The sequence below is a fragment of the Aphis gossypii genome, chromosome X (assembly GCF_020184175.1).
Source record: "Aphis gossypii isolate Hap1 chromosome X, ASM2018417v2, whole genome shotgun sequence".
Classification (NCBI taxonomy): Eukaryota; Metazoa; Arthropoda; class Insecta; order Hemiptera; family Aphididae; genus Aphis; species Aphis gossypii.
In genome coordinates this window covers 4,372,709-4,440,022 of record NC_065533.1, presented here as the reverse complement: position 1 = coordinate 4,440,022, position 67,314 = coordinate 4,372,709, and the positions used below count along the sequence as shown (strand labels likewise).

Below are 67,314 nucleotides of genomic sequence, written 5' to 3'. Positions count from 1 at the left end.
CTTCACAACCTACACACTCACACAGTATATCAAAAAAATATAGAATATTGCCTATATCCAATCCCTTAAAAACGCTCTGCTTTCAACAGCCTTAAATTTTAATATATCTGAAAATATGGCTAATTTATCAATATTTTGCTAATTTAAGACATAAGATTTCATTCTTCACACCTGAAACTATACAAATTAGATTTATTTTTAAATTTAGAGAAAATATAATATACTTCATTGAATAAAATGATAATATTAAATCACAAAAAAAAAAATTCTTATTTTTAATTTTAAATGATATATATATATGTTAGGGGTTTCTGATGCAAACTAATCATCCGTTACTACGTACACAGTCACACAATATATCAAAAAAATATAGTATATTGCCTATATCCAATCCCTTAAAAACGCTCTGCTTTCAACAGCCTTAAATTTTAATATCTGTGAAAATATGCCTAAATTATCAATAGTTTGCTAATTAAAGACATAAGATTTCATTCTTCACACATGAAACTATACAAATTAGATTTATTTTTAAATTTAGAGAAAATATAATATACCTCATTGAATAAAATGATAATATTAAATTTTTAAAAAAATGAAAATTCATTTTCTATTTTTAATTATTAACATATCTGAAAATATGCTAATTTATCAATATTTTGCTAATTAAAGACATAAGATTTCATTCTTCACACATCAAACTTTACAAATTAGATTTATTTTTAAATTTAGAGATAATATAATATATTATCATCAAATAAAACAATAATATTAAATCACAAAAAAAAAAATTCTTATTTTTAATTTTAAATGATATATATATATGTTAGGGGTTTCTGATGCAAACTAATCATCCTTCACAACCTACACACTCACACAGTATATCAAAAAAATATAGAATATTGCCTATATCCAATCCCTTAAAAACGCTCTGCTTTCAACAGCCTTAAATTTTAATATATCTGAAAATATGCCTAATTTATCAATATTTTGCTAATTTAAGACATAAGATTTCATTCTTCACACCTGAAACTATACAAATTAGATTTATTTTTAAATTTAGAGAAAATATATTATACCTCATAGAAGGAATTGATAATATTAAATTTTTAAAAAAATGAAAATTCATTTTCTATTTTTAATTATTATTATATCGGAAAATATGTCTAATTTATCAATATTTTGCTAATTTAAGACATAAGATTTCATTCTTCACACATTAAACTATACAAATTAGATTTATTTCTAAATTTAGAGAAAATATATTATACCTCATAGAAGGAATTGATAATATTAAATCACAAAAAAAAAAAATCCTTATTTTTGATTTTTAATGATATATATATGGTAGGGGTTCTGATGCAAACTAATCATCCGTCAATACTTACACACTCACAGAGTATATCAAAAAAATATAGAATATTGCTTATATCCAATCCCTTAAAAACGCTCTGCTTTCAACAGCCTTAAATTTTATTATATCTGAAAATATGCCTAATTTATCAATATTTTGCTAATTTAAGACATAAGATTTCATTCTTCACACCTGAAACTATACAAATTAGATTTATTTTTAAATTTAGAGAAAATATATTATACCTCATAGAAGGAATTGATAATATTAAATTTTTAAAAAAATGAAAATTCATTTTCTATTTTTAATTATTATTATATCGGAAAATATGTCTAATTTATCAATATTTTGCTAATTTAAGACATAAGATTTCATTCTTCACACATGAAACTATACAAATTAGATTTATTTTTAAATTTAGAGAAAATATAATATAACTCATTGAATAAAATGATAATATTAAATTTTTAAAAAAATGAAAATTCATTTTCTATTTTTAATTGTTAATATATCTGAAAATATGGCTAATTTATCAATATTTTGCTAATTTAATACATAAAATTTCATTCCTCACACATGAAACTATACAAATAAGATTGATTTCTAAATTTAGAGAAAATATATTATACCTCATAGAATGAAATGATAATATTAAATTTTTAAAAAAGTGAAAATTCATTTTCTATTTTTAATGATATATATATGGTAGGGGTTCTGATGCAAACTAATCATCCATCAATACTTACACACTCACACAGTATATCAAAAAAATATAGAATATTGCTTATATCCAATCCCTTAAAAACGCTCTGCTTTCAACAGCCTTAAATTTTAATATCTGTGAAAATATGCCTAAATTATCAATAGTTTGCTAATTTAAGACATAAGATTTCATTCCTCACACATGAAACTATACAAATAAGATTTATTTCTAAATTTAGAGAAAATATATTATACCTCATAGAAGGAATTGATAATATTAAATCACAAAAAAAAAAAATCCTTATTTTTGATTTTTAATGATATATATATGGTAGGGGTTCTGATGCAAACTAATCATCCGTCAATACTTACACACTCACACAGTATATCAAAAAAATATAGAAATTGCTTATATCCAATCCCTTAAAAACGCTCTGCTTTCAACAGCCTTAAATTTTAATATCTGTGAAAATATGCCTAAATTATCAATAGTTTGCTATTTAAGACATAAGATTTCATTCCTCACACATGAAACTATACAAATAAGATTTATTTCTAAATTAAGAGAAAATATATTATACCTCATAGAATGAAATGATAATATTAAATTTTTAAAAAAATGAAAATTCATTTTCTATTTTTAATAATTAATATATCTGAAAATATGCCTAATTTATCAATATTTTGCTAATTTAAGACATAAGATTTCATTCTTCACACATTAAACTATACAAATTAGATTTATTTCTAAATTTAGAGAAAATATATTATACCTCATAGAATGAAATGATAATATTAAATTTTTAAAAAAATGAAAATTCATTTTCAAATTTTAATAAATAATATATCTGAAAATATGCCTATTTTATTAATTCTTTGCTAATTTAATACATAAAATTTCATTCCTCACACATGAAACTATACAAATTAGATTTATTTCTAAATTTAGAGAAAATATAATATAACTCATTGAATAAAATGATAATATTAAATTTTTAAAAAAATGAAAATTCATTTTCTATTTTTAATTATTAATATATCTGAAAATATGCCTATTTTAATAATTCTTTGCTAATTTAAGACATAAGATTTCATTCTTAACACATGAAACTATACAAATTAGATTTATTTTTAAATTTAGAGAAAATATATTATATCTCATAGAATGAAATGATAATATTAAATCACAAAAAAAAAATTCTTATTTTTAATTTTTAATGATATATATATTATGTTAGGGGTTCTGATGCAAACTAATCATCCTTCACAACCTACACACTCACACAGTATATCAAAAAAATATAGAATATTGCCTATATCCAATCCCTTAAAAACGCTCTGCTTTCAACAGCCTTAATTTTAATATATCTGAAAATATGCCTAATTTATCAATATTTTGCTAATTTAAGACATAAGATTTCATTCTTCACACCTGAAACTATACAAATTAGATTTATTTTTAAATTTAGAGAAAATATATTATACCTCATAGAAGGAATTGATAATATTAAATTTTTAAAAAAATAAAAATTCATTTTCTATTTTTAATTATTATTATATCGGAAAATATGTCTAATTTATCAATATTTTGCTAATTTAAGACATAAGATTTCATTCTTCACACATTAAACTATACAAATTAGATTTATTTCTAAATTTAGAGAAAATATATTATACCTCATAGAAGGAATTGATAATATAAATCACAAAAAAAAAATTCTTATTTTTAATTTTTAATGATATATATATGGTAGGGGTTCTGATGCAAACTAATCATCCGTCAATACTTACACACTCACAGAGTATATCAAAAAAATATAGAATATTGCTTATATCCAATCCCTTAAAAACGCTCTGCTTTCAACAGCCTTAAATTTTATTATATCTGAAAATATGCCTAATTTATCAATATTTTGCTAATTTAAGACATAAGATTTCATTCTTCACACCTGAAACTATACAAATTAGATTTATTTTTAAATTTAGAGAAAATATATTATACCTCATAGAAGGAATTGATAATATTAAATTTTTAAAAAAATGAAAATTCATTTTCTATTTTTAATTATTATTATATCGGAAAATATGTCTAATTTATCAATATTTTGCTAATTTAAGACATAAGATTTCATTCTTCACACATGAAACTATACAAATTAGATTTATTTTTAAATTTAGAGAAAATATAATATAACTCATTGAATAAAATGATAATATTAAATTTTTAAAAAAATGAAAATTCATTTTCTATTTTTAATTGTTAATATATCTGAAAATATGGCTAATTTATCAATATTTTGCTAATTTAATACATAAAATTTCATTCCTCACACATGAAACTATACAAATAAGATTGATTTCTAAATTTAGAGAAAATATATTATACCTCATAGAATGAAATGATAATATTAAATTTTTAAAAAAGTGAAAATTCATTTTCTATTTTTAATGATATATATATGGTAGGGGTTCTGATGCAAACTAATCATCCATCAATACTTACACACTCACACAGTATATCAAAAAAATATAGAATATTGCTTATATCCAATCCCTTAAAAACGCTCTGCTTTCAACAGCCTTAAATTTTAATATCTGTGAAAATATGCCTAAATTATCAATAGTTTGCTAATTTAAGACATAAGATTTCATTCCTCACACATGAAACTATACAAATAAGATTTATTTCTAAATTTAGAGAAAATATATTATACCTCATAGAATGAAATGATAATATAAATTTTTAAAAAAATGAAAATTCATTTTCTATTTTTAATTATTATTATATCGGAAAATATGTCTAATTTATCAATATTTTGCTAATTTAAGACATAAGATTTCATTCTTCACACATGAAACTATACAAATTAGATTTATTTTTAAATTTAGAGAAAAATATTATACCTCATAGAATGAAATGATAATATTAAATTTTTAAAAAAATGAAAATTCATTTTCTATTTTTAATTGTTAATATATCTGAAAATATGGCTAATTTATCAATATTTTGCTAATTTAATACATAAAATTTCATTCCTCACACATGAAACTATACAAATAAGATTGATTTCTAAATTTAGAGAAAATATATTATACCTCATAGAATGAAATGATAATATTAAATTTTTAAAAAAGTGAAAATTCATTTTCTATTTTTAATGATATATATATGGTAGGGGTTCTGATGCAAACTAATCATCCATCAATACTTACACACTCACACAGTATATCAAAAAAATATAGAATATTGCTTATATCCAATCCCTTAAAAACGCTCTGCTTTCAACAGCCTTAAATTTTAATATCTGTGAAAATATGCCTAAATTATCAATAGTTTGCTAATTTAAGACATAAGATTTCATTCCTCACACATGAAACTATACAAATAAGATTTATTTCTAAATTTAGAGAAAATATATTATACCTCATAGAATGAAATGATAATATTAAATTTTTAAAAAAATGAAAATCCTTATTTTCTATTTTTAATTATTATTATATCGGAAAATATGCCTATTTATCAATATTTGCTAATTTAAGACATAAGATTTCATTCTTAACACATGAAACTATACAAATAAGATTTATTTCTAAATTTAGAGAAAATATATTATACCTCATAGAAGGAATTGATAATATTAAATCACAAAAAAAAAAAATCCTTATTTTGATTTTTAATGATAATATATGGTAGGGGTTCTGATGCAAACTAATCATCCGTCAATACTACACACTCACACAGTATATCAAAAAAATATAGAATATGCTTATATCCAATCCTTAAAAACGCTCTGCTTTCAACAGCCTTAAATTTTAATATCTGTGAAAATATGCCTAAATTATCAATTAGTGCTAATTTAAGACATAAGATTTCATTCCTCACACATGAAACTATACAAATAAGATTTATTTCTAAATTAAGAGAAAATATATTATACCTCATAGAATGAAATGATAATATTAAATTTTTAAAAAAATGAAAATTCATTTTCTATTTTAATTATTATTATATATCGGAAAATATGCCCATTTATCAATATTTTGCTAATTTAAGACATAATTTCATTCTTAACACAATGAAACTATACAAATTAGATTTATTTTAAATTTAGAGAAAATATAATATAACTCATTGAATAAAATGATAATATTAAATTTTAAAAAAAAATTAAAATTCATTTTCTATTTTTAATAATTAATATATCTGAAAATATGCCTAATTTATAATATTTTGCTAATTTAAGACATAAGATTTCATTCTTCACACATTAACTATACAAATTAGATTTATTTCTAAATTTAGAGAAAATATATTATACCTCATAGAATGAAATGATAATATTAATTTTTAAAAAAATGAAAATTCATTTTCAAATTTTAATAATAATATATCTGAAAATATGCCTATTTTATTAATCTTTGCTAATTTAATACATAAAATTCATTCCTCACACATGAAACTATACAAATTAGTTATTTCTAAATTTAGAGAAAAATATATAACTCATTGAATAAAATGATAATATTAAATTTTAAAAAAATGAAAATTCATTTTCTATTTTTAATTATTAATATATCTGAAAATATGCCTATTTAATAATCTTTGCTAATTTATACATAAAATTTCATTCCTCACACATGAAACTATACAAATAAGATTTATTTCTAAATTTAGAGAAAATATATTATACCTCATAGAAGGAATTGATAATATTAAATCACAAAAAAAAAAAAAATTCTTATTTTTAATTTTTAATGATATATATATATGTAGGGGTTCTGATGCAAATATCATCCGTCAATACTTAAAAACTCACACAGTATATCAAAAAAATATAGAATATTGCCTATATCCAATCCCTTAAAAACGCTCTGCTTTCAACAGCCTTAAATTTTAATATCTGAAAATATGCCTAATTTATCAATTTTTTGCTAATTTAAGACATAATATTTCATTCTTCACACATGAAACTTTACAAATTAGATTTATTTTTAAATTTAGAGAAAATATAATATAACTCATTGAATAAAATGATAATTTTAAAATTATAAAAAATTGAAAATTCATTTTCTATATTTAATTATTAATATATGTGAAGATATGCCTACTTTATTAATAATTTGCTAATTGAAGACATAAGATTTCATTCTTCAAAAATGAAACTATACAAATTAGATTTCTTTTTAAATTAAGAGAAAATATAATATACCTCATAGAAGGAATTGATAATATTAAATTTTAAAAAATGAAAATTCATTTTCTATTTTTAATTATTATTATATCGGAAAATATGTCTAATTTATCAATATTTTGCTAATTAAAGACATAAGATTTCATTCTTCACACATCAAACTTTACAAATTAGATTTATTTTTAAATTTAGAGAAAATATAATATAACTCATTGAATAAAATGATAATATTAAATTTTTAAAAAAATGAAAATTCATTTTCTTTTTAATTGTTAATATCTGAAAATATGGCTAATTTATCAATATTTTGCTAATTTAATACATAAAATTTCATTCCTCACACATGAAACTATACAAATAAGATTGATTTCTAAATTTAGAGAAAATATATTATACCTCATAGAATGAAATGATAATATTAAATTTTTAAAAAAGTGAAAATTCATTTTCTATTTTTAATGATATATATATGGTAGGGGTTTGATGCAAACTAATCATCCATCAATACTTACACACTCACACAGTATATCAAAAAAATATAGAATATTGCTTATATCCAATCCCTTAAAAAGCTTGCTTCAACAGCCTTAAATTTTAATATCTGTGAAAATATGCCTAAATTATCAATAGTTTGCTAATTTAAGACATAAGATTTCATTCCTCACACATGAAACTATACAAATAAGATTTATTTCTAAATTTAGAGAAAATATATTATACCTCATAGAATGAAATGATAATATTAAATTTTTAAAAAAATGAAAATTCATTTTCTATTTTTAATTATTATTATATCGGAAAATATGCCTAATTTATCAATATTTTGCTAATTTAAGACATAAGATTTCATTCTTAACACATGAAACTATACAAATAAGATTTATTTCTAAATTTAGAGAAAATATATTATACCTCATAGAAGGAATTGATAATATTAAATCACAAAAAAAAAAAATCCTTATTTTTGATTTTTAATGATATATATATGGTAGGGGTTCTGATGCAAACTAATCATCCGTCAATACTTACACACTCACACAGTATATCAAAAAAATATAGAATATTGCTTATATCCAATCCCTTAAAAACGCTCTGCTTTCAACAGCCTTAAATTTTAATATCTGTGAAAATATGCCTAAATTATCAATAGTTTGCTAATTTAAGACATAAGATTTCATTCCTCACACATGAAACTATACAAATAAGATTTATTTCTAAATTAAGAGAAAATATATTATACCTCATAGAATGAAATGATAATATTAAATTTTTAAAAAAATGAAAATTCATTTTCTATTTTTAATTATTATTATATATATCGGAAAATATGCCCAATTTATCAATATTTTGCTAATTTAAGACATAAGATTTCATTCTTAACACATGAAACTATACAAATTAGATTTATTTTTAAATTTAGAGAAAATATAATATAACTCATTGAATAAAATGATAATATTAAATTTTTAAAAAAATTAAAATTCATTTTCTATTTTTAATAATTAATATATCTGAAAATATGCCTAATTTATCAATATTTTGCTAATTTAAGACATAAGATTTCATTCTTCACACATTAAACTATACAAATTAGATTTATTTCTAATTTAGAGAAAATATTATTAACTCATAGAATGAAATGATAATATTAAATTTTTAAAAAAATGAAAATTCATTTTCAAATTTTAATAAATAATATATCTGAAAATATGCCTATTTATTAATTCTTTGCTAATTAATACATAAATTTCATTCCTCACACATGAAACTATACAAATTAGATTATTTCTAAATTTAGAGAAAATATAATATAACTCATTGAATAAAATGATAATATTAAATTTAAAAAAATGAAAATTCATTTTCTATTTTTAATTATTAATATATCTGAAAATATGCCTATTTTAATAATTCTTTGCTAATTTAATACATAAAATTTCATTCCTCACACATGAAACTATACAAATAAGATTTATTTCTAAATTTAGAGAAAAAATTATTATACCTCATAGAAGGAATTGATAATAAAATCACAAAAAAAAAAAATTCTTATTTTTAATTTTTAATGATATATATATGGTAGGGGTTCTGATGCAAACTAATCATCCGTCAATACTTAAAAACTCACACAGTATATCAAAAAAATATAGAATATTGCCTATATCCAATCCCTTAAAAACGCTCTGCTTTCAACAGCCTTAAATTTTAATATATCTGAAAATATGCCTAATTTATCAATTTTTTGCTAATTTAAGACATAAGATTTCATTCTTCACACATTAAAATATACAAATTAGATTTATTTCTAAATTTAGAGAAAATATATTATACCTCATAGAATGAAATGATAATATTAAATTTTTAAAAAAATTAAAATTCATTTTCTATTTTTAATTATTAATATATCTGAAAATATGCCTAATTTATCAATATTTTGCTAATTTAAGACATAAGATTTCATTCTTCACACCTGAAACTATACAAATTAGATTTATTTTTAAATTTAGAGAAAATATAATATAACTCATTGAATAAAATGATAATATTAAATTTTTAAAAAAATGAAAATTCATTTTCTATTTTTAATTGTTAATATATCTGAAAATATGGCTAATTTATCAATATTTTGCTAATTTAATACATAAAATTTCATTCCTCACACATGAAACTATACAAATAAGATTGATTTCTAAATTTAGAGAAAATATATTATACCTCATAGAATGAAATGATAATATTAAATTTTGTAAAAAAGTGAAAATTCATTTTCTATTTTTAATGATATATATATGGTAGGGGTTCTGATGCAAACGAATCATCCATCAATACTTACACACTCACACAGTATATCAAAAAAATATAGAATATTGCTTATATCCAATCCCTTAAAAACGCTCTGCTTTCAACAGCCTTAAATTTTAATATCTGTGAAAATATGCCTAAATTATCAATAGTTTGCTAATTTAAGACATAAGATTTCATTCCTCACACATGAAACTATACAAATAAGATTTATTTCTAAATTTAGAGAAAATATATTATACCTCATAGAATGAAATGATAATATTAAATTTTTAAAAAAATGAAAATTCATTTTCAAATTTTAATAAATAATATATCTGAAAATATGCCTATTTTATTAATTCTTTGCTAATTTAATACATAAAATTTCATTCCTCACACATGAAACTATACAAATTAGATTTATTTCTAAATTTAGAGAAAATATAATATAACTCATTGAATAAAATGATAATATTAAATTTTTAAAAAAATGAAAATTCATTTTCTATTTTTAATTATTAATATATCTGAAAATATGCCTATTTTAATAATTCTTTGCTAATTTAATACATAAAATTTCATTCCTCACACATGAAACTATACAATAAGATTTATTTCTAATTTAGAGAAAATATATTATACCTCATAGAAGGAATTGATAATATTAAATCACAAAAAAAAAAATTCTTATTTTTAATTTTTAATGATATATATATGGTAGGGGTTCTGATGCAAACTAATCATCCGTCAATACTTAAAAACTCACACAGTATATCAAAAAAATATAGAATATTGCCTATATCCAATCCCTTAAAAACGCTCTGCTTTCAACAGCCTTAAATTTTAATATATCTGAAAATATGCCTAATTTATCAATTTTTTGCTAATTTAAGACATAAGATTTCATTCTTCACACATTAAAATATACAAATAAGATTTATTTCTAAATTTAGAGAAAAAATATTATACCTCATAGAATGAAATGATAATATAAAATTTTTAAAAAAATTAAAATTCATTTTCTATTTTTAATTATTAATATATCTGAAAATATGCCTAATTTATCAATATTTTGCTAATTTAATACATAAAATTTCATTCCTCACACATGAAACTATACAAATAAGATTTATTTCTAAATTTAGAGAAAAAATATTATACCTCATAGAATGAAATGATAATATTAAATTTTTAAAAAAATTAAAATTCATTTTCTATTTTTAATTATTAATATATCTGAAAATATGCCTAATTTATCAATATTTTGCTAATTTAATACATAAAATTTCATTCCTCACACATGAAACTATACAAATAAGATTTATTTCTAAATTTAGAGAAAAAATATTATACCTCATAGAATGAAATGATAATATAAAATCACAAAAAAAAAATTCTTATTTTTAATTTTTAATGATATATGTATTATATTAGGGGTTCTGATGCAAACTAATCATCCTTCACAACCTACACACTCACACAGTATATCAAAAAAATATAGAATATTGCCTATATCCAATCCCTTAAAAACGCTCTGCTTTCAACAGCCTTAAATTTTAATATCTGTGAAAATATGCCTAATTTATCAATAGTTTGCTAATTTAAGACATATGATTTACTCTTCACACTGAAGCTATACAAATTAGATTTATTTTTAAATTTAGAGAAAATATAATATAACTCATTGAATAAAACGATAATATTAAATTTTTATAAAAATGAAAATTCATTTTCTATTTTTGATTATTTAATATATCTGAAGATATGCCTATTTTATTAATTCTTTGCTAATTTAATACATAAAATTTCAGTCTTCACACATGCAACTATACAACTTAGATTTATTTTTAAATTTAGAGAAATTATAATATAATTCATTGAAAGAAATGATAATATTAAATTTTAAAAAAATGAAAATTCATTTTCTATTTTTTATAAATAATATATCTGAAGATGTGCCTATTTTATTAATTCTTTGCTAAATTAATACATAAAATTTCATTCCTCACACATGAAACTATACAAATTAGATTTATTTCTAAATTTAGAGAAAATATAATATAACTCATTGAATAAAATGATAATATAAAATTTTTAAAAAATTAAAATTCATTTCCTATTTTTAATTATTCATATATCTGAAAACATGCCTAATTTATCAATATTTTGCTAATTTAATACATAAAATTTTATTCCTCACACATGAAACTATACAAATAAGATTTATTTTTAAATTTAGAGAAAATATAATATAACTCATTGAATAAAATGATAATATTAACTTTTTAAAAAAATGAAAATTCATTTTCTATTTTTAATTATTAATATATCTGAAAATATGCCTATTTTAATAATTCTTTGCTAATTTAATACATAAAATTTCATTCCTCACACATGAAACTATACAAATAAGATTTATTTCTAAATTTAGAGATAATATATTATACCTCATAGAAGGAATTGATAATATTAAATCACAAAAAAAAAAATTCTTATTTTTAATTTTTAATGATATATATATGGTAGGGGTTCTGATGCAAACTAATCATCCGTCAATACTTACAAACTCACACAGTATATCAAAAAAATATAGAATATTGCCTATATCCAATCCCTTAAAAACGCTCTGCTTTCAACAGCCTTAAATTTTTATATATCTGAAAATATGCCTAATTTATCAATATTTTACTAATTTAAGACATAAGATTTCATTCTTCACACCTGAAACTTTACAAATTAGATTTATTTTTAAATTTAGAGAAAATATAATATACCTCATAGAATGAAATGATAATATTAAATTTTTAAAAAAATGAAAATTCATTTTCTATTTTTAATTATTAATATATCTGAAAATATGCCTATTTTACTAATTCTTTGCTAATTTAATACATAAAATTTCATTCCTCACACATGAAACTATACAAATAAGATTTTTTTCAATTTAGAGAAAAAATATATACCTCATAGAATGAAATGATAATATTCAATTTTTAAAAAAATTAAAATTCATTTTTATTTTTAATTATAATATATCTGAAAATGCCTAATTTATCAATATTTTGCTAATTTAAGACATAAGATTTCATTCTTCACACATTAACACTATACAATTAGATTTATTTCTAAATTTAGAGAAAATATATTATACCTCATAGAATGAAATGATAATATTAAATTTTTAAAAAAATGAAAATTATTTTCTATTTTTAATTATTATTATATCGGAAAATATGCCTAATTATCAGTATTTTGCTAATTTAAGACATAAGATTTCATTCTTACACAACATGAAACTATACAAATTAGATTTATTTTTAAATTTAGAGAAAATATAATATAACTCATAGAAGGAATTGATAATATTAAATCACAAAAGTAAAAATTCTTATTTTTAATTTTTAATGATATATATATGGTAGGGGTTCTGATGCAAACTAATCATCCGTCAATACTTACACACTCACACAGTATATCAAAAAAATATAGAATATTGCTTATATCCAATCCCTTAAAAACGCTCTGCTTTCAACAGCCTTAAATTTTAATATCTGTGAAAATATGCCTAAATTATAATAGTTTGGTAATTTAAGACATAAGATTTCATTCTCACACATGAAACTATACAAATAAGATTTATTTCTAAATTAGAGAAAATATAATACCTCATAGAATGAAATGATAATATTAAATTTTTAAAAAATGAAAATTCATTTTCTATTTTTAATTATTTTATATCGGAAAATATGCCTAATTTATCAATATTTTGCTAATTTAAGACATAAGATTTCATTCTTAACACATGAAACTATACAAATTAGATTTATTTTTAAATTTAGAGAAAATATAATATAACTCATTGAATAAAATGATAATATTAAATTTTTAAAAAAATGAAAATTCATTTTCTATTTTTAATTGTTAATATATCTGAAAATATGCCTAATTTATCAATATTTTGCTAATTTAATACATAAAATTTCATTCCTCACACATGAAACTATACAAATAAGATTTATTTCTAAATTAGAGAAAAATATATATACCTCATAGAATGAAATGATAAAATTAATTTTTAAAAGTGAAAATTCATTTTCTATTTTAATTAAATTATATCGGAAAATATGTCTAATTTATCAATATTTTGCTAATTTAAGACATAAGATTTCATTCTTCACACATAAACTATACAAATTAGATTTATTTTTAAATTTAGAGAAAATATATATACCTCATAGAATGAAATGATAATATTAAATTTTTAAAAAATGAAAATTCATTTTCTATTTTAAAAATATATATCTGAAAATATGCCTATTTTATTAATTCTTTGCTAATTTAATACATAAAATTTCATTCCTCACACATGAAACTATACAAATTAGATTTATTTTTAAATTAGAGAAAATATAATATAACTCATGAATAAAATGATAATATTAAATTTTTAAAAAAATGAAAATTCATTTTCTATTTTTAATATTAATATATCTGAAAATATGCCTATTTTAATAATTCTTTGCTAATTTAATACATAAAATTTCATTCCTCACACATGAAACTATACAAATAAGATTTATTTCTAAATTTAGAGAAAATATATTATACCTCATAGAAGGAATTGATAATATAAATCACAAAAAAAAAATTCTTATTTTTAATTTTTAATGATATATATATGGTAGGGGTTCTGATGCAAACTAATCATCCGTCAATACTTACATACTCACACAGTATATCAAAAAAAATAGAATATTGCCTATATCCAATCCTTAAAAACGCTGCTTTCAACAGCCTTAAATTTAAATATCTGAAAATATGCCTAATTTATCAATATTTTGCTAACTTAAGACATAAGATTTCATTCTTCACACCTGAAACTTTACAAATTAGATTTATTTTTAAATTTAGAGAAAATATAATATACCTCATAGAATGAAATGATAATATTAAATTTTTAAAAAAATGAAAATTCATTTTCTATTTTTAATTATTAATATATCTGAAAATATGCCTATTTTACTAATTCTTTGCTAATTTAATACATAAAATTTCATTCCTCACACATGAAACTATACAAATAAGATTTATTTCTAAATTTAGAGAAAAAATATTATACCTCATAGAATGAAATGATAATATTCAATTTTTAAAAAAATTAAAATTCATTTTCTATTTTTAATTATTAATATATCTGAAAATATGCCTAATTTATCAATAGTTTGCTAATTTAAGACATATGATTTAACTCTTCACACTTGAAGCTATACAAATTAGATTTATTTTTAAATTTAGAGAAAATATAATATAACTCATTGAATAAAACGATAATATTAAATTTTTATAAAAATGAAAATTCATTTTCTATTTTTGATTATTTAATATATCTGAAGATATGCCTATTTTATTAATTCTTTGCTAATTTAATACATAAAATTTCAGTCTTCACACATGCAACTATACAACTTAGATTTATTTTTAAATTTAGAGAAATTATAATATAACTCATTGAAAGAAATGATAATATAAAATTTTTAAAAAATTAAAATTCATTTCCTATTTTTAATTATTCATATATCTGAAAACATGCCTAATTTATCAATATTTTGCTAATTTAATACATAAAATTTCATTCCTCACACATGAAACTATACAAATAAGATTTATTTCTAAATTTAGAGAAAATATATTATACCTCATAGAATGAAATGATAAAATTAAATTTTTAAAAAAGTGAAAATTCATTTTCTATTTTTAATGAATATATATATGGTAGGGGTTCTGATGCAAACTAATCATCCGTCAATACTTACACACTCACACAGTATATCAAAAAAATATAGAATATTGCTTATATCCAATCCCTAAAAACGCTCTGCTTTCAACAGCCTTAATTTTAATATCTGTGAAAATATGCCTAATTATCAATAGTTTGCTAATTTAAGACATAAGATTTCATTCCTCACACATGAAACTATACAAATAAGATTTATTTCTAAATTTAGAGAAAATATAATATACCTCATAGAATGAAATGATAATATTAAATTTTTAAAAAAATGAAAATTCATTTTCTATTTTTAATTATTAATATATCTGAAAATATGCCTATTTTACTAATTCTTTGCTAATTTAATACATAAAATTTCCTTCCTCACACATGAAACTATACAAATAAGATTTATTTCTAAATTTAGAGAAAAAATATTATACCTCATAGAATGAAATGATAATATTAAATTTTAAAAAAATTAAAATTCATTTTCTATTTTTAATTATTAATATATCTGAAAATATGCCTAATTTATCAATATTTTGCTAATTTAAGACATAAGATTTCATTCTTCATACATTAAACTATACAAATTAGATTTATTTCTAAATTTAGAGAAAATATATTATACCTCATAGAATGAAATGATAATATTAAATTTTTAAAAAAATGAAAATTCATTTTCTATTTTTAATTATTAATATATCTGAAAATATGCCTATTTTAATAATTCTTTGCTAATTTAATACATAAAATTTCATTCCTCACACATGAAACTATACAAATAAGATTTATTTCTAAATTTAGAGAAAATATATTATACCTCATAGAAGGAATTGATAATATTAAATCACAAAAAAAAAAATTCTTATTTTTAATTTTTAATGATATATATATGGTAGGGGTTCTGATGCAAACTAATCATCCGTCAATACTTACAAACTCACACAGTATATCAAAAAAATATAGAATATTGCCTATATCCAATCCCTTAAAAACGCTCTGCTTTCAACAGCCTTAAATTTTAATATCTGTGAAAATATGCCTAAATTATCAATAGTTTGCAAATTTAAGACATAAGATTTCATTCCTCACACATGAAACTATACAAATAAGATTTATTTCTAAATTTAGAGAAAAAATATTATACCTAATAGAATGAAATGATAATATTAAATTTTTAAAAAAATTAAAATTCATTTTCTATTTTTAATTATTAATATATCTGAAAATATGCCTAATTTATCAATATTTTGCTAATTTAAGACATAAGATTTCATTCTTCACACATTAAACTATACAAATTAGATTTATTTCTAAATTTAGAGAAAATATATTATACCTCATAGAATGAAATGATCATATTAAATTTTTAAAAAAATGAAAATTCATTTTCTATTTTTAATTATTATTATATCGGAAAATATGCCTAATTTATCAATATTTTGCTAATTTAAGACATAAGATTTCATTCTTAACACATGAAACTATACAAATTAGATTTATTTTTAAATTTAGAGAAAATATAATATAACTCATTGAATAAAATGATAATATTAAATTTTTAAAAAAATGAAAATTCATTTTCTATTTTTAATTGTTAATATATCTGAAAATATGCCTAATTTATCAATATTTTGCTAATTTAATACATAAAATTTCATTCCTCACACATGAAACTATACAAATAAGATTTATTTCTAAATTTAGAGAAAATATATTATAACTCATAGAATGAAATGATAAAATTAAATTTTTAAAAAAGTGAAAATTCATTTTCTATTTTTAATTATTATTATATCGGAAAATATGTCTAATTTATCAATATTTTGCTAATTTAAGACATAAGATTTCATTCTTCACACATTAAACTATACAAATTAGATTTATTTTTAAATTTAGAGAAAATATATTATACCTCATAGAATGAAATGATAATATTAAATTTTTAAAAAAATGAAAATTCATTTTCTAATTTTAATAAATAATATATCTGAAAATATGCCTATTTTATTAATTCTTTGCTAATTTAATACATAAAATTTCATTCCTCACACATGAAACTATACAAATTAGATTTATTTTTAAATTTAGAGAAAATATAATATAACTCATTGAATAAAATGATAATATTAAATTTTTAAAAAAATGAAAATTCATTTTCTATTTTTAATTATTAATATATCTGATAATATGCCTAATTTATCAATATTTTGCTAATTTAAGACATAAGATTTCATTCTTCACACATTAAACTATACAAATTAGATTTATTTCTAAATTTAGAGAAAATATATTATACCTCATAGAATGAAATGATAATATTAAATTTTTAAAAAAATGAAAATTCATTTTCTATTTTTAATTATTATTATATCGGAAAATATGCCTAATTTATCAATATTTTGCTAATTTAAGACATAAGATTTCATTCTTAACACATGAAACTATACAAATTAGATTTATTTTTAAATTTAGAGAAAATATAATATAACTCATTGAATAAAATGATAATATTAAATTTTTAAAAAAATGAAAATTCATTTTCTATTTTTAATTGTTAATATATCTGAAAATATGCCTAATTTATCAATATTTTGCTAATTTAATACATAAAATTTCATTCCTCACACATGAAACTATACAAATAAGATTTATTTCTAAATTTAGAGAAAATATATTATACCTCATAGAATGAAATGATAATATAAAATCACAAAAAAAAAATTCTTATTTTTAATTTTTAATGATATATGTATTATGTTAGGGGTTCTGATGCAAACTAATCATCCTTCACAACCTACACACTCACACAGTATATCAAAAAAATATAGAATATTGCCTATATCCAATCCCTTAAAAACGCTCTGCTTTCAACAGCCTTAAATTTTAATATCCGTGAAAATATGCCTAAATTATCAATAGTTTGCTAATTTAAGACATAAGATTTCATTCCTCACACATGAAACTATACAAATAAGATTTATTTCTAAATTTAGAGAAAATATATTATACCTCATAGAATGAAATGATAATATTAAATTTTTAAAAAAATGAAAATTCATTTTCTATTTTTAATTATTATTATATCGGAAAATATGCCTAATTTATCAATATTTTGCTAATTTAAGACATAAGATTTCATTCTTAACACATGAAACTATACAAATAAGATTTATTTCTAAATTTAGAGAAAATATATTATACCTCATAGAATGAAATGATAAAATGAAATTTTTAAAAAAGTGAAAATTCATTTTCTATTTTTAATTATTATTATATCGGAAAATATGTCTAATTTATCAATATTTTGCTAATTTAAGACATAAGATTTCATTCTTCACACATTAAACTATACAAATTAGATTTATTTTTAAATTTAGAGAAAATATATTATACCTCATAGAATGAAATGATAATATTAAATTTTTAAAAAAATGAAAATTCATTTTCTAATTTTAATAAATAATATATCTGAAAATATGCCTATTTTATTAATTCTTTGCTAATTTAATACATAAAATTCCATTCCTCACACATGAAACTATACAAATTAGATTTATTTCTAAATTTAGAGAAAATATATTATACCTCATAGAATGAAATGATAATATTAAATTTTTAAAAAAATGAAAATTCATTTTCTATTTTTAATTATTAATATATCTGAAAATATGCCTATTTTAATAATTCTTTGCTAATTTAATACATAAAATTTCATTCCTCACACATGAAACTATACAAGTAAGATTTATTTCTAAATTTAGAGAAAATATATTATACCTCATAGAAGGAATTGATAATATTAAATCACAAAAAAAAAAAATTCTTATTTTTAATTTTTAATGATATATATATGGTAGGGGTTCTGATGCAAACTAATCATCCGTCAATACTTACACACTCACACAGTATATCAAAAAAATATAGAATATTGCTTATATCCAATCCCTTAAAAACGCTCTGCTTTCAACAGCCTTAATTTTAATATCTGTGAAAATATGCCTAAATTATCAATAGTTTGCTAATTTAAGACATAAGATTTCATTCCTCACACATGAAACTATACAAATAAGATTTATTTCTAAATTTAGAGAAAATATATTATACCTCATAGAATGAAATGATAATATTAAATTTTTAAAAAAATGAAAATTCATTTTCTATTTTTAATTATTATTATATCGGAAAATATGTCTAATTTATCAATATTTTGCTAATTTAAGACATAAGATTTCATTCTTCACACATTAAACTATACAAATTAGATTTATTTATTACTTTAGAGAAAATATAATATAACTCATTGAATAAAATGATAATATTAAATTTTTAAAAAAGTGAAAATTCATTTTCTATTTTTATTATTATTATATCGGAAAATATGTCTAATTTATCAATATTTTGCTAATTTAAGACATAAGATTTCATTCTTCACACATTAAACTATACAAATTAGATTTATTTCTTAATTTAGAGAAAATATAATATAACTCATTGAATAAAATGATAATATTAAATTTTTAAAAAAATGAAAATTCATTTTCTATTTTTAATTATTAATATATCTGAAAATATGCCTATTTTACTAATTCTTTGCTAATTTAATACATAAAATTTCATTCCTCACACATGAAACTATACAAATAAGATTTATTTCTAAATTTAGAGAAAATATATTATACCTCATAGAATGAAATGATAATATTAAATCACAAAAAAAAAATTCTTATTTTTAATTTTTAATGATATATGTATTATGTTAGGGGTTCTGATGCAAACTAATCATCCTTCACAACCTACACACTCACACAGTATATCAAAAAAAATAGAATATTGCCTATATCCAATCCCTTAAAAACGCTCTGCTTTCAACAGCCTTAAATTTTAATATCTGTGAAAATATGCCTAATTTATCAATAGTTTGCTAATTTAAGACATATGATTTAACTCTTCACACTTGAAGCTATACAAATTAGATTATTTTTAAATTAGAGAAAATATAATATAACTCATTGAATAAAACGATAATATTAAATTTTTATAAATGAAAATTCATTTTCTATTTTTGATTATTTAATATATCTGAAGATATGCCTATTTTATTAATTCTTTGCTAAATTAATAAATAAAATTTCATTCCTCACACATGAAACTATACAAATTAGATTTATTTCTAAATTTAGAGAAAATATAATATAACTCATTGAATAAAATGATAATATAAAATTTTTAAATAATTAAAGTTCATTTTCTATTTTTAATTATTCATATATCTGAAAACATGCCTAATTTATCAAAATTTTGCTAATTTAATACATAAAATTTCATTCCTCACACATGAAACTATACAAATAAGATTTATTTCTAAATTTAGAGAAAATATATTATACCTCATAGAAGGAATTGATAATATTAAATCACAAAAAAAAAAAATCCTTATTTTTAATTTTAATGATATATATATGGTAGGGGTTCTGATGCAAACTAATCATCCGTCAATACTTACACACTCACACAGTATATCAAAAAAATATAGAATATTGCCTATATCCAATCCCTTAAAAACGCTCTGCTTTCAACAGCCTTAAATTTTAATATCCGTGAAAATATGCCTAATTTATCAATATTTTGCTAATTTAAGACATAAGATTTCATTCTTAACACATGAAACTATACAAATAAGATTTATTTCTAAATTTAGAGAAAATATATTATACCTCATAGAATGAAATGATAAAATGAAATTTTTAAAAAAGTGAAAATTCATTTTCTATTTTTAATTATTATTATATCGGAAAATATGTCTAATTTATCAATATTTTGCTAATTTAAGACATAAGATTTCATTCTTCACACATTAAACTATACAAATTAGATTTATTTTTAAATTTAGAGAAAATATATTATACCTCATAGAATGAAATGATAATATTAAATTTTTAAAAAAATGAAAATTCATTTTCTAATTTTAATAAATAATATATCTGAAAATATGCCTATTTTATTAATTCTTTGCTAATTTTTTACATAAAATTCCATTCCTCACACATGAAACTATACAAATTAGATTTATTTCTAAATTTAGAGAAAATATATTATACCTCATAGAATGAAATGATAATATTAAATTTTTAAAAAAATGAAAATTCATTTTCTATTTTTAATTATTAATATATCTGAAAATATGCCTATTTTAATAATTCTTTGCTAATTTAATACATAAAATTTCATTCCTCACACATGAAACTATACAAGTAAGATTTATTTCTAAATTTAGAGAAAATATATTATACCTCATAGAAGGAATTGATAATATTAAATCACAAAAAAAAAAAATTCTTATTTTTAATTTTTAATGATATATATATGGTAGGGGTTCTGATGCAAACTAATCATCCGTCAATACTTACACACTCACACAGTATATCAAAAAAATATAGAATATTGCTTATATCCAATCCCTTAAAAACGCTCTGCTTTCAACAGCCTTAAATTTTAATATCTGTGAAAATATGCCTAAATTATCAATAGTTTGCTAATTTAAGACATAAGATTTCATTCCTCACACATGAAACTATACAAATAAGATTTATTTCTAAATTTAGAGAAAATATATTATACCTCATAGAATGAAATGATAATATTAAATTTTTAAAAAAATGAAAATTCATTTTCTATTTTTAATTATCATTATATCGGAAAATATGTCTAATTTATCAATATTTTGCTAATTTAAGACATAAGATTTCATTCTTCACACATTAAACTATACAAATTAGATTTATTTATTACTTTAGAGAAAATATAATATAACTCATTGAATAAAATGATAATATTAAATTTTTAAAAAAGTGAAAATTCATTTTCTATTTTTTATTATTATTATATCGGAAAATATGTCTAATTTATCAATATTTTGCTAATTTAAGACATAAGATTTCATTCTTCACACATTAAACTATACAAATTAGATTTATTTCTTAATTTAGAGAAAATATAATATAACTCATTGAATAAAATGATAATATTAAATTTTTAAAAAAATGAAAATTCATTTTCTATTTTTAATTATTAATATATCTGAAAATATGCCTATTTTACTAATTCTTTGCTAATTTAATACATAAAATTTCATTCCTCACACATGAAACTATACAAATAAGATTTATTTCTAAATTTAGAGAAAATATATTATACCTCATAGAATGAAATGATAATATTAAATCACAAAAAAAAAATTCTTATTTTTAATTTTTAATGATATATGTATTATGTTAGGGGTTCTGATGCAAACTAATCATCCTTCACAACCTACACACTCACACAGTATATCAAAAAAATATAGAATATTGCCTATATCCAATCCCTTAAAAACGCTCTGCTTTCAACAGCCTTAAATTTTAATATCTGTGAAAATATGCCTAATTTATCAATAGTTTGCTAATTTAAGACATATGATTTAACTCTTCACACTTGAAGCTATACAAATTAGATTTATTTTTAAATTTAGAGAAAATATAATATAACTCATTGAATAAAACGATAATATTAAATTTTTATAAAAATGAAAATTCATTTTCTATTTTTGATTATTTAATATATTTGAAGATATGCCTATTTTATTAATTCTTTGCTAAATTAATAAATAAAATTTCATTCCTCACACATGAAACTATACAAATAAGATTTATTTCTAAATTTAGAGAAAATATATTATACCTCATAGAAGGAATTGATAATATTAAATCACAAAAAAAAAAATCCTTATTTTTAATTTTTAATGATATATATATGGTAGGGGTTCTGATGCAAACTAATCATCCGTCAATACTTACACACTCACACAGTATATCAAAAAAATATAGAATATTGCCTATATCCAATCCCTTAAAAACGCTCTGCTTTCAACAGCCTTAAATTTTAATATCCGTGAAAATATGCCTAAATTATCAATAGTCTGCTAATTTAAGACATAAGATTTCATTCCTCACACATGAAACTATACAAATAAGATTTATTTCTAAATTTAGAGAAAATATATTATACCTCATAGAATGAAATGATAATATTAAATTTTTAAAAAAATGAAAATTCATTTTCTATTTTTAATTATTGTTATATCGGAAAATATGCCTAATTTATCAATATTTTGCTAATTTAAGACATAAGATTTCATTCTTCACACATGAAACTATACAAATTAGATTTATTTTTAAATTTAGAGAAAATATAATATAACTCATTGAATAAAATGATAATATTAAATTTTTAAAAAAATGAAAATTCATTTTCTATTTTTAATTGTTAATATATCTGAAAATATGCCTAATTTATCAATATTTTGCTAATTTAATACATAAAATTTCATTCCTCACACATGAAACTATACAAATAAGATTTATTTCTAAATTTAGAGAAAATATATATACCTCATAGAATAAAATGATAATATTAATTTTTAAAAAGTGAAAATTCATATTCTATTTTTAATTATTATTATATCGGAAAATATGCCTAATTTATCTATATTTTGCTAATTTAATACATAAAATTTCATTCCTCACATATGAAACTATACAAATAAGATTTATTTCTAAATTTAGAGAAAATATATTATACCTCATAGAATGAAATGATAATATTAAATTTTTAAAAAAATGAAAATTCATTTTCTATTTTTAATTATTTTATATCGGAAAATATGTCTAATTTATCAATATTTTGCTAATTTAAGACATAAGATTTCATTCTTCACACATTAAACTATACAAATTAGATTTATTTTTAAATTTAGAGAAAATAATATAACTCATTGAATAAAATGATAATATAAAATTTTTAAAAAATTAAAATTCATTTTCTATTTTTAATTATTCATATATCTGAAAATATGCCTAATTTATCAATATTTTGCTAATTTAATACATAAAATTTCATTCCTCACACATGAAACTATACAAATAAGATTTATTTCTAAATTTAGAGAAAATATATTATACCTCATAGAAGGAATTGATAATATTAAATCACAAAAAAAAAAAATCCTTATTTTTGATTTTTAATGATATATATATGGTAGGGGTTCTGATGCAAACTAATCATCCGTCAATACTTACACACTCACACAGTATATCAAAAAAATATAGAATATTGCCTATATCCAATCCCTTAAAAACGCTCTGCTTTCAACAGCCTTAAATTTTAATATCCGTGAAAATATGCCTAAATTATCAATAGTCTGCTAATTTAAGACATAAGATTTCATTCCTCACACATGAAACTATACAAATAAGATTTATTTCTAAATTTAGAGAAAATATATTATACCTCATAGAATGAAATGATAATATTAAATTTTTAAAAAAATGAAAATTCATTTTCTATTTTTAATTATTGTTATATCGGAAAATATGCCTAATTTATCAATATTTTGCTAATTTAAGACATAAGATTTCATTCTTCACACATGAAACTATACAAATTAGATTTATTTTTAAATTTAGAGAAAATATAATATAACTCATTGAATAAAATGATAATATTAAATTTTTAAAAAAATGAAAATTCATTTCTCTATTTTAATTGTTAATATATCTGAAAATATGCCTAATTTATCAATATTTTGCTAATTTAATACATAAAATTTCATTCCTCACACATGAAACTATACAAATAAGATTTATTTCTAAATTTAGAGAAAATATATTATACCTCATAGAATAAAATGATAATATTAAATTTTTAAAAAAGTGAAAATTCATATTCTATTTTTAATTATTATTATATCGGAAAATATGCCTAATTTATCTATATTTTGCTAATTTAATACATAAAATTTCATTCCTCACATATGAAACTATACAAATAAGATTTATTTCTAAATTTAGAGAAAATATATTATACCTCATAGAATGAAATGATAATATTAAATTTTTAAAAAAATGAAAATTCATTTTCTATTTTTAATTATTATTATATCGGAAAATATGTCTAATTTATCAATATTTTGCTAATTTAAGACATAAGATTTCATTCTTCACACATTAAACTATACAAATTAGATTTATTTTTAAATTTAGAGAAAATATAATATAACTCATTGAATAAAATGATAATATAAAATTTTTAAAAAATTAAAATTCATTTTCTATTTTTAATTATTCATATATCTGAAAATATGCCTAATTTATCAATATTTTGCTAATTTAATACATAAAATTTCATTCCTCACACATGAAACTATACAAATAAGATTTATTTCTAAATTTAGAGAAAATATATTATACCTCATAGAAGGAATTGATAATATTAAATCACAAAAAAAAAAAATCCTTATTTTTGATTTTTAATGATATATATATGGTAGGGGTTCTGATGCAAACTAATCATCCGTCAATACTTACACACTCACACAGTATATCAAAAAAATATAGAATATTGCCTATATCCAATCCCTTAAAAACGCTCTGCTTTCAACAGCCTTAAATTTTAATATATCTGAAAATATGCCTAATTTATCAATATTTTGCTAATTTAAGACATAAGATTTCATTCTTCACACCTGAAACTTTACAAATTAGATTTATTTTTAAATTTAGAGAAAATATAATATAACTCATTGAATAAAATGATAATATTAAATTTTTAAAAAAATGAAAATTCATTTTCTATTTTTAATTGTTAATATATCTGAAAATATGCCTAATTTATCAATATTTTGCTAATTTAAGACATAAGATTTCATTCTTCACACATGAAACTATACAAATAAGATTTATTTCTAAATTTAGAGAAAATATATTATACCTCATATAATGAAATGATAATATTAAATCACAAAAAAAAAATTCTTATTTTTAATTTTTAATGATATATGTATTATGTTAGGGGTTCTGATGCAAACTAATCATCCTTCACAACCTACACACTCACACAGTATATCAAAAAAATATAGAATATTGCCTATATCCAATCCCTTAAAAACGCTCTGCTTTCAATAGCCTTAAATTTTAATATCTGTGAAAATATGCCTAAATTATCAATAGTTTGCTAATTTAAGACATAAGATTTCATTCCTCACACATGAAACTATACAAATAAGATTTATTTCTAAATTTAGAGAAAATATATTATACCTCATAGAATGAAATGATAATATTAAATTTTTAAAAAAATGAAAATTCATTTTTTAATTTTAATAAATAATATATCTGAAAATATGCCTATTTTATTAATTCTTTGCTAATTTAATACATAAAATTTCATTCCTCACACATGAAACTAAACAAATTAGATTTATTTCTAAATTTAGAGAAAATATAATATAACTCATTGAATAAAATGATAATATTAAATTTTTAAAAAAATGAAAATTCATTTTCTAATTTTAATAAATAATATATCTGAAAATATGCCTATTTTATTAATTCTTTGCTAATTTAATACATAAAATTTCATTCCTCACACATGAAACTATACAAATTAGATTTATTTCTAAATTTAGAGAAAATATAATATAACTCATTGAATAAAATGATAATATTAAATTTTTAAAAAAATGAAAATTCTTATTTTTAATTTTTAATGATATATATATGGTAGGGGTTCTGATGCAAACTAATCATCCGTCAATACTTACAAACTCACACAGTATATCAAAAAAATATAGAATATTGCCTATATCCAATCCCTTAAAAACGCTCTGCTTTCAACAGCCTTAAATTTTAATATATCAGAAAATATGCCTAATTTATCAATATTTTGCTAATTTAAGACATAAGATTTCATTCTTCACACCTCAAACTTTACAAATAAGATTTATTTCTAAATTTAGAGAAAATATATTATACCTCATAGAATGAAATGATAATATTAAATTTTTAAAAAAATGAAAATTCATTTTCTATTTTTAATTATTATTATATCGGAAAATATGTCTAATTTATCAATATTTTGCTAATTTAAGACATAAGATTTCATTCTTCACACATTAAACTATACAATTAGATTTATTTATTACTTTAGAGAAAATATAATATAACTCATTGAATAAAATGATAATATTATTTTTAAAAAAGTGAAAATTCATTTTCTATTTTTTATTATTATTATATCGGAAAATATGTCTAATTTATCAATATTTTGCTAATTTAAGACATAAGATTTCATTCTTCACACATTAAACTATACAATTAGATTTATTCTTAATTTAGAGAAAATATAATATAACTCATTGAATAAAATGATAATATTAAATTTTTAAAAAAATGAAAATTCATTTTCTATTTTTAATTATTATATATCTGAAAATATGCCTATTTTATTAATTCTTTGCTAATTTAATACATAAAATTTCATTCCTCACACATGAAACTATACAAATAAGATTTATTTCTAAATTTAGAGAAAATATATTATACCTCATAGAAGGAATTGATAATATTAAATCACAAAAAAAAAAATCCTTATTTTTAATTTTTAATGATATATATATGGTAGGGGTTCTGATGCAAACTAATCATCCGTCAATACTTACACACTCACACAGTATATCAAAAAAATATAGAATATTGCCTATATCCAATCCCTTAAAAACGCTCTGCTTTCAACAGCCTTAAATTTTAATATCCGTGAAAATATGCCTAAATTATCAATAGTCTGCTAATTTAAGACATAAGATTTCATCTTCACACATTAAACTATACAAATTAGATTTATTTCTAAATTTAGAGAAAATATATTATACCTCATAGAATGAAATGATAATATTAAATTTTTAAAAAAATGAAAATTCATTTTCTATTTTTAATTATTGTTATATCGGAAAATATGCCTAATTTATCAATATTTTGCTAATTTAAGACATAAGATTTCATTCTTCACACATGAAACTATACAAATTAGATTTATTTTTAAATTTAGAGAAAATATAATATAACTCATTGAATAAAATGATAATATTAATTTTTAAAAAAATGAAAATTCATTTTCTATTTTAATTGTTAATATATCTGAAAATATGCCTAATTTATCAATATTTTGCTAATTAATACATAAAATTTCATTCCTCACACATGAAACTATACAAATAAGATTTATTCTAAATTTAGAGAAAAATATATTATACCTCATAGAATAAAATGATAATATTAAATTTTTAAAAAAGTGAAAATTCATATTCTATTTTTAATTATTATTATATCGGAAAATATGCCTAATTTATCTATATTTTGCTAATTTAATACATAAAATTTCATTCCTCACATATGAAACTATACAAATAAGATTTATTTCTAAATTAGAGAAAATATATTATACCTCATAGAATGAAATGATAATATTAAATTTTTAAAAAAATGAAAATTCATTTTCTATTTTTAATTGTTAATATATCTGAAAATATGTCTAATTTATCAATATTTTGCTAATTTAAGACATAAGATTTCATTCTTCACACATTAAACTATACAAATTAGATTATTTTTAAATTTAGAGAAAATATAATATAACTCATTGAATAAAATGATAATATAAAATTTTTAAAAAATTAAAATTCATTTTCTATTTTTAATTATTCATATATGAAAATATGCCTAATTTATCAATATTTTGCTAATTTAATACATAAAATTTCATTCCTCACACATGAACTATACAAATAAGATTTATTTCTAAATTTAGAGAAAATATATTATACCTCATAGAAGGAATTGATAATATTAAATCACAAAAAAAAAAATCCTTATTTTTGATTTTTAATGATATATATATGGTAGGGGTTCTGATGCAAACTAATCATCCGTCAATACTTACACACTCACACAGTATATCAAAAAAATATAGAATATTGCCTATATCCAATCCTTAAAAACGCTCTGCTTTCAACAGCCTTAAATTTTAATATCCGTGAAAATATGCCTAAATTATCAATAGTCTGCTAATTTAAGACATAACATTTCATTCCTCACACATGAAACTATACAAATAAGATTTATTTCTAAATTTAGAGAAAATATATTATACCTCATAGAATGAAATGATAATATTAAATTTTTAAAAAAATGAAAATTCATTTTCTATTTTTAATTATTGTTATATCGGAAAATATGCCTAATTTATCAATATTTTGCTAATTTAAGACATAAGATTTCATTCTTCACACATGAAACTATACAAATTAGATTTATTTTTAAATTTAGAGAAAATATAATATAACTCATTGAATAAAATGATAATATTAAATTTTTAAAAAAATGAAAATTCATTTTCTATTTTTAATTGTTAATATATCTGAAAATATGCCTAATTTATCAATATTTTGCTAATTTAATACATAAAATTTCATTCCTCACACATGAAACTATACAAATAAGATTTATTTCTAAATTTAGAGAAAATATATTATACCTCATAGAATAAAATGATAATATTAAATTTTTAAAAAAGTGAAAATTCATATTCTATTTTTAATTATTATTATATCGGAAAATATGCCTAATTTATCTATATTTTGCTAATTTAATACATAAAATTTCATTCCTCACATATGAAACTATACAAATAAGATTTATTTCTAAATTTAGAGAAAATATATTATACCTCATAGAATGAAATGATAATATTAAATTTTTAAAAAAATGAAAATTCATTTTCTATTTTTATTATTATTATATCGGAAAATATGTCTAATTTATCAATATTTTGCTAATTTAAGACATAAGATTTCATTCTTCACACATTAAACTATACAAATTAGATTTATTTTTAAATTTAGAGAAAATATAATATAACTCATTGAATAAAATGATAATATAAAATTTTTAAAAAATTAAAATTCATTTTCTATTTTTAATTATTCATATATCTGAAAATATGCCTAATTTATCATATTTTGCTAATTTAAGACATAAAATTTCATTCCTCACACATGAAACTATACAAATAAGATTTATTTCTAAATTTAGAGAAAATATATTATACCTCATAGAAGGAATTGATAATATTAAATCACAAAAAAAAAAAATCCTTATTTTTAATTTTTAATGATATATATATGGTAGGGGTTCTGATGCAAACTAATCATCCTTCACAACCTACACACTCACACAGTATATCAAAAAAATATAGAATATTGCCTATATCCAATCCCTTAAAAACGCTCTGCTTTCAATAGCCTTAAATTTTAATATCTGTGAAAATATGCCTAATTATCAATAGTTGCTAATTAAGACATAAGATTTCATTCCTCACACATGAAACTATACAAATAAGATTTATTTCTAAATTTAGAGAAAATATATTATACCTCATAGAATGAAATGATAATATTAAATTTTTAAAAAAATGAAAATTCATTTTTAATTTTAATAAATAATATATCTGAAAATATGCCTATTTTATTAATTCTTTGCTAATTTAATACATAAAATTTCATTCTCACACATGAAACTAAACAAATTAGATTTATTTCTAAATTTAGAGAAAATATAATATAACTCATTGAATAAAATGATAATATTAATTTTTAAAAAAATGAAAATTCATTTTCTAATTTTAATAAATAATATATCTGAAAATATGCCTATTTTATTAATTCTTTGCTAATTTAATACATAAAATTTCATTCCTCACACATGAAACTATACAAATTAGATTTATTTCTAAATTTAGAGAAAATATAATATAACTCATTGAATAAAATGATAATATTAAATTTTTAAAAAAATGAAAATTCTTATTTTTAATTTTTAATGATATATATATGGTAGGGGTTCTGATGCAAACTAATCATCCGTCAATACTTACAAACTCACACAGTATATCAAAAAAATATAGAATATTGCCTATATCCAATCCCTTAAAAACGCTCTGCTTTCAACAGCCTTAAATTTTAATATATCAGAAAATATGCCTAATTTATCAATATTTTGCTAATTTAAGACATAAGATTTCATTCTTCACACCTCAAACTTTACAAATTAGATTTATTTTTAAATTTAGAGAAAATATAATATAACTCATTGAATAAAATGATAATATTAAATTTTTAAAAAAATGAAAATTCATTTTCTATTTTTAATTATTAATATATCTGAAAATATGCCTATTTTAATAATTCTTTGCTAATTTAATACATAAAATTTCATTCCTCACACATGAAACTATACAAATAAGATTTATTTCTAAATTTAGAGAAAATATATTATACCTCATAGAAGGAATTGATAATATTAAATCACAAAAAAAAAAATTCTTATTTTTATTTTTTAATGATATATATATGGTAGGGGTTCTGATGCGAACTAATCATCCGTCAATACTTACAAACTCACACAGTATATCAAAAAAATATAGAATATTGCCTATATCCAATCCCTTAAAAACGCTCTGCTTTCAACAGCCTTAAATTTTAATATATCTGAAAATATGCCTAATCAATCAATATTTTGCTAATTTAAGACATAAGATTTCATTCTTCACACCTGAAACTTTACAAATTAGATTTATTTTTAAATTTAGAGAAAATATAATATACCTCATAGAATGAAATGATAATATTAAATTTTTAAAAAAGTGAAAATTCATTTTCTATTTTTAATTATTATTTTATCGGTAAATATGTCTAATTTATCAATATTTTTCTAATTTAAGACATAAGATTTCATTCTTCACACATTAAACTATACAAATTAGATTATTTCTAAATTTAGAGAAAATATAATATAACTCATTGAATAAAATGATAATATTAAATTTTTAAAAAAATGAAAATTCATTTTCTATTTTTAATTATAATATATCTGAAAATATGCCTATTTTACTAATTCTTTGCTAATTTAATACATAAAATTTCATTCCTCACACATGAAACTATACAAATAAGATTTATTTCTAAATTTAGAGAAAAAATATTATACCTCATAGAATGAAATGATAATATTAAATTTTTAAAAAAATTAAAATTCATTTTCTATTTTTAATTATTAATATATCTGAAAATATGCCTAATTTATCAATATTTTGCTAATTTAAGACATAAGATTTCATTCTTCACACATTAAACTATACAAATTAGATTTATTTTTAAATTTAGAGAAAATATAATATAACTCATTGAATAAAATGATAATATTAAATTTTTAAAAAAATGAAAATTCATTTTCTATTTTTAATTGTTAATATATCTGAAAATATGCCTAATTATCAATATTTTGCTAATTTAAGACATAGATTTCATTCTTCACACATGAAACTATACAAATAGATTTATTTCTAAATTTAGAGAAAATATATTATACCTCATAGAATGAAATGATAATATTAAATCACAAAAAAAAAATTCTTATTTTTAATTTTTAATGATATATGTATTATGTTAGGGGTTCTGATGCAAACTAATCATCCGTCAATACTTACACACTCACACAGTATATCAAAAAAATATAGAATATTGCCTATATCCAATCCCTTAAAAACGCTCTGCTTTCAATAGCCTTAAATTTTAATATCTGTGAAAATATGCCTAAATTATCAATAGTTTGCTAATTTAAGACATAAGATTTCATTCCTCACACATGAAACTATACAAATAAGATTTATTTCTAAATTTAGAGAAAATATATTATACCTCATAGAATGAAATGATAATATTAAATTTTTAAAAAAATGAAAATTCATTTTCTATTTTTAATTATTATTATATCGGAAAATATGTCTAATTTATCAATATTTTGCTAATTTAAGACATAAGATTTCATTCTTCACACATTAAACTATACAAATTAGATTTATTTTTAAATTTAGAGAAAATATAATATAACTCATTGAATAAAATGATAATATTAAATTTTTAAAAAATGAAAATTCATTTTCTAATTTTAATAAATAATATATCTGAAAATATGCCTATTTTATTAATTCTTTGCTAATTTAATACATAAAATTTCATTCCTCACACATGAAACTATACAAATTAGATTTATTTCTAAATTTAGAGAAAATATAATATAACTCATTGAATAAAATGATAATATTAAATTTTTAAAAAAATGAAAATTCATTTTCTATTTTTAATTATTAATATATCTGAAAATATGCCTATTTTAATAATTCTTTGCTAATTTAATACATAAAATTTCATTCCTCACACATGAAACTATACAAATAAGATTTATTTCTAAATTTAGAGAAAAAATATTATACCTCATAGAATGAAATGATAATATTAAATTTTTAAAAAAATGAAAATTCATTTTCTATTTTTAATTATTAATATATCTGAAAATATGCCTAATTTATCAATATTTTGCTAATTTAATACATAAAATTTCATTCCTCACACATGAAACTATACAAATAAGATTTATTTCTAAATTTAGAGAAAATATATTATACCTCATAGAATGAAATGATAATATTAAATCACAAAAAAAAGTTCTTATTTTTAATTTTTAATGATATATATATGGTAGGGGTTCTGATGCAAACTAATCATCCGTCAATACTTACACACTCACACAGTATATCAAAAAAATATAGAATATTGCCTATATCCAATCCCTTAAAAACGCTCTGCTTTCAACTGCCTTAAATTTTAATATCTGTGAAAATATGCCTAATTTATCAATATTTTGCTAATTTAAGACATAAATTTCATTCTTCACACATGAAACTATACAAATTAGATTTATTTCTAAATTTAGAGAAAATATAATATAAATTATTAAATAAAATGATAATATTAAATTTACAAGAAAATGAAAATTTATTTACTTTTTTTTAATTATAAATATATGTGTATATATGCCTATTTTATTTACTATTTGATAAGTTAAGATGTAAGATTTCATTTAACACACATGATATTCTACCCATTAGACTAATTTTTAAATTTAGAGAACTTCCATATTATCATACGGACACGAAAAAAAAATATTCATACAAAATTAAGAAAAATAAAATTTTACGAAATATTTATTTGTATAGGTACTTTAATTATTATCATTGTATTATCAATTTTTTATATGTAGGCACGAACAATGTTTATAATATGAACAAAAGGGAACATTTTATAATAATTTACATTTTTATTATATTAAATCGTGGTTGTTCGAAAATGATACTGAGAGACGACAACTGATTACAGTTCGAAAATCAAAACGCGTTGACAACCAATGAATACAAAATTCAGTATACCTACATTTTATTTGTCATATATACATTTAATTAATATGATATACATACATATATTTATTTATACATATTAAATATACCACACATGACAAATACAAATATACAATACAGGTGTAAACAATATTTAAAGTTAAATTAAGAACATTTTCTGTACTTTTTGATTAATTTTTTAAAAACCGTGTCTCTTTGAGCCATTACTTTAGAATGGGGTATGTATTTTACAACTTCCTTTGATTGTTAAAATCCCATGTTAAAAATTAATATTAACCTTTGCATTAAAACAAGACGGGGAAATTAACGATTTTTAAAGTTCAATGTAAAAAAGTTAAAATTTTCTAATTTTTAAATAGTCTTAAAATTACTGGGACGAACATAAACTTAATGAAAAAATTATTTCATTATGAAAATTAATAAAAAAATATTTCTTAATATTAAAGTATTTGAAAGGTATTTAACTATATAGGTCAAATTTTAAAATTTTGATTCTTAATAATTAGTTTAATGCGTGTTAAGCCAAAACCAAGTGGTTGATTATCAGATCCTACTAAATTAATTGCTTTGTTTGAAAACTGTTGAAAATTGTTTGTTGGTAAGACCTCGTATGTTATACAGTATATATTTGCTACGATGTATATAACTAGTATATTTGTTGAAATTTCCATTAAACATAAAATTTTGATATAACTATGCAAAAATTATATGCATAGTATTCAAGTTATTGGAAATCTTTTGTATATTATTATTTTTTGGCCGATTTGACAGGTGAACTGTTATCAGCATTGTGGTTTAACCTTATTTTACGTTTTATTTAATCAATGTTTAGTTGGAAGCATTTTTTTTAAACTTATAAACTATTCTCTCACAGTCTCACATACCTAATTTACATAATCTTCTTTTAATTTAGAGTTTTGTTGCCTATAAAACCTTTATTATAACTTATAAGTACCTATTATATAATACTTACCAATTTTTAGTCTAATTCCAATCATAATATTATGAACAAATTTTTTATTTATTCTTTAACACAACGATTCTGCCTTATTAATGTAGAGACCCTAGGATTCATCTTCTAATTGTTTTTTTTTTCAAATATTAGTCCAATAAAATTCAGTTTGAAAAATTATTCCAAATTTACAAATCCAGTTTTATACGTAAAAAAAAAATTGAACATAAAGTATAATTCATTTAGTTTTGATGATAATGATTTTTTTTCATACATATTCATTCATTTTGCTAAGTATCAAAGGCTGTAATTACATACTTAGTTTTCTGTTATCAACTTAAAATTATATCTATAGACTTTAAGACTTCGCTTTAATATTAATAATAATATACAAACAGGATAAGTTTGTCTTTAAATTCAAAAAAAGTAAAATAAAAGTAGAAAATATAAAATATATGTGTGAGTATTTCAATGTACTTAATAATAAATAGTATCGTTAGCTGTGTAATATACTGCTAATATGCAAATTATTGATAGGACAATAATTACCTCTGCTGTAAGGCATATCACATATGTTTGCTATTTTTAAAAAATACATAAAACTTACTGCATGCAAAATATTGCTTAAAATAAATCAGGATCTACTAAAGATAATAATTATGATGAACGTAGTAAACGACCTGTGAATCTTAGATATAAAAAATAATTATTCAGTAATAATAATAATAATAATATTTTATTGAAAAAAAAAAATTCTCTAGTGAAAAATATATTTAATAAGCAAAAAATGATATCATAATAATTATCATATAAATTAAATGATTGGATTACTATAAAGACTTTTAAGTCTTAAATATAGTTTAATTATCTTAATTTAAATGTGAAAAAATACTTAAGAACTAATACTAAAGCTAATGTTATAATGTTAGAAGTTATTTATTATTACATGTAATTGGTATTTTTTCTTATGTTATTTTGTTTATTATTGTAGAATAGATGTAACTGATGTAAGTATTACAAATATAATATAGGTAATGTAGTATATAATATCCATAATTAAGTCTGATCTCTACCTTCAACTCAAGCTTTTCTTTTAGAAGATAAGTTCACCAGAATATGTTATTAGGTAAATATTGTATTATTGTATAATATTAATAAATAGTTATTATTATTAAAAAAAATACATTTATAAATATATATAATGTCATAATAATATATAGGTTAGTCGAAATCTACCTTTTATAATATTAATTAATATATTTATTAAATATCGTCATTTACAGATTGCTACTACAGATCTCGGGAGACACTTTCCACATCGCCAAGTTGTCATAGCTGGTGTTTTCCTGGGTCTCAAGCGTCACATCTTCGCAGGGTAGCTTGTTCGGTGACGAGCACGGCATTTTAGGTGCTGCTATCATCATTGATTCAGTCAACGGTTTGTCCATCGTTTCGCTCATCATACCTACCGCGTTGTTATTTAACTGTGCAAAAGAATAACATACAATATTTAGAATAAAATAAACTACCAATACTTTCTTATTTAATCGTATACACATTATATATATTAGAAACTGAAAATAATTAATAAATTATAATTATAATTATAATTAATTATAATTATTATTATTAATTTTATATTATTTATCATTGTATCATGATAATGCTATTATATAATAACACAAGATGAAAGAAAATATAGAAATGTTATAGCCAATACTATGTGGTCTGTCACCGTAAAATAATTTATTTGAAATTTTTAAACATATAATATCTATATTATAATTCTTCATCACAAATTCTTCTTAATGCCTACCTAGTATTTACATATTATTACACATTTACACATTTATTTATTTTGGTTTCTATCAATATTAAAATTACTCTATCTAACTTCAGATAGTAACTAATTTCGTCAAACCACATTCATCAATTAAATTGTATTTTACTGAATTTCGTGTAATATTTATTTCTGACGATTAGTTGTGGCCGAGAAATAAATTGATCTACTAAAATGTAAATTAGGTGATTGTTAGAACAATAAAATAGTGATCCCGAGAGTGTGGCACTCGTTACCACCGCCAAATGTTACTTTTATTCGAAACAAAGTATGTTATAAATTATAAGTTATGAATAATAATAATACATAATATAGGTAATAGGTATAATGTATTTTTACCTTTAAAGAAAACATATTTTTCTTTAAATACGAATCTTTGCTATTGTTCTCAATGTTCCACATATTCTTTTTTTGATTCCACATAAACACCGCCGTTATAGACATTAACACGAGCGCTAAAATCATCAGCACCGTTATACAAATTATCATCAATTTCAAGATTTCCAAATCTTGAAGTGAACCTGAAATAAGAGTAAAATCGAATTATTTTTTCTTAACGTTGTTACGTAAAGATACTATAAATGTATAACTATAAACATTTGCTCACCCTGGATTTCGCTAGCTTTAACATAATGCTGAATGTAATCATGAATGTAATCTATGCAAAAATTAAATTAGATAAATTAATGTCAATCATTTAGTTGTTAGTCAACTAATAAATCAAATTTGTTAATTTTTTAGTTTGTTACCTAAAAAAAGTATAAGTATATTCTCAAAAATATTACTCAAAAAATAGAAAATTGGTGTAATATAGAAAGGTTCTTAGTGCACGCACTCACAATCATTAAATCATCACAAATTAATTTTTTTCCACTAAAAAAAGGTTAGGAGGTTGTAATATAAACGTACCTTGGCACTGTTGTTCACATATATTGGCGTCGAAATTATTTGATGTCTCGTTGCAGTACGATTGACATGGATAGCATTGGAGATCGTGGATCTGGCACAAATGGTATTTGGGGCACACAAGTTCGCCACATAGTTTTCTCAGCGTTAATCCCACCGGTCGATGCATCATGGCGGTGACTGCAATGTATAAGGTTCGGTACGATAAAAACAACAACAGTTTAAGGTGTTATATGAAAGTATATTTATCGTATTAGTAATAATAATATCGTCGTTGTTACTTACTTAGCTAACGAATATTAATAATGATGGCAGCAGAAGTAACCCGTCTTCGGCGGAAACCTGCTCAAGAACTGCTGAATGACAATTTATACTAAATAACCATGTGATACGAGTAGTGGCGGTGACAATAATGAAGAAGTAGTTGAAAAGGAATGTTTTCGTGTGCGTATATACACTGTACTCGGTAGTCAATACTGCCCCACTGGACAACAGGTGTATCACAATAAAAGAAATTCCGATGTACATTGGCTTATACCAAAATAATACAAGCGAGGTCATATAGCGTGACGTCGTTATACTGACATAGTGAACCCGCCCACTGCGGAGCATTAGTGGCACTGCTACAACCATTGTCCTTCACTTAGTATTCCGCCACTTCTATCGGCGGGTAGTTATCTCGTGATGAGCACCACGCCAATAACCGGTTTTGGAAGTGTGTACTGCGTATTGTATGATCATTTACAACGTTGCCAAATCCAAACGAAAGGCTCAGATTTGTGTCTTTTGTACCTATTGATTTTTTTTTGTCATTTAAACGTACTTTTTTGATGTAAAGTGAAAAGCATTAAACTTGTGACGAGAATCATTTACAATTTTATGCCAAGAGTATGCTATAAAAACCCTTTTCCAGTTATAGCTTATACTCTTTATGACATTAATGTTACACGTTTCAACTTAAAATTAAAAAAAAATAATTTAATTTAAATTCTTAAAGAAACAAGGATAGAGGCTACAACACAATTGCGCAATTTTTCTTTTTTTGACCCGACTAATTACACCACGATTGCGCCCCGATCCCTTTTACCTGTTAAAATCATAACATCATTGCGCACCAAATGATATGTGTATATAGTATATAATATAGTACCATATATACTAAATAGTACCTATATACTATTTATAATAATTTATATACAACATAAAATAATTAATCAATTAAATTAAAAATAAATAATTAAATCACAATTTTCCTGACATATAAATTATATTAAAGTCAATACCCAATATTATTTGTTTTCGATGTTATATTATACATTATATTAAATTAAACAAGTAACTTTTTTCTGCATTGATTTTTATTTTTATTTTTATAATTTTTTCTGATCGTCGACTCGGCGTAAAGCAATAAATTATAGTAAATAGGTACCTTTAAAAATAGTATTTTCTTAAATCTTAATAAGCGATATCATCATATCGGCGTTAGATATTGGTATTTTTGTTTCATTCGCAATTTGTATCACGTATAAAGTGAACAGTGAACATTTAGTATATTCTAATGTAAAATATATAGTGTCAATTATTGAAATGGACTTGAAAATTCAAAAAAAAATTGTAACCGAAAAAGGTAAGCCATGTATTTTAGTCGATGGACATAAATATAGAGAATTCAATGTACTAAAAAAATGTGGTTGTATCCGATACCGTTGTACCAATAAAAACTGTTCTGCAAGCCTGCTTGTTAATAAAGATGTAACAATAGTTATTAGTATGCTTAACGATCATAACCACTATGTAATTGCTGAAAATATCGTTGGTAGGCAAATTATAAATTCCCGTGTTAAAAGGAAATGCGAGAATGATTTATTAACAAGGCCGAATAAAATAATTCAAGCTGAACTTCAAAACGCTGAACATGATATTGAACTTGTGCATTCTGATGTAAGGTTATGGAGGAAAAGTATGTACGATTTCCGCCGTAAGAGTATGCCTAAAATTTCAAAAAGTGTTGAAGAATCAAACGTTCTAATATTTGATACATGCGAAAATATAATAAGTAATACTGGTGAGTTGTTTTGTCATATGGTCATATGGAAACAATTTCAAGTCCGGTAATGTTTACTTGTGCTACTAATCTTGAAATATTAAGTAGAAGTTCTCACATATTCGCCAATGGGATGTTTTCACATTCTCCCAAACATTATGAACAACTTTATACTATTCATATTTTGCAAAATGGTTTTTATATACCTATAGTGTATTGTTTTTTGACTTCAAAATCAACTCAAACATATATAGATACTAGGGATGGCAAAAAAATATCCCCATGCACTTCGTTGCCCGTTAAAAATGCCAATTCTATAAAATGATTCACTAAGACATTTTCATTGACCATTTTGATTTTCAATAAACTCGTTCAAGCACCACTTAAAAATGCTTTTTTATTGCACACTAAATTTGTGGTACGATTTTACGAATGTACCGTGTAAATTGCAAGCTACGATCTATCATTGTTCAGACTCTACGTTTATCAGTCAATAAGTTAGTCAAGTAATAATAGTATAGTAATTCTGTTTGGCTATACCCGTGAGACTCTTATGATTATGTGAGCAGTATATTATCATGTAGGCAATCCACCCGTGGTGGATTGCAGACCCCGTGAGATGTACGAGTATACGTAATTTTATAATATCTAATCCTTAAGTTTCAAAGTTAAATAAATTTTTTTTTACTATAATGGAAAAATACAATAATATTCTATCTCGTGGTTTTCATATTGTTATGTTAGTCTATTGCTGTGATTTTGAGATTTACTGTGGACATTGACTTATTTCGCTAATTCTTATTTTTGTTGTTATGGTTTTGACAAAATATATCAATAAGTCTACAACTATTATATTCAATCATAACCAATAGCAACCTTAATATAGTTTATTTTCTTGCTAGAAAGTGACGTCATTACATTACATATCATTACATTTACATAATCATCTTCTCCTGCGACCAATAGGAGCGAATCATCAGTGAAAAATGTTACAAAAATGGGGAAAATAAATAATAATAATAAAAAATTGTTACTATGGTTACCGAAAATAACATAATAATAATAATAGCCTACGTAATAAGTCATCATTTATGATAATTGATAACTCTTTTGTTTTTTAATGCGTTAGAGAATCGATCAAATGCCATAAACCTTATCCGCAATGAGCTCTTCAATTTAAAAAAAAAATCAAAACGATCGGTTATTTCCGAGAACATATCACTCAAAGGTTTTCATTTTCACATTTATATATTAGATGTGGCTTACAATTTTACAATTGTGTTTGAAATTGACCGGTATAAATTTACAACTTTCATTAGCTCAATCAACTTTTCATTTCGATTTTAAAAAAAGTGTACATAACGCTGTTAAAGAAATTATTTAGTTTAAAGGGCGGTTCATATTATTATGATTAAAAATTATTTTAATGTAAATAGTACATTTATGTCACAATAATTTTGTTGTGGTACCTACTGTGTCCTTTGAATCCCGGACGAAAAGTCCGGAATAAAAAAAGTTAGACTAAAAGTCCGGGTTCATTTTTTGATTGCCGGACGAAAAGTCCGAAAATATAAAATTGTCTATAATGTCTATGTATTATATAAATGTAATATTATATTATATAGTCAGTTCATATATAATTAATATTTATTTTAAAAATGTAATTGTTGTATCTACTTTTATTATATTATTGTAGTTTTTTTATATTTTATTACTTCTTATTATTTCTTATACCTAAAATATAACGGAAATCCACTGTAGTTTGGTAGGTAGGTACATACAAATATGGCTATATCTATCTTATGTTTATCGCGGCAGTATGTCTACAGTTTATCTACCATAAGATTTAAGATTATACCTACATACTACAATAAGTAATAACGATAATCAATATTATTACCACGATCTCATCGGTATAATCGATTTCATGAGGGACGTAGCGGGCTTGAATTATAAATTGTGTTGCGTATCGAGTAGTGTACGATTTACTATATTATATTATTATTATTATTATCTTATCGCGAATGATATTTTGCTATCGTAAATCGGCACACTGTCGATTTACGTCAGTCTAGCTTTCGATCGCTCGTTGTATATAGACCACGGAAAGCATCGTACAATCTCGTCGTCCATTCTATTACAAATTTTTATACTTAATTATAATTAAAGTTTGTTATACTTAATATATATTTTTTTTTCGGATACAGTCCATTAATACCAAAAATGCGTTTAGTTATTATTGAACTCACACTCCCAACAAATTGAATTTGTCACTTAGTCAGTATATCCCGAGACGCTATTTAGTTGAGATGGAGGTTGAAATGGAGATTTTTGTAGTAAAATAAAATAAAAAAATACGGTTCATCATAATCTAGTTTCAAATATTCAGTGGAAATGTTCCAATAAAATTTCAAAAAAATGTCCGGGCATTTTATAGTAACTTCCAATAGTAAGCTTAAAAAATTAAAAAAAAATTATATTTTATATTTTTAATAAAACACGTTTAAACATTTAATTAGATTATAAAAATCCAACAATTGAGGTTGAACATTCGTATGCTGGTGATGCGAATTTAGAAACAGTCGAAAAAGCCAAGGCTGAGATGTTAAAACGTGTTTCAACCTCAACTCCTTCACAAATTTTCGCTGAAGTAATAAATCAGGTGCCAAAACAGGCTTTAACATCTTTCGCAAATGAAGAAACAACCAGAAGAATGTGTCGGCGCAAAAAAAATAAAGGTAATCCCAAAAAACCATCATGTTTGTCAGAACTTACAATTAATAATGAATGGGAAATGTACAACGACGAACGATTTTTGCTTTTAGATAATGGTCCGGAATCGAATGAGCGAATAATAATTTTTTCATTGGATGAAGGTTTAGTTCATTTATCAGAGGCAGACTTGGTTCTGCGATGGTAACTTTAAATTATGTCCCGAATTTTTTTTGCAATTATACGTTATTAGAGTTAAAAAGTATGACAATTTTATTACCCCAATATTTTGTTTACTTCAAAATAAAACTCGCAGTACGTATGAAGAAATATTCACTGCAATATTCAATAAATGTTCCGAAAATAATATTTATCCCGATCCTAAGATAATGAACATGGACTTCAAACAAGCTGTTATTCAAGCAGCAAAAACAGTTTTTGGGGAACATTTGATAATACAAAGTTGTTTTTACCATTTGTGCCAAAGTACTCATAGAAAATTACAAGAGTAAGGATTACAAAATAAATACAATCATGACGTGTTTAGCCATTATTGTAGTATGATCGATGACTTAGCTTTTTTGCCGGTGCAAAAAGTGATTGAAGGCATGAAATACTTAAAATCAATTTGTGCACCCGATAATACGGATATACTTGATTATTTTTATAACACATATGTTACTGGAAAATTTAGGAAAGTCGGGGTTTTAAAATTCAGACGGATTAAGCTATTGTACCCCCCTGAAACATGGAACGTACACGAGGCTACAATGCGCTCCAGACACCGTACAAATAATGTTTGTGAAAGCTGGAACAATAGATTTGCACATTTAATCGGGCATAGTCATCCAACAATTTGGAAGTTGATTAATAAATTTCGTGAGGAAGTGGGGGTAGATAAAGCTAAAATAGCATTAAATGATATGGAACCCGCAAGAAAAAAAAACATGGATCAGAAAAAAATGTAAAATTACAATATTTATCTACGATGTTTGTTAATAACGAGTCAACAATACCAGAATTCTTAAATAGAATTGGTCATTGCTTAAGAAAACGAAATGTAGAATAAATTATTATTGTTATTATAAATGTAGGTAGACTAGATTTTTTAAAACGTATAACTTTTTTTTTTAATATTAGTATTTTAATGACATCGACAATCAATCTTAGGGAAACGTATTGTATATCAAATTATTATTGTAAACTAGATTTTTTAAAACGTATAACCTTTTTTAAAAATATTATTTAAATATAAATTAAATATAATTATAAATATAATATTTAAATAATTTTTTCTGGGTTTCTGGATTTTTTCTGTTTCGGTAATCGTAGAAATAATAAGAAGTAATAAAATATAAAAAACAATTTTAATATTTTTATTATTTTGTATTTTCGGACTTTTTGTCCGACAATCAAAAAATGAATCCGGATTTTTTGTCCAACTTTTTTCATACTGGACTTTTTGTCCCCGGACTTTTTGACCGCTTACCGTGTTCTTTTTACATATGTTAGCGGGTATTTATTTGATGACGGCATTTTTAATATTAAAAAAGATAATTTATTGCTTAACTTTTCGAAAATCAGTGTTAATGTATTATATATGATATGATATATTGATATCGTGATATTCCCTCAAACGAAAATATGAAAATATCTTACATAGATACTCAAAATAAAAGACTTGCCTCCAGCACGTCACCAAAATTTATTTTATCTGCAAACACGGAAATTGAACATTGCGAGCAGAATAAGGCAATAAAAAATGAAATTAATGTCAATAATAATAATAAAAATATATATACCTATTACCTACCTATTAAATCCGATTCTATTAAAACTATATTAGATCCCAGCTGGACCACGATACAGACAAGTTAGATATAATAAACGTATAATTAGTACCTACCTACATAATTAGGTAGTATAATATACTAATAACATATTATGTTATATACTACACTTGATGTATTCATTGAACTTACACCAATTAGTTATTATCAATTCAAATAGATATATCATAGAATTGTCATCATAGATTGCCATTAAATAAAAAATAAAAATATTGACTTTAACTCTCTATGTGATGACTTTGAAATAAGTTTGATAAATCTACACGACTACACGAGTGATGAGCTCATAAAAACCTTTATCTTAAACTTACCCTTACGGACCGTAACATCAAAACTAGAGAGCCTATATAAGCTCTCTAATCAAAACCAAACGCACCAAGCTGTCTAATTTATTATTCCAAATTATGCAACTAATACTAATCAAATAATCCGCTTAATATCCTCATGAAAATGGCTAACATAATCCAATGAAATAAAAATGGCTTTTATAGATAAAGCACCGACAAACTGCGTATTTTAAAGCAATAATGATTTTAATTTTTATTGATATAAGAGTTAGATTCTACTGTTTTACAACTCTTGATTAATTTATTCCTACAAAATCATAGTCACTGAAGAAAATATGAAAGTATAAATAAATATTTAATTTTTATAGACAACCAAAACAATTAAAATTTATTATTATCAATTTCTAAAGGTTTTGTTATCAGCTGAAAATCTTTTATAATAAAACTAAGTAAAAAAACGTATGTGCCAAATTCTTATTAACATAACTGAATGGAATTTTTGTCAAGTTCTAAATTGTATATTAAATATATACATTTTTTGAAAGATATATAACTACATAATTTCATTTTCTGATTCAATCAGTAAATTCTATAAATTGTGACAATAATTTCCAGAGATGTGGTTTAATATGAATTTCTATCTTTTTCATCTGTAGAAATGATTATACTAATTTCTTGTGATTACCATTTTGTTCCACTAAAATAAAAAGTAAAGTAACAAAATTAATAATTAATTACGTGTTAATATTGTGAATAGAAGATCAATTTATATTAGCATATGAAATTATGAAATATTTAAAATATAATCATTAAATCATATACAGAAAAAGTTTGAAAGAATTTTAATTTCATAATGAATTTTCATGTTTGTCACTTTTTTCTATAGTACTCTTTATTCAGCAAGCACAGAGTCAGTTGGATACCTACATTCAAAGTATCTTAAAAATATAAACTTTATTAAATTAATCTAGTATAAAAGGTTTATTTGTACCTATAACAACCTTTGGAAAAATGCATCACTAATGAATAAATGTTTTTAGATAAGTGGTCTAGGCGTAATTTAAGATAAATTTGTATTGGCTATGGGTGAGCTTAATAATTAGTTGAAATGTTTGATATATTTTCTATCACCTTATTGGGTACCCATGAAGAAATCTTTGTTAGTTGGAATTATTTAGGAGTTGGTGTATTATTAGATAGTTGTATGTATATTAAAGTTTGAAGTTACATTAATATATACTATATAGTAAGATAAATTAATAGTTGTGTAGTTAATACTTAATTTATATCATCATTCATCGATAAATATTGGTAATTGTAAATATTTTTATGAACCCCCCTTCCCCGAATTTTTTTTGTGTACACGCCTGTTCACATTTAAGATCTATCAAAATATGTTACAATACCACACAGGCTTTAGTCACAGAAATGTCTATACCACATTGATGTTGGCATAGGTTAGGTAAGTTCCAGAGGATATAATGCCATTGGTGGTTATGATGGAAAATTTGTTCAAAAAAGTGTTAAAGCCAATAGACCAAGTGTCTTGGACTGGTATTGCTGATGTACAATTGTGAAGAACTTCAGATAAAAACCTGATAAATATAATAAACACTTTATTTTTAAAATTCTTATAAAATTATTTTGATTTAAATAACTTTTTTTAATACAGACATATAAATACATTAGATGGTTTATTGTAAGATATTTGAGGAATAGACAAATCCGTTTAGAATGGAATTATTTGAATTGTATTGAAATTTACAACCCTAATACTATTACCAGGCCAATGAAAACATGGTCTAGAATTATTGGTTTCATTTATGCTAAAGTAGTTATTAACTAGTCCTTACATTTTAAAACATTTAATGATAATTTTTTGTAGTTATAATATATGAATATTGAATATGCATAGTTTAATAAATCTTTAATATTTTGTGCACACAGTTTAAATTAACTTATTGTTGAGTCAAAGAAACTAGATGTAAAATTTATTTAATTATATTATAATAGTTAAATATTTATATAATAATTATGGTAACTAATTAATAGTAGGTACAAGATTGGTTTTATTTAATAATGTCATTTATTTATTATTCTTAAATATTTATTCAACTATTATATTGATGTAATGTAATTTATGTAGTCAGATCATATAAATTGAAAATAACAGTATGTTTAGTAATAACTATCTTCTACTGCTTTGCACATAAATATTCAAACAATTTTTCCGGACCATGAAGCAATAAGAACAAAATTGCATGTTAGATATAGTTTTATTTGATTTGTGTTATTTAAATTTTATTTTATTTGGTAATTCAATTATATAAAAAATTATAATTAAATTATTCCTTGGTTGAATCTTTATTTGATTAAATTAACTTCATTATAACTTAAGTTAAGAACTTTTTATTTTTAAAAAAATATTTATTATATTTTTAATATTAATATTGTCAAATATTAATACATTAATGATGTTACGACCATAACATAAACAATATAAAATTACTAGCCAGATACTAATTTTGTAATAATAAAACACTATTAAAATAATTTTGTAGAATAACAATAATTCATCAAATTAATGTATTATACTTCTAACATAATAATTCAATATATTTAAAAATATTTTACTAACCAACTTATTAATTCATAAATTCAGTAATTAGATAAAATATTAGGTACTTTAATACAGAAAATAATTTAGTATATTAGAATTACTCATATCAGTGGCGTAGATACGATTTTTTTCTGGGGGGGGGGGCGGTTTATATTATATTTATGATACAAATTACGAGATATTAGTACTTCGTTTTTATTTTGTTCTAACCGTTGTATATAATATTTTGTTTTTAGGGGGGGGGGGAAACCCCCTACACCACCCCCGTAAATACGCCACTGACTCATATTATTTGAAAGATTTAAAATCAATTATTGTTTTGATAAGACAGCTTTTTATAAATAATACAATCTTTGGTTTAATTTTTTTTTTTGTAGCTATAATTCTAGTTTTAAAGAATAAAATATATTATATTTAACAAAGATACTTGCAACCTTCTAAACTTTTGTTTAAACTATTTGAGTGGATTTTTCATTTTTGAACAAGTATAATAGTCTTAACAATAGATTGTTTTATTTTGGACATAATATCATTAATTATTTTTACACTGATATTTACTATTTCTGTATGATATTTATACTCACTTGTATTTATCCATAATGACAAAATGTAAATAAAATCAAAAAATTTGCTTACTATAAACGTAACTGAAATGACGAGTTAATTAGATCCAATGATTTCGTTTTCTGTTTTTAATTTTGTGATTTCAGCAGTACAAGTACTAGTTAACAATAATAAACAAATAAAAATTGTTCTTTATCTACATTTCCTAATTCTTATTAAGTATAGGTAGTATAGGTAATTAATCTAAAATAGGCACAAAAAATGTAAATATTCTTAATATTTAACAAGTGAAACATTTTATTTATTGCCATAATATATTATATTATATTACTGAGCACAACATATTGCATTCTAAAAATGCACCTTTATTTTAAATTGAATACAAATATTATGAATTTCATAATTAGTGAAAATATAAGAGAGCGAAATTACCCAAAATAACACACAACAGGTTAAGCAGAGGCATGTCCAGCGGGTAGGCCTGGTAGGCCCGGGCCTACCCTGATTTTTAACCTTTAAGTATACCCAACATATGCATTTTAAAATTATATTTATATAAGTACACAAATGTGTTGACTATACAAATTATTTTTATAACCAGGCCTGTCCTAAATTTTGGTCCTAGACACGCCTCTGAGGTTAAGTAAGAGGTAGGATATTATACGATAACTGTAGTTTATATAACATATAAGCAATAAAAAATTTACTCATAGCTTATACAGTTAAAGTACAAAAAAATATTCTAAAAATAAATTGACATCCAATTATAAAATTTAATTATTGGAAAATTTTAAACATACTGAATGAATATGACCCTAAGACATGATTATAATTCATACATTGCTTTAAAAATATTATTCTTATAGTCATGTTATAGAACATTTAAAAATGTTAAATTAAATTTTTTAAGCTTTACCTATTATTAATTTACTATTATTCAGTAGTCATTTAATTTATTTGTACTTTAAATAGCTAGAAATATTTAAAAATTATACGACATACGTAAGAACTTAAATTTATATAATTGCATAATCATTACAATAGCTTGAAGCCTTGAACTTATCATAATTAACTAATCTATTATCAAACTTTAAGGTAAGAACATTTCTTTTTTATCCTATAGCAAGAACATTATCTAATTTACCATTTATCTAAGTTCTATTAATGATTTTTTACATTTTAATTTTTAAGAGTTTTATGAAGATTTTTAAATATTCATATCTACCTAATTAGTTAACAATTTATAACATTGTAAAAAACCAATAAGAGTATACAAATAATATTTATAAGGGCTGTGAATTTGTAGGAAAGTACATTTTTTTTTTTTTGGTTAGGTTAGGTTTAGTAAAACGTAGCTTTGTAAGTACATAATTTTAACATATTTTTATGTATGTCTGAATAGATATTTTGATTTTTTTTTGAGCTATTTATGGACAACTGACATTTTCGATTTTTCTAAGAATTTTTTTTTCTTAAAGTGTCAATAAAAAAAATTTGAGCTACTAAAAAAAAACTTGAAAATTTAATACAAGGTTTCACATAAGTCGTTCAAATTGTAGTTAAAAAAAATTAATTTTATCAATTTTATAAGCGATTATAGTTCAAATTTTTACGAAATATGTCAAAATCATAAAAATTTGCAATTTTGTAGTTGAAAAATCATAAAAAATTTTGTGTTTATGACTAAGGTTAAAAAATTCAACACAAAGTTGACCATAAGTTTCCTTTCAAATAGATATAGAGAAAACTCGAAATATCAGTATAGAAAAAATTTTATGTTCGTTTGAATTTTAAATGTTTACGAAATTGTGTAATGATAACAATTTTGAATATATGTTATTATTCAAAAAGTATGTTATAGATACTTGAAAATTTTACCAGTTATTTAGATTGACATTTTCTTTACATGATTTAATTTTCAAAATATTTTGCTTATTTTAATGCTATTTATAGGCATTTAAAATATTTGTTTTTATTTAGTTTTTTTTTTTATAAAGTTTTTTTGGTTGAGTCAATATATTTGAAAATTTAATACTAAGTTCCTCATTAGTGATTCAAAAATTATAAGAATATAATGGCACAATTTTTTTATTAGTATTTGAAGTTCAAATATTGACAACACTTCGTCAAAATCATGAATATTTGTAAATTATTTTGTAGGTATAATTCATAAAAAATTTTGTATAAGTAGCTAAGAGTTGAAAGTTTAATACAATATTTTCCATTAAGTTGGCTAGCAATAATTATAAAAGAACTTAAATTTTGATGTATCAGGGCATCAGGCCATTAAAAAATAAATCACCTTTTTAACCAACCACTGGAAATTATATCATAAGCTGACAAAGAAATCATCACCGTTCAGAAATGTTTTTTGTACACAATTATACTTATTATTGGATTCAAATTTAATACATCCATTATAGTGAAATACTATACAGCAGTGTTACTCACTTGACCACTCTTTTTTTTGCATTACAAGTGCATATTTTAAACATTTTTAAAGTTTTTTAGTGCATTGAATTCACAGCCCTAGTGATTACCTTTAAGTTTAATAATAATCATAGACCTTATATTAATATGGGATCTACGATAATAAGTCAATTCACACAATATGTTAGCATAACTAACAATATTTGAACAGATGAACGAACATTTTAGTACCTATTCTTATAAGGTTGCTTTAACAAGTTTTTCAAAAAATAATTTATTTTATAAAGCTCCCTGTCATAGTGTAATTGATCTAATTTTTATGATAACTAGAACTAGAAGTAATAATTTAATTTAGAGCTTCCTTTGTACAATTTAAATTGTCAACTTTTTCAGTAACATGTTTTAAATTAATTATCCGTTAATCGAGGCAGTCAACTTGTGTTCGTAAAATAATTATAAAAAAATAATAATATTGGCTAATGTGATGAGTAATACTATTAGTAATAGTAATAATATTTCACTGTTAAACTAAACATTATGAAACATTGCATATTCGAGTTTAGTTGAACCAATGATGTAAATTAGTAAATCTCATTGGATTATTATCAAACTTAAAGTTAAGAACAAAATGAAAATTTGAATGTAAATTTAAACACCGTATTAAGTCAACTCACTTTTTTTTATTAAAGATATTAACAAATATTTGGTTTTATTGAATACGAATCTAGTATGTTTTGCATGTGTTACAATTAGAACACTGACATCCTTTTGAGTTTAATATTATAAATCAATTGAATCTTTACTTATATTGAAAGTAATATTGTAGGTAAACAAGAAAAATATGAAATATAATAATAATATTGTGGCATCTCGGAGTTCCTACAAACAACAATCACGACATTCACGTTATCGTTCACATTATCATAACCGCTTATCACTGATAAAGATTATAACAACAACAACATTGTTAAAATGTTGAGCATTGAATGTTCTCGAAGTTTTGCTCATAGTAAAAAATAGTGATGATGTACTTTTGTGATGTGTGTTAGTGTTGGCGAGATGTTACCATACTTTAAAAAAATTCAAAGTTATCGTGCTTTTAAAATTCGTCCTAAGTACGCTATCGACACGGTATCGAATGGATTTTTTTTTTATAAACGTTGAATAATATTATTGAAACTCAACACTATCGATAGTATCGATAATCGTCATTACTGGTCGATTGTACATGGATGTCAGACTAAGCCGTCATGCATACGCGTGTAGTTACATGTTAAGCCAGGTTTGTTGTAATGGAACAATATTACTGTTCGTTTCCCAGCAGTAACTCGTCGTGGACTCCGGTACGTCATTCTGTTGTAGCTTTACTTAATTACAACATTGTTATCGCATTTGGTGAAATTGTGTTCATTACGTAAAGCTTTTACTGCGGTTTTTCATGGTAAGTCTTTATTATAAAAAAATGTAGGTATCGAGACTAAGTTATGTCGGTTTATGATTTATCGAGTTTCGAGTAATTGTGATTTGACTAACATTATTGAAAAAAATAGGAAGTACTTACATTTCGTTTTAAATTGCTTGAATATTGCATTGAAATTAGTTATGTATTTAAAATATAACATTAATTTCATTGATTTCATTATTATTTTACATACAATTATCAAAAACGTTACCTCGATTTTGGAAATCAAAAGAGTAGTGAAGTAAATGAGTTAATGTGTATTATGATAGATAACTTATATTGTTAGAGCAATGGTTGTTGAATAAAACTCATAATAATGTAATACTTATGTGGTTCGAGCATAATTATTCCTGAACTAATACTGATATTTTTATGTAAATTAATTTCATAAAACATCTATACAGAATGTAGCTTATTATATTTTGCATTATTAACACATTTAGATATTACATATGTATTAGAAGTTATCAAGTTTACAAAAATTTACAATATAATTTTATTGTGGGAAGACAGTTAATAGTATAATGTGTGTACTATTACTATTTGTATTTTAATGACCTCTTAATTACCTATTAATATACATGCACGCTATACAGTTTAATTAATGCATGGTTACTTCATGGAAGCTTAAACACTTATTCAATACATCACCTTCACTTATTGTAAATATTTTAACTTACAGAGTCAGATTTATGCTGTGTATATGATCTAGTAGATTTATGTGATAATTTATCTAGTGGTATTTGTTAGTGTAAATTAATTTAATTAAATCTTAGAAGTAAGAGCTAAAACTAAAAAATTCAGTAGATTTTGAATAAATTTCAATTTAATTTTTCTCATTGGTATTCTATTTTATTAAGTATTGGTAAATTCATTATATGTATAAATTTAAAATTATAAAATTGGTAGTATTGTTAAATTTACCTAATAAAAACATAGGTATCTAATTTTAATAATATATTCTGTTTTATAAAATATTTTAAATGTGTGCCTAATGTTGAATTAATTTTAATGAGAACAAAGAAAAAAATTGTGTTATGCAAATATTGTTTTTATACTATTTTATACTGCAGTAGAAAACTAAAAACAATGCTATGTTAGTTGTAAATTAATTAATTAATACAACATTGATGAGTTTCAATAATTTTTTTTTAATACTCAGTCTTTATTGGTCTATTAAATTTATTATTTTTGTATTTTTTTGAAAGTTAAGTTATAGAATATTTCAATAATTAATTTAAAATTAATTAAGTTTCAGATATGGTCAATACTTTAAAAAGACAAGTGAACAATATGAATACTAATAATACTGGTATGTAAATATTGTTATTTTATATAGTTATTATTGAATTGTTAATTGTAACTTGCTTTACAATTCTGATTATAGAAATCATCGATCTTAATGATGAAGATGCGGATGTGACTTGGGGTGGGAAAAGGACAAGATATGTTTATAACTATACTTTGGAGTGTGCTGATTTAATTTCAGACACAAATGATTCTGATGTCACAGAAAGTGTCCACAGTGTTCAATCAAAAACTACAAGTAATATTTTTAAACAAAATATATTATCAGTTTTTTAGAGTAAGACTAGCTTAACATAAATATAAAATAAGATTTACAAAAAAATTAGATTTAAATAATATGAAATAAAATAAGTAAAATATAAATAGAGTACAAAATATATGTATATATTGGTAATTTTTCATTGCTTTAGTAGTTCAGTCGTTGCTATCCAAATTGTCATGTCATTTGACCAATACTGAGCTTAAAGGTTAAAGCTCAGTACTTAAAAATTAGTAATCTTATTTTATTGTAATAACAATTATTTGGATATTTCAAATAAAACTTTTCTTAGTGGAAGCAATAAGTGAAGCGGATCTTTCATCTGATTGTGGAAGTGATTGCGAGTGTGTAAACCGAATACGCGAAACTGAATTTGATGTGTTAAGCACATCATCGTCTTGCCTTAATATGGAATCCAGTTCATCAGATTCCTCAACATTAATAGATTTTAAGGTAAAATACAAATTAATTGTGTTCACAATTTTTTTATAACTTTATTATATTTCTTAGATAAGACATATTATATAGATCACATTGTCTTAGCTTAAAATATTTCTTTAGAAGGATGTAATACCCACGTGTGTTGTTTCTGTCTTTTGAATATTACAATAAAATACATTTGTATTCAGAAGCTTTAATTTTGTGTATTCAGTATTTATTATAGAGTAATTTGACCTATTATCAAATTTATGGTTGTTACTTAAAATTTAAGTTTTTAAATACAAATTTGATGTGTCTTACATTTGTAAGACAGAAACAACATATGTAGACGTTGCGTCTGTTTAGTACACAAAATATTTTATTTGTTTATTTTTTAGGTAACTAAAAGTATTATAAATTGTGATAATACTTATCTTGATAAAACAATACTTACTGACAATGGTTACTGTGCTGATGATACAGATGGTCAAATAGCTTCTTCTTCTAAGACAACTCTACCTCCACCGGCGTGTTTTAAAAACTGCTTACAGTGCCACAATAAAAACCCAAATCCCTACTTCCAGTACTGTTTTGTTTGTTTTCGAGTAAGTATTTGAAAATCTAAATATTTTTATTAATAATTTAAGTTAACTATGGGTAAATTACATAACACATGGGTATGAATTTCTGTGTGTTTTATCTCTATCATATTATCTAATGTTTATTAAATAAAATTATTGATCCTTCTCAATATTTATTTATTACTCCTATTAATTACAATTCATTATACATTAGTAAAATTGGTTTTCATGTTTTTTCTGAGATTGAGTATTTAAAATTAGAAAAACATGACCTATTTTTATAAAAATAAAAAACATTTTTTATTGTTCGATAATGTATTAATAAGATAAAAGACTTAATATTTTATGTTGACAGTCTTGCAACATCACGTAATAAGATAAAGAAATCAACTATAGTTAACTTATACATTTAAATTAGCTTATAACACTGATGACATAATATATTATTTAATTATTTTTATTATAGTATAGAATGGAGTTTTTTGGTAATAAACCTCGTTCTAAGACAAAAAATGTCAAACGGTTAAATACATCTAAGCCTAGAAAAGAGAGCACCTTACTTGGAGATTTTCAAGAATCCAATCAATCGAATTCCTTACAAGATGATTCAACTCAGACAAAAAATATTGAAAATAGTATCAATTTAGTGAATGATGAAAATATTAATAACATATGTAATATATGCCTAAAAATGCCTAAAAATGGAGTATTCAATCATGGAAAAATTGGTCATATTTATTGTTGTTATTCATGTGCAAAAAAAATATGGAAAAAATCCAATAAATGTCCCTTATGTAATGTAAAAATTAAATTTGTGACAAAAATGATTATTGTCTAATATTTAGTTTTTATTGTTAAAATATTTTATAGTTTATTTCTACTTTTAATTTATTATTGTTTATTATCATTATTATTTATTAATTATTGTCCATTATTATCGAATATAATTTTAGTTTATTTATTATTGATTACTTTTTACAAATTATAATTATATGTTATTTCTAAACTCAGTTTCATAGTATGAGAGTAATTTCAGATCTAGGCAATGTATTAACTTAACCTAACTAATGTATTGAGAAATATAGTCTGACTGACCGTAACTCACAAAAATTAGTTGCTTCTTGAGGTTACTCTTATATGAGAAAGAGTGTAGAAAATTAGTTAATTGTTATACAAAGAATTTTGATAATTTTTATACTTGAATACTTATTTTTTATAACTAAATGGTTATATTTTAAACTTTTTTTTTTAGATTTGCACATTGGCTGTGTTTAATACATTAAAATTTTTTTTTATAATACTTTGTAATTTTACAATTGGTATAATGATTAGAATTCTTAATAATTAATGTTAAATATATTGAAACATTTTTTAAATGAGAGCTTGTCTTAAACTTATACAATTATTGGTCCAGAAAATAACCTTTAAAAAATGTCATTAAATCATAAGCTTTTAACTAAAAAATAGTAAAGTGTTTAAAATTTTAAGTACTATCCCATAATGAAATAGCTAGAGTAAGGATAGTATAAATTTAGAAAGTATTTTGTTACTTATTCGGAATAACTTTTTAGAAACATGGTTTTTATAGAAATTTTAATAATTAAATAGCTGAATACATAAGTTGTAATTTTAAATTATATTATTCTGTGATTGATATTATATCTCTTGCTTTTACTATCCAGTTACCTGATGGAATTTAAGCGATTGAGTATGGTCTTAAAGTTGATTAAAGCCTCTAAAATATTGAATGATACAATTCCATATCAATGAATTTAACTATTTTTTTTAATTACCCAACCACATAATAGTACAACCTAATTATGACTATGTAAAATATCCTTTGAAATATATGCTAATATTTTGACAAATCTTCTGCTCAAGCTCAAAACTATATTTTTTGCATCCTATGATTTATTGTTGAAGTCAAAATAGTCAAATGTAATACATCTATTACAGTGATCTACTCAACTCACAAGTACATACGTCTATATTAATCACCAGAACAACTTTTCTGGTTTTTTTGTTTTATTTGAATAGTTTCAGAATTATATTTAGAATACTATAACCTATATAATATTTTGTTAATTTTACAAAAATTGTTTTGATGATAAGTAGTTATATTTTGTAATTTCAAATTCAGTATAAATAATTATACATTGTTTTATGTTGACCCAGTTACATTTATCCAATCTAGTGGTTATGGTTGGTGAGATGGCATTGTAACATTATGGTCATATAGTTTTAAATTGTAAATAGCCAATTTGATTTTTGATTTTAGTTTTAAGTAAATATTTTTAATATCAGTCAACAAATTATTCTAATTTTTTGCATAATTGGAATTACTTCACTTATTCAACTTTCAAATTAAAAAGTACATGTGAAGTTTTGTGTTTTGAGTTTTATTTTTGTTTTTACAGTCCTAATATAATATCTACTTTGTGTGTTAATATTCCTGCTCTGTATTAATTATTAAATGTATCTTTAAAATCATTTGTGATGTTGACATTTGATTAGTTGTAAGAATTATATGTATAATTATATGGTAGAATCATTTAGTTATAAAATGGTATCCTTGAATTTTATTATGGTATTATATTTATATTTGTTAATGAAGTTATTTCTAAATTATTTTGTGATAAAGTACCTACTAGTTTATAATTGATGTTTTTAAACAAAAATCGCTGGAATTATTTTTTCTTTTATATTAATGGTATTATGGTTCAGTAAATAAAAATGTATTAATAATATAATTAATATTTCTGCGCTACAAATGTGTGTCTTAAATGGCTAATTTTATAGTCAAAGCTATTTATCTTGTTAAATTTATTTAGTAATTATTTTCTTAAATACATAAGAAAAACAGCAGTTGTTGTAGTTAAATTTTTATAAGTTTTTATTTGTTGTAAATATTTTAAAAAGTTTTACAGTAAATGATTGACTTTATAGAACAATTGACATTTGATATAATATGTAATCTTTTTTTAAAATAATTTTTTGAATAATGATATATAGCAATCGATAAATATTTTTGTTTGCTCTACACAATTCTTTAGTGTGATGAAAGCAAGAACGGTTTATACATTTTTTGAAATTGATAATTTGAGAAAAAATGCGTTTTCAGTAGGATCTTAATTAGTTGTAGAACTTAAATTGTTCGTATTATTTTAAAAGCATTAAAGAATATGTTTCATTTACTGATTCTAATTTTTAAGTTTATAATTTTTTGTTTAAAATCGTCATTAATTATTTATTCAAATTTTGAATTGTTTATTAAGATATAACAGATGTATTTGTTCTGTTATTATTTAGTATTTTATGTAATTATATTAAAAGTATTATTGTTTTGTTTCACGTTTAATCAAAAATTAGATAATTTCATATTTTTTGATGTTATATTTTAATTGTTTGAGTATATTATTAATTATAGTGAGTACATGTGTATCTAATAATATTTGGTTTTAGACGGTTCATAATTTTTTCTAGGTATTATTTCTGTTTTGAACAATGAATAATTTATTCTTTTTCATTCCTAGGCATTTCACCCTGTTATTATTCATGTAGTCTATTATTTTTTCGTCAAGTAACAATTTTTGTTTTTCAAATTATAAGTTCAGCATACAATATATCTAAAAAAGCTGTGAAATTGAATTATGCCGAATTTTTTTTATCCTAAGTCAGTATTTTATATTGCTGGTTAAATTTGATTCATTTTTATTTTAGTAAGCTAAGGTAGACTTTTCTAAACATCAATGGCAAAAGTAAACGTTTTTTTTTTTTTTGCTTCATCAGGTCAAACATTGATATTTTACTACTGCATAGTTTTTTTTTTTTATGATTCAATATTTTTGAAAATTAAACCTGGAATGTTCCAAGCTTACAAAATGATTTTTATTGTTTTTCAACTTATTTGTGTATATAATATTGAAAAATATTTTAGCCTTGATTCTCCATTAAGGTTAAGGTATATGTAGTAAATAATATTTTATAATTCAGGAACTGCAGCCATTATAATTTAATTTTATTTGTTCAGTTTAGTTATTAGTTGTAGTTTAATTAATTTACTGCTGTCTTATCAAGTGAGTTTTATAGTATTTACCTTATACTCGAGGTGCCACCACTGTGGGAAGTATATTTTGTATATTTTGTACCTATACAATTAGTTACTAAGACAACTATGTTTAGATTTTTATTATTTAATTAATACAGTTTTCTCTAATAATTTTTAATTTGTAAATTATTAATAGTTATCTGTTTTTGTATAAAATAAAATGAAATCATCGAAAAAAAAAGCAAAAGAAACAGCGAAAGTTGTACCATCTGATGATCCAGTTAAACCAGCTGATCAGTTGATTCTAAGTCAAGAAGTAAACTAAAACATATAAATGTGTAAATGTGTATATAGCAAGTAATTAAATGAAATTTAAAAAGTTTGACCAGTTAATAAAGTTTTCAATGACAATGTTGAGTCATAAATGAAAACAATGCATTATTATTTCTCATAAAATTAGTTCTGGTTTTTAGGTAAAAGTATAATCAAAAACTGTTTTTTTTTGTGGTTAAAAGATAAAAAATGTTGTAAAAATTCTCAAAATGTTTCAAGCAATAACTAATATATAATAATAATTAGTTGGAAAACATATTTAATAGTTTCAAAGTACTCAATTAGAGTAATTTCCCCGAATCTTTTATATACTCATAGAATTCTGAAGTCTTATTATAATAAAATAATATAGGTAATTGTATTTTAGGACTTAGATGAAGTTTATGGTAATGGACTTTTTGTTAAAGAACCGCCCACGCCTCATGCTAAGGTAATTTATAGCAATAAACAAAGGACATTTTTGCCAAAAAAAGAAATCACTAATAGTATAAAACTTTTCGAATTGAAAACTACATTATTCCATCGTGAATCAGAGAATGCTATTATGCAAATTGAAAATGAATTATGCAGTAAGGCAATGAATATTAATAAAAAATATGGATTTATTAACTATTTTTTTTATTTTATAGGAAAACCAGAAAATTTAGCCATAGATGATAATGAATCAATAGATGAAAATATAATAGAAGAAGTAGAAGAAGAACAATATATTAAACCATTAGAATTAGACGTAATTGATGAAGAATTATTGTCAGTTGAGGACGTTAATGAAGAGTTCATGGATGAAAACATGGAGATGGGAGAGGAAGGTGAAGAAGAAGACTTAGCAACTGATTTAAAGACCGAATTTGAAGAGGAAGACGATTCACAAAAAAAAAAAAAAAAAAAGAATCTGAAGAGTCATTTTTGAGTTTGCCAGTGACAAAATTATGTACTGTAGTAAAACTTAAAAACAAATTCAATTTTTTTGATAGAATTTCTCAAACTAAAAAAATTCTTATGAGGGTAAAATTAGACAATATTAAGTATTTTATTACTATAATTTTTTATTATATTATTATTTTAAATAATTTTTGTAATCTATAGAATAAAGAAACTCAAACCCCTGTAACTAAAAAATTTGAGTTTGGTGCGTTTGTCTCACTGTGTAATATTTATGACACTTACGAAGTTGATTATGCGATACAAAAGGCAGAAAAAGACAAAGAACTGAGAGAGAAAATGGCCGCACATATGGGAAAGAAAAAAACTAAACCTCGAAAAAAAATTCACATTGAACATGATGAAATCGAATATGAATTGTTGAAGGTTTCTAAGATAGTTGAAAAAATCATCAGTTTAAATGATACGGATGCCATAGCTCAAGGTTAAAGAAGAAATTCTATTTTTTGGAAACCTCACTGTTCATTAATTATAATATTTATCCCATATTTATTACAATACACATTTATCATTAGATTTTCGATATTATGAGGACCCATCAGATCAATTCAGGGACAGAGGAGAAGGCACCTTAATGTTAATGTGGACAATGATATATGAAAAAGAAAAAAAATTAATTGTTACTGATATCGCCTGGAGTCCTGATTATTTTGATATGTTTGGTATAACGCTTAGCATTCGTAAGTAACAAAGTTTGAACTGAGAGAAAATAAACCTCAACTTAATTCAAGATTAAAACAGTGGTTACTGAGTGAAGATGAATACCCAATATGAAATATAAAAACAATATACATTTTTTTAGAATGTGTTAATTTTACAATTAAAAATGTTTTAATGGTCGAATTTTGACCAATGAAATGAAGTATTAGGTAGTCTAGTAATTTTAAAAAGTATTAAATATTTATAAAATAGGTATGCTATATTAAATATTTTAGTATTTTAGCTATATGAGTCTTATTTAACTTAAAGCTAAAATATAGCATACCATACCTAACTAGTAACTACTATATAAATATAAATATTAACGTAAGATGAGTGTTCGTAATTATCCTTATTAACTAGTGATGCAATTTATGATAAATTTAGCGCAGAGTGAATTAACATTTACCGACAATCCAGACATTGGTAATGTGTGTTTGTGGGTTCTAAAGAATTCGTCGTACCCAGATTATGTAGCTCATACACAATCCGGAGCCATGTGTTTAAGTTTTCATCCAGATTTCGGTAACATCCTGGCAGTTGGACTACGTGACGGCAATTTGGGTGTATACAATGTGAGCTTACTAAAAAACGAACCAGAATACTCGACAAGCTTATCGGGTACCAAACTCATGTCTAGCGTAACGCAGGTACCATATGAGTGTTTTATAAATAATTTTTGTTTATTCTATTCACTAGATATAAATGAAAGGTCTATAAAACTTTGATGATGTTGCTTAGGTAGTGTGGTGTAAAAATTTACCTACTGGTGAATTGAATTTCTACTCTGTATCCGAGGATGGTGTGGTCTGTCAATGGATATTGATGCAAAGTGAATTGATGAAAGTCCTTAGAATGTCTCTGGTCATAGATATGTATCCAGAAATCGAGCTTGGCGGTATCAAACAAACTTACTACGGTAATATTATGTACCTATATCTTCATATGTTATAATAGTCTTTTATTTGTTTTTTTCTTATATTACATTTTTGCAGCTAGAGGCACGACGATTACGTTTAATCCAGCAGATCCCGAAGTATACTTAGTTGGTACTGTTGAAGGTTATATATTTAAATGTAATACGGAATGGACTCGTTATGTTCAGAGGTTTAAAGCTCATGAAATGCCGGTAAACCGAATCGATTTCAACAAATTCGATCCAAATATATATCTTACATGTAGTGAAGATTTTGTAGTTAAATTATGGGAAGACAAATCACAGTAAGTAAAATTCTAATATGATTCTAAAATTCAATCGCTGTCAACACGTCATGTCATATTACATACTTTTAATTCGTTTATCGATTAATGACTATATAATTTTGTTACCATGTTTTGTAGTTATGTAGGTAGTAACATACCTGTTTCGACTTATTACCAACACGTTTCAACTATTTTTTGTTTAATGTGTTAGAAATTATTACCATCATAATTAATATTTTATTTTATTAGGAACGTTATCATTAAAAGCGAGTTTCTATACCTACTATTGCCTGTACCAGGTACCTACTATATAAGTTATTTAATTTTTTGGTAACGTTATAATTGACGATAACATTGTAACGCACTTTTAGCATTTTGAGCTTAATTTTTTAGAGTTCTATGCTTGTTTGCTTGTGACGGCTACAAGGAAATGCATACACGAAACATATTTGAAAAGTAAGAACCGTTTCGTCATTACAAAAATTATAACCACAAGAAACAGGTTTTATTAGCACATTTAATTTCCAATAAATTTACTTTAGTTATCCACAAAATTGCCATTCACTTCTAAGCATTTTTCGTACAGCTGTTTTTTAACCTATCTACATAGAAATCCCCGCCTTAAAGCTGAACCAATTGATAACTGGTTCTCGAGTTCCTCGTCGTTCTCAAAACGTTGTTCACCGAGTCTTTGTTTGAAGTGCAAAAAAGATTCTAGGTCAGGATAGTATTGATAGCTATCATTTTTTGGGATGAATAGTGTGTTCTTTTCGTTAATTTTTTGAAATATAATACAATAACTACAGCTGTCATTTGCTGCGAAACGCTCAATAAGCTAAGATGTGTAATCCTAAATTGATGATGTGAGATACTGCCATCCAGTGTAATCTTGCTCTATGATAACGTGTGTCGCCTCTGCTAAAATCAAGGAGAAAATTTGAAATTTTCGTTGAGAACTTTTTGACTACTTATCGTATAGTCTAACTTATCATCTACTTCTTCTCATACAATGGTTCGGTGGACAACGTTTTGAAAACTAGTACAACTTTTAGACTGGTAACTTTTCTATGCAGGTAAGTTAAAAAAAGGTGGTGCAGCGGTATGAAAAATGCTGAGAAGTGAACAGCGATTATGTGGAATACTGAAGGAATATTACTTATTTTTTTATGATTGTAATATTATTTATTGTGACGAAACGGCCCTTATTTTTCGAAGATGTATCGTATGATACCCCGGTAATATCTTTCGTGACCATGGATAAAACTTTTTTTATGATTTATATTATAATAATCTAGCTGCTCGGACGAAGTCTCTTGGATTTAGACAAGTAATTAATTAAAATTTAATTAATATGTAGTTACCATTATAAATTTATCTAGACAAAATAAACTAAGATAAATAAATAATTACAATTAAAATTATTTAATTTATTGTTAGGTTGATAAAACGTTTGTATGTTTCAACAATACACATATCTATTTAATGATGTATGTCTGTATACCTTTGTATGGGTTAAGATTAATTTGTGTTTTTTTTTTTAAATATTGCATTTAAATCTCTGTTATATTTTCCGTACTATTTTCTCTTCGATAATTACAGAGCTCCATTGATAATTTTCGATCTTCAAACGGGATTGACAGATCTGCGTTGGTCGCCGTTCTCTAGTTCAGTATTTGGTATTACCACCGTAGACTGTCGTGTAATTTTCTACGATTTGGACATAAGTACTAAAAAATCTGTTTGTGATCAGCTCATTCACCCCACAGAGAAATATCGACTGGTTCGGTTAGCTTTTGATAAACGAGTACCAATGATTGTGGTTGGAAGTTCGAGGTAGACTTTATATAATTTAATAATTAGGTACATTAGTATCTTTTTAAGAATTGTAACTACACAAGTTTCGCACGTTTTTTTAATAGATGTACTGTTGTTACATATAAATTGTCACCAAATCTTCGTACAATAATGAAATCTCCAAAGAAAGGAGTTCAAATTCCGACAGAAACATTGGAGTTGGAAAAATTACATACAGTATTGAACTCTATCAGAGAATAAATTATTCAATCTATATTTGTTCTGGATCTTGTTTTACAATGACAATAATTTAATAACTCTTTCTATTTTCATATTGTCTACTTCATTAAATAAGCAGGTAAGTATAAACCACTGACCCATCATCACAAAAATAATTTTAAAAAAGCACATCACTTTCACAGACTTATGAAACCGATTTGTAGTAAAATCATAATAATTTATTAGTATTAAAGTGGTTAGCTATTCTAGATTTTATAAGTATTTCAAGACAATTATTTTAAGTTTTTGATTTGCTTAATTTGGAGGGAAAATAGTTATTTAATAATATAATAATGTTTACAATAATTTTTGTTGGTATATACACCTATTGAGTATAAACTTAGTATAGGTATAATAGGTACATAAGCTAATACACTTATAAATTCATATTTAAGTTAAATGAGAACTAAAGCTTTGTGTTCAAGATGAGTGCTTTTCTATGTAGCTTTGATGGTTTGAAAATTAAAATTTTACTGATTTAATCACAAGGCATTTAGTAAATTCATTTAGGTTAAATAGGTTATCAAAATTATCACTTCGAGGAGAATTGGAAATTATAACTTTTATTTTCTTTTTTGTTGAAAATAGTGTTAACATTTGTTTATATTGGTTATTGTTCACTATATTATAAATGTACACTATACGGCTATATGAGTGTATTTGTACCAATGTACATACCAAGAACTCTTATACATATCATCATATTATACTTATCATCAATAACATCAATAGCAGATTAAAAGGTTGATTAAAAATATGCTTAAGAGATATGACTCAGGAGTCAGGACTGTTGTCTATAGACTTCTCGGTTTTTTTTTGCTATTTTTTACATTTGAAAGACAAAGATAACACTTGCGGGTGTAACGCTCTATAAACATTATCGACAATAAGATAGTATTTCTACGTATTAACATGATATAGATAGGTATATATAGCACTGTGTGTTGTCATATTAATAATCGACTACGACAATAATAAATATCTACCTACATAAAAATAATACTGAGTTTTTTAATGAATATTGTACATAAGTTTCAATTGGAAATATTATGTATAAACTTATGTTTAAAAAAAATAGGTAAACGAATAATTTAAATTCAAAATAGAAATGGAAATGTTTCATATAAAGTAATATTGTAAATTTATTAAAGAGACTAGATTTAATTTGTCTATTTACACACATAATTATGATTAAAAATAAGATTTTTCAATTTTTAAAAATCTCAAATAAACTTATTATACATTAAGTAACATTGTATTATTGGTAAATTACATTTTAAGACTCATAGTAATAATTTCAAGTGGGTGAGATAAAAATGAATAAATTATTGACAGGTAAGTAAATAAAATTTATATTAGACCTTTTCATTACCTTTTAACCTTATTCTGGTCAAGTTTACAATCGCCCGCGATACCTACTTACTTATTCTCCCATCCAAAATTTTTCACAATTTAACTTGCACAACTTTGCGCTATAAATTGAAAAAATACATACAGGTAATTATATATTATTTACATAATACAAAAGCATTTATAAATAATAATAATAAAATTAATAGGAAATAATGGTATAGATTAGCGGTTCCCAACCCATGGGTCGGGAGTACTTAGAATTAAAATTCTTTAGAATATTGTATAATAATGGTAACCGCTAATTGAAGGAATTAAAATATTATATTATATACCTATGTATATTTATCACGCAGATTAAGTATTAAAATATTCACAATCATGTTTTTTCTTTATTCATACAAAAGAGAGGAAAGATTATACTCGAAATTCATATGACAACTGACAATAAAGATAACGCTTGTCTGGTTTGATATTTTATAGATTTTACGATACCTATATAACATTTTGGTTTGTATAGAAGTCGCGGAAAAAAAGTGCGCTCCGCACAATGGGAAATATTATTGAAAATAATCGTGATAAAAAACAGTTAATTTTAAATTTCGAATTGGTTTTAGTAATAAAGGACTCATTCGTTGGCGGTGTACAACTAAAAATTGCACAGCAAAAGTTTATACAGATGAAAATAATATGTGTATTAACAATACAGATACACCACAGCACAATCATGGTTGGTGAATATTCTAGCCAAGCTTTGAAGAAGCATGTGTGCTTAATACAGAATGTAAAAGAAAAGCTATTGAAAATGTAAGTACTAGACCAAAAACAATTATTCTCACTGAAATCGCACTAAATAGTAATTCATCAGATATAACCATTAACGATATAAATAGAATCCGAAAGAATATTTATGAAAACCGACGGAAAATTATGCCCCCAAATCCTTCTAATATAGCTGATGCTTATAACGTACTTAATTCAATTGACGTGAAAACAAAACAAAGTGAACATTTTTTATTGGTCAATGACGAAAAAGAAAATATAACAATTTTTAATGACGAAAAAGAAAATATAACAATATTTTCGTGTGAAACAAGTTTTCGATTTTTATCTACAGTTGATAATATTTATATGAACGGAACTTTTGATTATAGTGCTCGGTTTTTTTTACAATTTTTTTCGATTCATGGATATCTTAATGGTTACTGTGTTCCATAAGTTTTTGCTTATTACCAAATGAATGTAAACAAACGTATATTTATGTTTTTCGTGCAATAAGCAAAAAATGGAAAGACTTAGTGTAAAATTTTTCTCCCGCCAATAAAACTGTAGACGTTGAAAGAGCTAAATTAATGCAGTTTCTGAAATGTGAACGCAAACCAATATAATATCAGGATGCCGATTTCACTTGACCCAGTCTTAGTACCGTAAAATACAAGAAATT

General features: G+C 22.5%; 3 protein-coding genes across 4 annotated transcripts; 2 read left to right on the top strand and 1 right to left on the bottom strand.

The window, feature by feature from the left end:
* Nucleotides 1-36,913: 36,913 nt before the first annotated feature.
* Nucleotides 36,914-39,792, bottom strand: LOC114126203 (uncharacterized). Its single transcript, XM_027990093.2, has 5 exons — nucleotides 38,971-39,792; nucleotides 38,689-38,865; nucleotides 38,387-38,437; nucleotides 38,119-38,300; nucleotides 36,914-37,423 (listed from the first exon to the last, which is right to left on the bottom strand). Exons 2-5 carry the CDS (start codon nucleotides 38,855-38,857, stop codon nucleotides 37,217-37,219), a joined length of 609 nt encoding a protein of 202 aa, XP_027845894.1. The 5' UTR covers nucleotides 38,858-38,865; nucleotides 38,971-39,792; the 3' UTR covers nucleotides 36,914-37,216.
* Nucleotides 39,793-52,212: 12,420 nt separating this feature from the next.
* Nucleotides 52,213-57,799, top strand: LOC114126204 (protein Mdm4-like). 2 transcript variants are annotated; one of them, XM_027990095.2, is made up of 6 exons: nucleotides 52,213-52,633; nucleotides 53,913-53,966; nucleotides 54,042-54,200; nucleotides 54,514-54,674; nucleotides 55,040-55,246; nucleotides 55,689-57,799. In XM_027990095.2, exons 2-6 carry the CDS (start codon nucleotides 53,915-53,917, stop codon nucleotides 56,058-56,060), a joined length of 951 nt encoding a protein of 316 aa, XP_027845896.1. In that variant the 5' UTR covers nucleotides 52,213-52,633; nucleotides 53,913-53,914; the 3' UTR covers nucleotides 56,061-57,799. The 2 variants fall into 2 exon arrangements, with proteins under 2 accessions (XP_027845896.1, XP_027845895.1); XM_027990094.2 differs by having other exon boundaries at nucleotides 52,214-52,633; nucleotides 53,907-53,966.
* An 871-nt stretch (nucleotides 57,800-58,670) lies between these two features.
* On the top strand, nucleotides 58,671-64,686 carry LOC114126206 (dynein intermediate chain 2, ciliary-like). Its single transcript, XM_027990098.2, is given in 11 exon segments — nucleotides 58,671-59,586; nucleotides 59,971-60,172; nucleotides 60,233-60,474; nucleotides 60,477-60,608; nucleotides 60,690-60,969; nucleotides 61,061-61,225; nucleotides 61,632-61,894; nucleotides 61,986-62,163; nucleotides 62,240-62,465; nucleotides 64,047-64,280; nucleotides 64,367-64,686. Coding segments are annotated over 11 exon segments (2,154 nt in total). The 5' UTR covers nucleotides 58,671-59,490; the 3' UTR covers nucleotides 64,503-64,686.
* Nucleotides 64,687-67,314: the final 2,628 nt, after the last annotated feature.

What these genes read in the sequence shown, in the direction of transcription:
- LOC114126204 (XM_027990095.2), top strand. Translation starts at nt 53,915, where the DNA reads ATGGTCAATACTTTAAAAAGACAAGTGAACAATATGAATACTAATAAT. An exon ending in CAACATTAATAGATTTTAAG is followed by an intron (nt 54,675 to 55,039) that starts GTAAAATACAAA and finishes TTTATTTTTTAG; the next exon opens with GTAACTAAAAGTATTATAAA. An exon ending in ACTGTTTTGTTTGTTTTCGA is followed by an intron (nt 55,247 to 55,688) that starts GTAAGTATTTGA and finishes TTTTTATTATAG; the next exon opens with TATAGAATGGAGTTTTTTGG.
- LOC114126203 (XM_027990093.2), bottom strand. Translation starts at nt 38,857, where the DNA reads ATGATGCATCGACCGGTGGGATTAACGCTGAGAAAACTATGTGGCGAA. An exon ending in ATGTGAACAACAGTGCCAAG is followed by an intron (nt 38,438 to 38,688) that starts GTACGTTTATAT and finishes ATTTTTGCATAG; the next exon opens with ATTACATTCATGATTACATT. An exon ending in TAAAGCTAGCGAAATCCAGG is followed by an intron (nt 38,301 to 38,386) that starts GTGAGCAAATGT and finishes CTCTTATTTCAG; the next exon opens with GTTCACTTCAAGATTTGGAA.